The sequence below is a fragment of the Numida meleagris genome, chromosome 2 (genome assembly GCF_002078875.1).
Source record: "Numida meleagris isolate 19003 breed g44 Domestic line chromosome 2, NumMel1.0, whole genome shotgun sequence".
In the NCBI taxonomy this organism is placed as follows: Eukaryota; Metazoa; Chordata; class Aves; order Galliformes; family Numididae; genus Numida; species Numida meleagris.
In genome coordinates this window covers 42776383-42843068 of record NC_034410.1, presented here as the reverse complement: position 1 = coordinate 42843068, position 66686 = coordinate 42776383, and the positions used below count along the sequence as shown (strand labels likewise).

The 66686-nt window shown below is 42.2% G+C and overlaps 3 protein-coding genes across 8 annotated transcripts; 1 reads left to right on the top strand and 2 right to left on the bottom strand.

The window, feature by feature from the left end:
• On the bottom strand, positions 4679 to 13936 carry LZTFL1 (leucine zipper transcription factor like 1). Of its 2 annotated transcripts, none has more exons than XM_021388130.1 (10): positions 13787 to 13936; positions 13142 to 13266; positions 12463 to 12657; positions 11947 to 12007; positions 11370 to 11438; positions 9890 to 9955; positions 9676 to 9753; positions 7015 to 7188; positions 6405 to 6508; positions 4679 to 5640 (listed from the first exon to the last, which is right to left on the bottom strand). In XM_021388130.1, exons 1-10 carry the CDS (start codon positions 13904 to 13906, stop codon positions 5622 to 5624), a joined length of 1011 nt encoding a protein of 336 aa, XP_021243805.1. In that variant the 5' UTR covers positions 13907 to 13936; the 3' UTR covers positions 4679 to 5621. The 2 variants fall into 2 exon arrangements, with proteins under 2 accessions (XP_021243805.1, XP_021243806.1); XM_021388131.1 differs by lacking the exon at positions 13787 to 13936 and adding an exon at positions 13601 to 13780.
• CCR9 (C-C motif chemokine receptor 9) lies at positions 21359 to 26624 on the top strand. 2 transcript variants are annotated; one of them, XM_021388742.1, is made up of 3 exons: positions 21359 to 21506; positions 23698 to 23756; positions 24088 to 26624. In XM_021388742.1, exons 2-3 carry the CDS (start codon positions 23718 to 23720, stop codon positions 25249 to 25251), a joined length of 1203 nt encoding a protein of 400 aa, XP_021244417.1. In that variant the 5' UTR covers positions 21359 to 21506; positions 23698 to 23717; the 3' UTR covers positions 25252 to 26624. The 2 variants fall into 2 exon arrangements, with proteins under 2 accessions (XP_021244417.1, XP_021244418.1); XM_021388743.1 differs by lacking the exon at positions 21359 to 21506 and adding an exon at positions 21515 to 21885.
• FYCO1 (FYVE and coiled-coil domain containing 1) lies at positions 30169 to 64708 on the bottom strand. 4 transcript variants are annotated; one of them, XM_021386885.1, is made up of 19 exons: positions 64557 to 64708; positions 55794 to 55978; positions 54153 to 54259; positions 52923 to 53048; positions 51648 to 51754; positions 50640 to 50783; positions 50054 to 50147; positions 46705 to 49335; positions 45809 to 45901; positions 44649 to 44767; positions 43128 to 43295; positions 42556 to 42705; positions 41850 to 42040; positions 41344 to 41488; positions 38064 to 38123; positions 37328 to 37423; positions 35310 to 35520; positions 32711 to 32820; positions 30169 to 32271 (listed from the first exon to the last, which is right to left on the bottom strand). In XM_021386885.1, exons 2-19 carry the CDS (start codon positions 55846 to 55848, stop codon positions 32196 to 32198), a joined length of 4683 nt encoding a protein of 1560 aa, XP_021242560.1. In that variant the 5' UTR covers positions 55849 to 55978; positions 64557 to 64708; the 3' UTR covers positions 30169 to 32195. The 4 variants fall into 4 exon arrangements, with proteins under 4 accessions (XP_021242560.1, XP_021242561.1, XP_021242562.1 ...); XM_021386886.1 differs by lacking the exon at positions 64557 to 64708 and adding an exon at positions 63952 to 64338; XM_021386887.1 differs by lacking the exon at positions 64557 to 64708 and adding an exon at positions 61545 to 61711.

Below are 66686 nucleotides of genomic sequence, written 5' to 3'. Positions count from 1 at the left end.
TCCAGCACTTGACTGAGCTGCAGCCCAGGCTCTTCTCTCTTCACGTCCAAACCCTGCTGCTGCAGACGAATGTTTCCAAGGGGCTGCTATTTTAAAATACTTTCTTAAGTAGATAGAGAAAATGCAGCCCACTGTGGAGGCAGAAGGCCAGAGGAGGCCCCTGGGCTGACTGAAGGTGTGCTGAGGTGCCAAGCCTGGAGGTGAACCCTGTGTGCTTGGGTTCCTGCCAAGGTACACTTTGAGCTCAAGCACTGCAGCAAAGGAGGCAACCAGCAGCGTCTCCAGCAATAAAAAGGAGCTGAGCAAGTCCAAGGACTCAGCTTCCTTCCTCAAGCGTCTAAATGTGTCTCCTTTCAGGACAGGACTAGGCCCCTTTCAGGTCCTTTTTACAAATAACACCCTCTCGGCTGCTGTCGGCCAACCACAATAGGTGACTGCAAGAGATTTATGCATCTCACATAAATGATACCAGTTTCCATGGTGTGTTTCAGTGCTGCTGGAAGTGGAGGTGGTCACTGGGTTAGCGTTGGGGGTTTGCCAGGCCTTTCCACAGTACAGTCTGAGGGAGCTCATGCTTCTTGTGCAATATTCTTGCTGTTCCTGCCTTGCCTGCGGAATTGCAAGGTGCCCTGGAAATTCGTGGCAAGGATAATGCCAAATTCTGTTGATAGGAAAAATCTGAGGCGAATTTAGGCCCGAAAGCTGCTAAACTGAAGGACACACTGGGAAGCTCCAGATATAGTTAACTGTCTCACATCATGAAAACTAATGCAACTGATTAAAAAACAAAATGTTCCTCGCTGCCTGTGGGATTTATTACAAATGATGCTTATAAATAACTTACAGCATTTAATAACTAACTCGCAGGAAGGAGAGCCTTAAAAATAGCACATTGCTAGCACTTGGGATGCTTCTGTGTGAATAGGTTACTGCTACCGATGAGCACAATCATGTTAAACATTTCTTTGTCTCTGTCCCTCCTCCCCATTACATTTCAAACTAGTTTACATGGGAGGCTGTGCAGGCAAAGAGGTGTGGTGTCCTTGGCACAGATGAGGCTAGATCAGGAAGTTCAGATGCAACGAAATGTATCATTGCCTCTCTCCTAAATGCCAGTATCATAAACAGAGCTCAATGTCTTGCTGTAGGACTTTCCACATGCACCTCAGATAACCAAGATGCTATTTCTTATGCAATCAAAATCTTATCGTCTTTGTGTTTCCTTTCTTTGGGTTGGGTGAGGACTCTTCCTTTATCTGGAGGTAAGTCTCTAACAGATATGCAAGAATTTTTGATTGTTTAATTGCTCATGTTTGTTAAAAGAACAATTAACAATATCCCCTGTATCTAACAGATTCAAGAGTTTGGAGTCTGGGGGAGAGGTGAGAAAGGATAGGGGTTCATCTCCAGAGCAGGTCAGGAACTAATGGGACAACATGAGAACTGCCCCATGCAAACCAAATCAGAAGCTGGCAAACAGAGAAGAGAACCCCATTACTCATGAAGTAAAATTAGCCTTACTTGGTGAAGGCTGAAAATCCTGGGCTTGCATTTCTTAATGCCGGTGCAGTAAGAAGTACCTCTCCCAACTCCTTAAAATGCAGACCAAAAGGGAGTCCGGTGTCCTAGTGATAGGTTGGGAACCATGATCCTAGGGTGGGGGAGAAGCTTTATTTCATTCTATTGCTGAAAGAGATGGAAATAAGGGAAGGAGTAAAAAGTAAAAGCCAAGAAGTCTGATATAGACAGTTCCTAGATAATTCTACTACCTGGTGGCCAGCATTTTATTAAACTGTGCTCAACATTTAAGATGATGTCCCTTAGATTTAAAAAAAAAAAAAAAAAAAAACACCTCTTGTGGTGGGCTTTCCTTTGTCAGCAAGATTTGGAAGGGGCCATGTCTGGATGTCTGGTGTTCAGTACCTGCCCTTGCTGGAGGCACTCCCTTCTGAGTGGCAGTATGCTGCCTGTTGACATGTTAGATGACTGTCGTAAGAAGTGCTGGAGGAGTCTCTACAGACCTGGTCTACTACCAGATCTGGAGGTTGGTGGCTCTGCCTGTGGCAGGGAGGTTGGAACTTGATAATCCTTGGGGTCCCTTCCAATCCAAGCCATTCTATGATTCTATGACCTTTCCTTGATAGCAATGCTATCATGCATGTACACAGCTAAGCTAGCAGCAGCTCCAATGTGCAGTAGCACAAGCTCAAGTGTCTTTCTGTTCAGACATACTGCTCACAGTTACTACTATAAGCTCCATGTTTCTTTAGGACAGAGAAAGCATCTAGCTAGATTTCTAGATCTTGAGAACCCATAGGCTACAACAACAGCTGGCTGATTGTCCCTTGTGTAGTTGGAGATTTCAGTTATTCCTCTTAGCAGTGATAAGGATTGCAGGATTGCAATTCCTCCTGCTCATCACTACATCTGTGCTGCATTTCCCAAAAGCAAGGTATGTGGGAAATGTACAAGTTGCAGCTGTTCTGACATCAGTCTATCAAATGAAAGAGAAGCAGTTGCAGTTTAAGGATTATGTGTTAATATTCATTTTGTGACATTAAGAAAAAAAGTATATTATCCAAAAGAGAGAAACAGATTAAGGAGTACTTTACGAACAGTTAAAGTGCATTGGGTAATATGCTGTCTCATTAGGAAGGTTGCATGCAGCACTGCTGGCTCATCTATTAACGACCAACTGCTGCGCTCACGTCGTGGTTACAGCGCGGGGTTATTTGTTGGCTGTCACAATCAATACCAGCAAAACTGAGCTGCTGAGATTTTGTTCCCATGGAAAACATGCTTCAGTTTGCAAGGAAAAAAAAAAAACAGAAAAAAAAACCCAGAACAAACCAAACCAGCCAACAAATAACAACAACAACAAAAAAAACCCCAAGAAAATAACCCCAGCTGATGAAAGAGAGTTGACTCCTACAGATCAGCTGGTTGTGGAGAAATTTTCTTTTTAAACATTCCCTTCAGGCATAACTAGAGAATTAACAGCTGGAGTTGAGGAAACAGACAGTGCACACTTGAGCAGTGTAATGAACTTCCAACAACCAAGGCTAGTAAAAGCAGCATTAGAATTTACACTGTAGAAAAAGAAGCAAAGTTTTAGAAATGTCAGTCATGTTCAGAATATTGTGCCTGTATCAGCAAAAAGGGAATCGCTGTTGTATAATGCTCCAGGTCTTTGGCAGGCAGACAGAGAATACATTTTTATCGGGAGCTGCAAATGAGACTTTTCCCTTAGCAACTGAGCAACACAAATGGCAGCAATCACACTAATCTCATACTTACTGAACTGGCAATCTGCAAGATAAGTTATCAAAGCCAGTGTTTCAATTCTGCACTGCACAGTTCCCTGCAAGATTTGCCTTCCTCATTTGAGGAGATAACAAGGTCTGTAGCCAAGATAGCCTATGGCCAACTAATTTCACTGAGACCTATGCATGTACTGAAGTTGAGAACACATGCTCCTACCGAAATGGTTAAGCAGATAAAGAAAGCTTATCAGATATTCAATATTCTAGGAAAGTCAACAGCGAAGGATTTTCCAGAAGAAAACAGCAGCCTTTCCCTATCATTTTAGAAGTAGTAACTGATCTTGTTGAGTTTCATTACAAAGGAAGATACAGTATTCATCCACACAAGCATTCATGTTCGTGTCATTAATATTATATTTAATATTTAATATATATTTAATAATTGGTCTGAGAAAACACAAGTCAGGAAGCTCTCTATTACGAAAATAACAGTTTAGTGACTGTACAAAATAATACCTTCCTGAATTTAACCAACCTTGCACGTCGGTATGTCATCTCACAAAGACCTACGGTCATGCTACAGCAGTAATATGCTGCAGACATGGGAGTCCATTCCACTCCTGTCTTCCTAAACCAGTGGGGGAAGAGAGGCAACAAAAGAACTCACACGGCAGATGTGACTGTGGCGTGACTACACGAGCAATTTTAACAGCTCTGCCCACCTGGGAAGGAGTGAGGAAAACGATCCATTTCAGCCCAAGCAAATCCTGAGACAAGCACTGTAAATGCCAGTTAAACTCTTACCCGAGGACTTCTTCCCAGCCTGCCACTGGAATGCTTTTTTTGTAGCTGTTTGATGAGATGTAGCTTTTGGCATGAACCCGTAATTTACATTTTTGCACTTCAAGCAAGATTTTTTACTGATCTGCCACTATTTTTTAGCTGGGATTGTTCAGTCTGGAGAAGAGGAGGCTCAGGGGAGACCTTATTGCTCTCTATAACTACCTGAAGGGAGGTTGTAGTGAGCTGGGGGTCAGCCTCTTCTCTCTTGTAACTAGTGACAGGACGAGGGGGAATGGCCTCAAGTTGCACCAGGGGAGATTTAAGCTGGACATTAGGAAACACTACTTTTCTGAAAGAGTGGTCAGGCGCTGGAATGGGCTGCCCAGGGAGGTGGTGGAGTCACCGTCCCGGGAGGTGTTCAAGAAACATTTAGATATAGCGTTGAGAGACATGGTTCAGTGGGGTTATTGGTGGTAGGTGGATGGTTGGACTGGATGATCTTGTAGGTCTTTTCCAACATAGCTAATTCTACGATTCTATGATTCTATGATTTTCTACAAATATTTAAGAGTATTTAGAAATATTTTTTAAAGCATTCCTATTCAAAAAAAGAAAGCTTCTTTAAGATTTGATATTTTTAAACATAATGGTTTTATTTGGAGTAACATACAACATATATATGAACAGAGAAAAATGAATAAGTACAATGCACTATAAAGAGGCTGCCAGGTAAATTCAAGGTCTTCTCTCAGGACTTGAGAGAAGTAAACTGTTTTCTAGCGAGGTTACAATAAGAAAGGAGGTGAAAACATCTACAGTAACTTATTTCTTAAGAAAGCTACTCCATAAGCTACTTCCTCATGCTTTTTCAGATTGTCACTTTAACATCAAAAGTATTGGAAAAATCAGAATTTGTATTCCAATGTTCAAATTTGTTCCAAATAAATTAAAGTGAAAAAGCATAGCTCCAATTAGTGTTTTTTTTTTTTTTTCTGAAAGAGTCCACTGCTTCTCCTAGAAAGCATATTTCTCTCACTACCTAATGAATAGCCTCTAGCAAAATGTTACTGGTCACATTTTACAGAGGGATCAGATATTCAGTGTGAATGAATGCTATAGAATCAGCATGTTTCTTCCTTTCTCTCTCCTACTTTTTACTTCTACCGACGCAGTTTTCACAAATAACACCACTTCATGGCTAAATGAATTGTAATAATGTAACCGCTCCAGTTTTCACCTCAGAGACCTCATTAAAAACCTAATACTTATTTTTTATTTTTTTTTTCCTTTTCTTAACAAAAATAAACCCCTTTCTTTGTAAAGAATTGTCTCAGATCTTCAGTAAGATGCTCTTTGCTATTTTTCAAGGAATGCTGATGGTTAGTTTAAAACATGACTACAGAAACTAACAGTTATAAACTACAGATTTATAAGGAAGTAAGGTAAAAGTTTCAGCATCCTTTTAGTATTAATAGGAAGTTAAACACTAGAAGCAGATAGTAAACTATTTTAAACAAAATTTGATAAAAAATAACACCACTCTCCCATTTTCTTTCTATGTCGGCTTGTGATAGATCAGTCTTCTGGCTCATACCTGAGGATAAAAAAAAATAATAAAATCAAAACCAAAACAGAGCAGAAAATAGCCAGGAGACATTTTGTCTCTAAGAAAATATGAAAGCCAGGTAATGAATTACTCCCACTAGTGGTGCAGTCCTGTCAAGATTCAACATATGCCTAAGGGCAAAGACAATACAATATTATAGTACATATTTCCAGACTAGTCTCTGCTTTTAAAATTGGCCAGTTTACTAAATAGTAGATTGACAGCATGAACAAGGATCTACTCACAAATTCCAAAATACAGTCAGAAGTTTAAACAGAAGTTTCCAAGTTCCACCTCTGTCCTCCTACAGAATATGTCAAATGCATCCACGTTGCCAGTGCCCACTTGCTGCTTGCAGAATGATAGTTTTCTACCTGATATAAGGCCAGCGCGTATCCTTATTTATCCCATATGAGCCTACCCTTGCTTACATACTGTACCATTTATCATTCCCATAAAGAAACGTGGAAGAAATAAGACAATGCCAAAGTAGCTGGTACATCTATCTCCCTTCTGTATGCCTGTGTTGCTCTTGGGGCTTAACTACCACACTCACTAATACTGCGCAGGCACAACTCAATCCCATTCACCTAGCACCTATCAAAAGGATTGGCTCGTCAAAAATCAGGGAACAGCCTACTAGAAATTCAAGGGAAAATTTGTAGTCTGTTTTTAGAGAGAGTTTTACACTTCTAAAAGCATATACAGGAGAAGAGTATGAATCTTGTTTGGACAGACTGAACAGCACTTACTTGGAAAGCCTTCTACGTAGATCCTTTATCTGTTCGTTCTTCTTAGTAAGAATTTCTTTCAGGTTGCGGTAGGCAGCTGTTTGCTGAAATTTCTTCTCTAATTCCTATATAATAATGCCAACAATATTAGTTACGCGTGATGAAAACCAGGCTAATGTATATATTTTTTAAAATGTCCTTTTCCTCCTCAAGTTTCAGAACAGTGGTTCTATTCCTTATGCAAATTTAGATGGAACCAGGTAGTAGATTCAAACAACATTAGTGGGAGAGACAAACACAAGTCTCATTTTCTACGGAAATGAGACAACAAATCTTCTGAAGACTGGCAACACTGTTCTCATTCAAAAATTTCTATGCAGACACACAGGCAATTTTTCAATGTTCACTTCATTATAATCATGACGTTCACTCTGGTTTTGTTATTCTGCACATAACGTGTTTCCAATGAAGTAACAAAAACGTGTAGTAGCCAATGAAAATGTACTAAATAAAAATGAAGTAACAAATGTAACCCAATGAACTCTGCGTCCTGTAGTGCGTTCTTGTTAACTTACTAATCAGGTAAAAAGTGAGCAAGGAGCTCATCTTTACATTACAATAAAATGCCAACCTTCTCAGCTGTGGATAGCTGATCCTGAACCTTAAGCAAGTCGTGTTTTGTTGTCACCAAGTTCTCTTCCAGGAATTTTTGGTTTGCAGTAGAATCATTCAAAGTCTTCTCAAACTGGCATTTCAAAGCTGCCACTTCATTCTCCAGTTCACCGATATCCTTGTTTACACCAGTCTTCAAAAGAAGAAATATTTAAAATGTGTTAAATGAAAAATACTTAGAATGTCAGATGCAAAATTCCACACAAATGGGTATACCTTAATTTTTATGAATTACATTTGCTCTGTTCCTGTAAACCAGAAGTGCTTTAGCTTAGAAAGTCATTTAACAAAGTAAGTTAACTAACAAAGTTGGTTAAAACACTGGATAATTTTTAACTTTAAAAAACTTGTTAACAAATGCACTTTAAAGACAGCTGAAATGGCTCCTCTGCCCAGCTGTGATTTCAAGACCTTGTGTTTCCCTTCTTTAGATGTGAGGTGACACCATATGATGAAGCACATCGCAAGAAAGGAAGGATGAAAGTGTTAAGAACCATGCTATCAATCAGGTACTGATAGAGCACTGTTCAAGAGGAACCTCCACAGCTGCTTGTGAAGCAGCTTTCCTGTTTCCTTGTGAGATGAAACAACCCAAACTCTTCTGGCAATTGGTCCTGGGTAACAAAATACTAAATTCATGTAACTGCTCCGTGGATTCCATTTGAAAAACCACTCTCAGGTATAAAAGCTAAACTTCATACTCTCAAAAATAGAATGACTCAGGATGAGGATCAACTGCCAGCCCCTTAAAAAGAACAGAAACCTAGAACTAAGGAAGATGTGCTCCTTTGTCTGTGTTAAGCGTAGGAAACCAATTGATAATGGTACCTGCACAGAAAAAAAGTGAATGTTGAATTTTGAGACTGAGTCCAAGGCTGCCATGCTGAAAAGCACCATGCTTTGTTTCAGGTCAGAAGAATGATCCCCATCTATTCTGAATTGTAACACCGAAAGAAGCCAATCAGGCAAAAATTCTAAGTCCTTGTGTTAAACTGATCCACTAGAATCATTGCTCCCCTAGTACAGTTCACACTTGGCCTGTAGAACCATATTAAACTATTAAAAAAAAAACACAGAAAAAAAGTCTGCTCAACTAGAACAAGCTGTGATTTGGCAGTCGTTTGTTTGTCCACAGAATTTGAGAACTACTGCTTAATGTGCAACTGTGTTCATATGATTTTATTGTCACCCATCTTATAAAGATATGAGAAGAAACCAGATCAAATGTAGCATTTTCTCCAAATAACGAATACATTTGTTAATTAAATTAAGTTGTATATATTAGCACTATATTTTCTAGCTAGTTTCAACCACAGACACAAGCACAATAACAGACAGAGTGAGAGCTGGAGAAGTGACAGATATTAGAAGAGAGTAAATTTGCATATGAAAGCTGCAGGTACTTGACTGCCCTGACATTCAGGCAAATTCATATTTAACCAGAAAAGTAGGAAGAGATTTGCTTCCAATCTTTTAAAACTACAAGCCCCATTATCCAGGATTTAATAAAATCCTTTAATAGTAAACCTTTAATAACGTAAGGCTTAAGAAAAGAGATAAAGAAAATATTTGCCCCGATTGATAAATCAAGTTCCCTATTAAACAGTCTTATTGAATACAGATTTTGAAAGTTATTAGATATAAGTAAAAAATACTAAGAAAAACAAGTACATACCATAAACCAGTTAGTAAGCAAAATAAAAAGAAATGAATATTAAAATATGAAAATTCAAGTGGGAATGTTTTATGATACTGAACTTCAAGTCTGTAAATACAGCTGGAATTTAAAAAGATTCTCAAAACAATGGCATTAAAGTGTTCTAGTTTCATTAAAAGTTTGCACTGAAATGTTTTAGATTTAAGAAACAACTACTAATTGACACACTTTAGAAAATTCTAATTATCAAAATAAAGGTACAGACAAAAAATACTAATGTGGCATGAAAAGATTTATGTGTCAACTTACACGAGTGCTAGTTTTTTAGGCTTTTTTCTTTGCAGCAAAAAATCACCATGTTTCAATCCACATTTACAGAAAAGATTAACAACTTCAAGTGGTAAAAAGATGATCAAACCTTTGTCATCTGACCCACGCTCACTGCCATTTGTAGCAAAACTACAAGTAATCTTTAGGAATATAGGATCAGGACACATCTGTAAGCACTTAAGTTTATAAAGTCTGAACTGAGATGAGGTAAGTCTATGTTGATATCAAATGTGATAAATGTTTGAAAGAATTAGTGTTTTATTGTTGCCACAAAAAAGATTAAGCGGGAAGGAACACAAAAATATATTTCTATATGTTAATGCAGGCACTGCTCTTAAGAATACAAACTCTGGAACTTCTGTTTTCTGACAGAATCTGGAATTATACTTCTGATAAGAATGCACCGTGGTCTATTTGACACAAAATGTATGTCATAAAATAAACCAGCAGACTGCATTACATGCTGACTGACAGAGCAGCAGGAGCATGACAATGTTAGCAGGAACGTGACAGTACTAACCTGAAGCTTTCTATCTGCCAGAAAAGAAACATATCACGCAGACCAACTTTTTAGATGTGTGGGTAATGGTGTAAAACAGCAGCGAGGGGAGTGCAAATCCTAGTTATATTTACCTTTTGATCTCCCTGGATCATCTGCAAATCCTTCAGTGACTTCTCTAGTCTGGATTTTTCATCTAGTGCAGCTGTAGCCTGTAACACATTGAAAACGTGAAACCTCATCTATGTATTTTAATTGAAAACAGGAAAATAATAGCCACGGAATTCTTATTTAGTTTTTTAAGGATATGTCAACAGCACCGAGCATCCAAGCTTACAGGAAATTTACCTGTGTTTCTATTGTCTTAAGTCTGGTCTTCAATTTTTCATTTTCTTCTTGGAGACAAGCAACTGTCTTTGGGTAAATAAAAAAGAAAGAGTTTGCAAACAGTCTTGTGCTATTTTGAATTTTCCAAATAAGTCCAGTAAGAAAATGTGTTTCATTGCTTAGGAAAGCAAACACGCTTGTAAATGCTTATAAAAATGGCCTTGCTGATAAGGACTACTGATTTCTTCCTAAAGCTTACCTTGCAAATTATTGTTTTCTGCCTCTGTCAGCAAGAAATGTAAGTCTCCAGTTCTGCTGTAACCTGCAGGTCCTCTCACTTAAATTTAGTACTTATTTTACGGAATTGGGGTTGGTGTGGTCACCCTCCTGTGAGTATCAAGATTCTCAATAAACCAAACTGCACATCTAGAGATGCAGTTCTCATTGCTGCTTATCACTTGTATTTTCAATCAATAGGCAGATAAGTATTTCTTCACAGTTCTTGTTTTCGAGAGACAAATAACGGGTTATGGCATAGCGTGTTCCATTCACAGGAAATAAACATGGTTTCTAAGTAAGTCAAAATAAATTCACCACACAAACTGATTTAAAAAAAAAAAATCAGATATACGTGTTCAACAAAAATCTCTTCTGAAACAGATTTTGGATTTACTTTTGAGAAATAACTACACTGAGCTATGAGAAAGATACGTGTCAGATGAATGTTTTAATTATCTGACAAGGTAAAAACAATTTGATTTAGACATTCAGAAACCTGACAGATCATTTTGGTAACGCTGGTTAGCAGGCAGAAAACACATCTTCTCATCAAGTTTCTTGACTCCCCATACATTAGAAATGTATTGTAAGAAATGTGGTATTTTAAAAAGAGTTCAATCGAGCCAAATGAGTTCAATACATAATAAGAACAATTGAGAACTTTAAATACCAGAATGTGCTCTATTATTCTGAAATTCTTTAACAAGTGGGAAATCAGACATTTTCAAAATTAGTAAATTCAGAATTCTTTAAGCGTCTGTTGCCTTAGGAGGAATTTAAACTACTAACAAAAAAAATAAAAGACTACACGCAATAGAATTGACTTACACAGATAATGTCTAATAAGTTAATTGTTTCAGCCAGACTCAAATTTTAATTTATTTCCTTGTTGGAATGTCAGCCTCTTGAAACATAAACTCCGTACTGATTTCTACTCATCTCACTAATTAAGTGGAAAAATAGGTAATTACAGAGCCCAAAACACCTTTGCAAAAGGAAGCTGAATATAGTAATACATGTGAGAGGCCACCATTACACAATAAGTATAAGACGCTTTACAAAATTTATTTATTAGCATTTTACTTTACACTCTGTGGTATACTACATCGACATCTAAAGCAGTGACAGGAACATCACAGAAATACTACTACACAGCTTTCCAGTTAAGTTGAATACACAGAGAAGTCATCAACTACAACAGCATCAAGAGACAAATTCTTACCTTGTTTAGCAGCTCTGACCCTCCTTCGTTTATTGGAGCCAGTTTTGGTTTAATGAGATCTGCACTGGGCTAAAGAAATAATAGAGGTTAAACTATTAAATTATACAGGAGGAAGATTCATTTAGTCTATAAAAGAACTATTAAGGGTCCATTCAATTTTCTTTTACAGTGCAGATGAACGATCTTTTATTTCAGTTTCATTTCCTACTGGTACCTTGGCTGGTTAGGGTCCCCTAGGCTGGGACAAAGCCTAGGACATTCACCTGTCCCAGTTTTACCCCAGTCTCCAGGGCAAGGGAACCCAGGAGCAGATGCTCCAGCACATCTCTGGTCTGGCTGACTCTGGGATCAGAATTATGAAGCATGCCTAGAGTGCACAGAATCTGCAGTCTGGAAACAGCCAAGACAACTCGGTGTGAGCCTTGGTGCTGAACTGTAAAATGCTGCTATTTGAAAACTTCTACAGATTACTTTGAACATCTTTTTTACTCTTTTCAGTGTGAAGAAACAGTACTAAATAATTGTTTCAAACATCTGTCATGACTCCATATGATTATATTTTAAAATATAACTCTACCTTCTTGTTTGAAGATGTAAATTCTGACTTTTCAAACTCAGCAACCTGCTCCAACAGTTCTCTTGAAAACAAAAGTAAAGAGAGGCATTTATTTAATAAATGAACCAAGCTGTGAAATACATTTTACCAGGACAATGCTTTTTGTTGCATATAAGATCCTCGTGAGAAGTACAGAAGTCCCATGCAGGTGCAGTAAGTGCAATAGATAATGTCATCCAATGGTACGGAAAATGCACTAGAACTGTAAGATTTAGACAACCAACACTTTTAATTAAATCCTACCACCTGCTGTTAAGTGATAAACAAGTACGAACACTACCAATAAGAGCATCTACCTGACAAATTTGAAAGTGTCATGTATCTCACCAACTTATCGATAGAAGTCTTGAAAATAATCTGCCATTGATACAAGAGGAAAAGAGTTGGTTTCTACGGTTAGGAAAAGAATGCAAATAATAAACATTTGGAAGTTCTTTTATTATTGGAAGACAATCTATATAGCCTAATATACATTACCGATTCTCCAATTCAGAGATGTCTGTCTGTAACTTTAGGTACCATTTCTCAGCCTGTGAGAAGAGCTGGCGCAGAAGTAAAACATTGGTGTATGTTGTATTTATGAGCTCGGACTCCACTTCACTGTGTACAATAGTCTGCAGCCCATCCAGCATGTCTGCCACCTCATCAACTGTGAAGGTCTCCTCAACAAGCCTGAATGGAGAAGTCAAGGTGAGTCACATCTGACAAAGATAATGACTTTGCACTGTTATGAGACCTCACTGCATTCGATATCACTTGTACATAATGCAGCATCCTTCTGAAGCTGCCCACTGTCAGCAGTTATTAATGACATCCGTAGTTGGTTGCTGTCTTCACATTTTCTGTTGGTAACACTAAAATCACAAATACTACTTCCTTACAGTCTCGCATGAAATGCAAACATCAGAAGTAAGGTATAAGGAAATGTCACACTACCTGTGTTCATTTCTAAGAATTCATACAACCAAGTTTTAAAAAGATTTGATTTTTGACATTTGGAAAAATTATTTGGTCTTCCTTAGTAAGAACATACAAATGTAAATGAAGGAAAGCCACCCCACAAAGCATTTCAACCTGCAGTTTTTTCCAGCAGGGCTGGTTCTGTTTGTGCTCCTTCCATCTTTTATCACATAACACAGAACCCTCCCTCCGGTACCTGCTGTCCTTAAGGTCCTGGAAGCAAGAATCCACTGTTTTGAGACACAGGCCACGCTTGAAACGAGCAAAGCGCATATAGTTGATGGCTTCGTTCTGGTGGTGCTCGTTAAGGCCCAGCTCAGCCTGTGGATAAGGATGTGAGCATACAGATAAATACGCACTGAAATGAGTAAATTGGAACGTGAGTATTGCCAAGAGCTGCCTTCAGGTTAGTTTCTGTGCTTGCTTTCAGAGGATTATGACGCTAACTAGTATGTTAAAAAATAACCTTATTTCTGTATGTGTAACCCCTGCGTGCCTCAGATAAGCTCTCTCCTTTAAAGGCATCAGCAGCCGAAAGGAAGCACACGTAAGAGAGATGAGCAGAGTCAGAGGGGAAAGGGCATAAGGGATGAGAATCAGAAGGCCTCTGGGGAAAGGAAGCTCTGTGATAAGTTTCTCCTCGTATTGTACACACAGGTCTGTAGCTGGACATCTTTCAGGGCTGGAAATGGAGCACGGAGCTCGGGAGCAAAGGCAATGCGGGGAAATAAAGCAAGCTCCACGGTCGGTCGGTCGGCCGGCCGGCCAGCGAGCCGGCCAGCCAGCCAGCGAGCCAGCCAGAACTCCGTGTCCCGCCGCTGCCCCGCAGCCCGGCACTCACCATGACGACGCGGCGGCCGAGGAGGCAGTTGGGGCGGTCGGGACGACGGGCCGGCCGTTGCCATGGAGAACGAAGCCTCGCGAGCGCCCTCGCGGCGCTCCTATTGGCTGCGGCCCGCATACGTCACGAGCACCGAACGTTCCCCCGGCGTTTTCCCCTTGCGTCACTGTGCGCGCATGCGCGCTGCTCCCCCCCACCGGTCTGCGCGCTTTGCCGATGAGCATAATTGGTGTTGGGTTTTTTGCAAAAATGGTCATCGTTTCAGTCTTCCTAGAGGATGCTTTTAATCTCTTTAACAGCATATGGCTAAGGAAAACAAGGCCATCAGGCTGCTTGAGGCTGTAGCTAGGAAGAAGGCTGACCTCTTAACCAGCAGATTGACCTGTCATTGAAACGTTGATCCATAACCTGATTTCTCTCTGCTGATAGATTTTGCCAGGCACCAAAGTAAATCTTTCCTGTCCTCTATCTCTCTTCTGGCTCACTGTGCTATGCCACATCAGCTGCTTGTCTAAGCATCCTGGAGATAGAAATCATGGCATTTGGACAGAGGTGTGCAAAATGGATGGGAAGTTATGATAAAAAAAGTTAATTGGGCATGAATTTGTGAGCTTTCTAACTGCTAAACCAGTTTTAAGAGCCCTGTTCAGCACTGAGATTTTTGTGTTCTGTTACTGTGTGACCTGCTTCAAATTTCATTGGATTTGGTGAACTCTTCTCTGGATAAAAAACCTGCTGGGTGGCTGTGTACAGGGAGTGATGGTGAATGAAGCTAAATCCAGTTGGCATCTGGTCACGAGTGGTGTTCCCCGTGGATCAGTATTGGGGATGACCCCATTTAATATCTCTATTGATGATCTAGATGAGGGGATTGACCCTCGGTAAGTTTGCACATGACACCAAATTCGGAGAAAGTGTTGATGTGCCTGAGGGTAGGAAGGCCCTTCAAAGTGATCTGGACAGGCTGAATTGATGGCCTGAGGCCAGTTGTGTGAGCTTCAACAAGACCAACTGCTGGGTCCTGCACTTTGGTCAGCGATAGGCTGAGAGGAAATGGCCTCAAGCTGTGCCATGGGAGGTTCAGGCTGGGTATTAGGAAACATTTCTTGTCTGAAAGAGCAGTGAGGCACTGGCACAGGCTGCCCAGGGAGGTAGTGCAGTCACCGTCCCTGGAGGTGTTCAAGAACCGTGTGTACATGGCACTGAGGGACGTGGTCAGTGGGTACGGTGGGGGTGGGTTGGCAGTGATCTTAGTGGTCTTGTCCAACCGTAATGATTCAGTGGTTCTATGTTGCTGTAGTAATCCTGCTGAAACCTAATGCCTCTGATTCTCTACGTACCAATCTAATACCACTCTGGCGTGACAAAGGCTGAGATGTAGTGATCAGCTGGAGTCTCTTCTTGTGGAAGCCACAGTGAATTATTGCTACCAGATTAGTAACTCCGAAATATGGATTAATAACTCTTGTATGAAAGAACCCAAAACTGTCAAGGAACTTTGTAATGTTGTGTTGGGCAGATGCAGATGTACACGATGGTTAATGCTTACTAAAACTGAAACCTGGACACTCCTAAAAGTTTTGTTTTACTTGCTTTCCATAAAGCAAACACAAAACCAAAGCAGCAAACAGAAATCATGTTGACGATTATTATTAAAACCAGATGGAAGATACACCGATGAAATAAATGTTGTTTTACCAGCAACAGTAATACTCAGGAATAAAGAGTTCAAAACATTCTAAAAAAAACTTGAAAGAATCAGTCCTACTCATTCCTAGAATTTGCAAATCACTTTTAGTGGGATTTATTTCTAGGCCACCATCTATTAACATAGCTTTTTTTTTTCAGTATGTTTGTACAGTAGATTTAAAAATTGTGAGTTCTACAATTCTTTTTGTAAAGTCGTTAAAAAATAGATATTATTTAGTGCATCTATTTATCTATCTATCTGTATATAACATGCCTGTTACCAAGACATGTTCATTCTTATGAAATACACCAGTTTTATCTGTGTTTTTTAGTTATTACAACAAATTCATCTGCAAAATACATTGTAATAGTGAATACGTTAGTGCACTGATGCATCTGCACTTTTGATCTGTTTTAGTTTTGCAGACAAGGAATGAAGATGCCTACAGAAGAACTACATGTCCCGGACTACAACGAGTAATGCTGAGGGAGCTTCTGGTCCCTTAGTTAATACAGCAGCTGTTAATACACTCCCAAGACAGTGGGGAATAGCTACTCACATTTAGATCTGTCAGTTGTCTATTGGGTCAGCTTGAACAAATTGCTGTGCTTCAGTTTTCTCTCCATAAAATAGAAATGACTCTGTTCCAGGACCTTGCAGAGGTGGTGTTTGGAAATGAACTGAATTTTTAAAAATGCTTTGAGGTTCCTTTGTCATGAGCATCTTGTATGTGCAAGCATCTTATGGCTCATCAGTATTAAGTGCTACCTGTCATCAAGATTTCTACACTTGAGCATTACTTGACGGCTCTGCACCAAGCCTGCAGGCTCCATCTGGGCAGTTGAGGAGGAGGTAATGGAGAGAGAACAGAAAACAAACTGCTGCAATGTGTGCCCAAAGCCTGGAATGGGAGGAACAGAGCCAGCCAGCTAACCAAGAGGTTGCAGTCAAAATGGTACAACATCTCTCTAGCATGGTGAGCTGCTTGTTTTCTCGGACTTTCCAGTGGAAACTGCTTCACAGCTGTCTGTGCTGTAGAGGGCAGACAGTGATGGCATGGGATGCCAAATTTGATTCCACTCCCAGATGGAAACATTCAGTAAGATTCTATATATGTATTCAAAAAAATATGTTGACAAAGAGTGGCAGCAAGTGTACATCCAGCATCCGAAGGAGAGCTCACATCTTGGTCCAGTCTTACCTGGCTCTTCTGTTTTCTTCCTGCAATCTGCTGGCTGAATTTTCCACAGTCAAGGATATTTATGGACATGAGTAGATCCACACATAGATGCACCTGGGAAGCCACATAGATGCACCTGGGAAGCCACACTGCTGTCCCCCAAGTTCTTGGGGACACAAGAAGCAAAGGCTTGTTTCCTTAGCTCACAGTGGTACCTTTGAAGATGCTACTGGGGGAGAACATTTTGGAAAGGTTTCTATGTTGTCAAGCAAAATGCCTATGTTATATGCTGGGTGTCTGCTGGGTGGTATGAAGATAGCAAATGGCACTTCATCCGTAAATGGGGCTCTTCCTCTCCGCTCCCCACCTCTCTCCTACAACAAAGGGGGTTTCGCAAGCTTTGTATCTCATAACCACACTGTGGCTTAATGAGCGGGTGGAGGATGCAGTTGAATCTGTGATGAATTCCAAAATGAGCTGGCCTTACAGACAGTGCAGCCACAGATGTAACTTCACTTTCAGTATTGCTCACTCCTTTTATCTGGGAGTTCACAATTGCTTTTTTTCAGTGGGTAAAAAAGGTGATGACCTCTCATAAAAGTAACACTACAAGTAGGAAAATAATGGATTATTTGTGGTGATCTGGTTTACAGCATCTGGCTCTCTGAAAAAGAATGAGTGGAGCTGGGAATAAGCAGCCAGCTGTGGGAGAAGTGTGGGCTGATGCCACCACATACCTGCACCTAGAGGTTCAGCTGACATGAAGACAGAATCATAGGATGGTTTGGATTGGAAGGGATCTTCAAAGACCATCTCGTTCCTTGCACTCACAATGCTAGATACTTTACTAGCATTTTCTGATGTTTTCCTTTTTCACGTTTGGGGTTCAAAAGCTTGCAGCTATATTTCAGCATATTTTACTGACAAGAAGACAACTTTTCCCAGAGGACTCTATGAGCTCCTGCCAGTTCAGAATCATACAGTCTGAGCGTTACTGTGGGACACACGAGGTTGCTCAGCAAGTGAGTATTTCACAGTGTGACAGGGCCATCAGATTTAGGACAAAGCCCCTTCAGGTATGCCTCACCTGCTACACCTTCCAGAGTCTCGCATGAAGGCTAAATGTAATAGTGTAGCACCAAGGGAAACCAAAGATCTGTACTTTGTCCCAGTCAAAGTAATTCTCTAAGGAAGGGGGGAAAAAAAACGGCGCAAGTTGGTATTTTGCCATGCCTTCCTCTCCGATTTGAGATCTTAAACAGCTATGAGTGTGAAGAATCTACCTCATAATTCTGGTTATTCTGATCCCTAACTGCATTAAAGCATTGATGCGCTGTGGCTCACAGCACCCAATGGCAAGGTGTGTTGGCGGCTGTGGTGCCTGCTTTGCTGGAAGATGCTCTCATCTACAGGCTGAATGCTTCGTCTCCTGGAAATATTTCCTAGCTAAAATGTTGCCTGGGGTGTTCTCCATCCACCTCAGCACTGCACTGACTGAGAGCCCCCCTTCATAGCACTGCTGGGAGGTAGGCCAATGCGTCAAGGCTGGGTGTTTCTGTGGGAATCCTATAATTAGCCTTTCTCTTTCTTTGCCACCAAAATTTCCATGGGGTTTGCCAGAAGCCTTGCTAAGAGGAATGGTTTTATGATGCTTTGTAGGACCCTAAGAAGACTGCACCTTCCTCTTCACCCTTATGCGTATGTCTGACACTGATCAGCTTGCAGTCATAGCCGGCTATTGCTGCTCCCCTGGCATTGCTCAGCAGCTCTGCAGCTATCTTCAAACAGCTGCTCTTCTTGGACTTCACACATGGACTTCTCTGAGACCTAGCCTATTTTTTCCAGCTGAAGGCTATCTTGTTCCTTGTTGACATTATAGTGGTCCAAACTACTAAGAAATGCTTCTCAGGGGTTAAAAGTTTAGGCAGAGGCAGAGGAGTGCAGTTCTGAGTAAGTGTTGAGAAAGTGTTGACAACCATAGTGACTCATCCAGCGGCTTTTGAACTCAGTTCTCAGCCAAGGAGTCTCATGTTTCTACGTTAAGAGACTTTTTGGACATGGTAAAGGTTGCTTTTTGGTGATGGCGCTGAAGGTGGGCGATGGTAGCAGGCCTGCCTTTTGACAGCCACAGCTCAAACATTTTTTCCATGCAGCTTGGCTGGTCTGAGGATAGGAAGAGAGATAAAGGGCAGCAGAGTGATCCTCAGCCACAGGAAAAATCACCTAGCTCATGGCACCCACAATGGCAGCCTACCCTGCCCTTGGTCCAAACAGAGCTGGAGCTGCCCTAGAATATCCTAAGTTGGAAGAGACCCATAAGGATCTTTGAATCCAGCTCCCAACTCCTCACGGCACCACCCAAAAATCAAACCCTATGGCTGAGAGTGCTGTCCAGATGCTTCTTGAACTCAGTACCATGACCACTGCCATGGGGAGCCTGTTCCAGTGCCTGACCACATTCTGGTGAAGAACATTTTCATGATATACAACTTGACCCTCCTCATCACAGCTTCATGCCATTCCCTTGGGTTCTATCACTGCTTACCAGAGAGAGGTGATGAGATGCCCTGCTTGATTTCCTCCTACAAGAGTGCCAACTTGATGCATTCACGGGATAGAGCGAGTAGTTTCTGTTTTTCTGGAGTTTCAGCACATTGTATTTGGGATCGGAGTCATAGAATGGCAGCCTGTGCTTCTACCTGCAAGGGGGCTAGTGGGGGAAGTGGTGAAAACAGGATGCACCCTCAAAAGAACCCCAAACAGGCAGGTCATAAACACATCAAAATTTACAGTTGTGAATTAGACAAACAAGTCTGATAGTTTTAATTACTCTGTGCACACGGCAGAGGCCAGCAGCAGACACAGGCTGTTTGGGAAGCTCCACAGGAATGCAGCATAGCTGCTGGCCAGAGGACAGTGATCTCACCAAGAGCCAGTGCCTCCTTCAGCAGGAGGCCACTGTAGCTGCAGGCTCCCGTAAGCAGACCAAGCAAGGCACTGGGGAAAATCAGTCTTTTTTTCCAGAGGGGTGTGTGTATTTCAGTTCAGATTTAGTGCGAGCACAGCGCAGTTTTTGCTGTGAAAAAGGAAACTTTGAGGTCAGCCTCAGAAGAGGGTGTAACCCCAAGTTTTGTTCTATTTCTGCAAAATCTTTCCAGCACCTGATGAGCGCATCGAGCTGAGCGCATCTCTGTTGTGAGTATGTGGGATAAATAGGGAGTTAAAAACTCACTACCAAGTTGTGTCTTAAATTAAACACCTTGAAGTTGGAAAGAAGACGTAAGCATTGCTAGTGGTCTTTATTTCCCACTTACATTAAACAAACAAAACTTCTGCAATTCAAGTTCTTTTGGCAAGAGTGAAAGCAATATGTTTGTGAGGAACGCAGAGATGCTCATTTTCGTAATGATATGAGCTGAAGGGAAATCACTGGATTTGCTCTGAAGCTAATTATCTGTGGACAGCACAAAGTGTGAGTATGAACAGGGTACACAATTCAGCAGAAATGTGGCAAGATTTGTGATGTTCAAGCTATTATGCCCCAGTTTCCACTGTTGTGGAGAAAAATGACATTTTTGCAATGACAGTAAATGGGAGAAAAAAACAACCAACAGGATTAACAGTGGCCCATGCTCTGGTCTAGAGATATAAGATTTTTTTCCCTGGTCCTGTTTGCTTCTCTGCAGGGTTTCGTCTTCCAAATACAAAGCAGCCGAGCACTTTGCCTGACTCGAAGACACATCCTGTCTGGTTGGAAATCCCTGTCCTTGCCCTCTTCATTCCAGCTAAGGAAGAACATTGGGGCAGGTTTTGCTTTTGAGCAGAAGGCATCAGCAGTGCTGGGTCTTTCCCAGTGTCTGTGCTTGGCCCTGAGGCCACATTGATGGTGGTGCTGAAGGATGGTGCCAATGACAGCTGAGTCCAGCACAAAGTCTATCCCAGTTGTTGCTTTTCTCTTAATTACTGGCTGGTAACTGGAACTGAACCTGAATGGCACTGTGGAAATTTTGCTGGGGATGAGTGGAACCAGCATCAGCCATACAGCAGTTCAGCTATGATCGTGGTGTTTGGGCTTCCTATAGAGAAGGGAACTTAAATGTGATTTGCATGCCAGCTTGCTGAGAAGAAGACGCACGATCTGCAGGTTCATGCATTTATCCACCACTTATATCTGCCTTCCTCTTCAGAACTTCTGCTGCGCTCTCATACCAGGTGTGCTACCAGCAAAGGGATCCCGCTGTTACCTGTAGCCCTGCCCTACACTTCCCTGGCTTCACGAGGTGGCTCTGCACCCTCCTGCACACACCAGGCTGCCCTGATGCATTCAGACACATCCTCTGGAGCCACTCAGGTGCCACTGGCAAGCGGCACTAAATCACTGAGCTCCCGTGGCCAAGGGCCAACTCAGAGTGAGCAGGATGGGACCCAGCTCCTCGCTCCCTGGGCACACTGGTGGCTCCCCATTCTTGTTTGGGGATTTTTTTACTACGGTAAGTGTGTTTTTTCACTGGGATGCGACCGTGCTGGCAGCAGCCTCTGCTTTGCCCTGTGCTGGCTGGTGCATCTCAGCCGGAAATAATGATAGAGTCATCTCCCCTTTGTTATTGAAAGAGCTTACCAGAAAAGCCAACAACAACAACAAAAAATATATAAATTTAAAAAAAAAAAAAAAAGTCTGTGTTTGAGCCACCTAAACCGTGCAAACCACAGAGAGAACAGCCGCTCACAGGTTTGATTGGGCCTGGGTCCAGGAGCACACACCCAGTGCAGCCTACAAAGCCCAGGGCTCGGCGTGGCTGCGCAGAACAGGGTGTGCAGCGGTGCGGCCGACCTCCCCGCAGCAACCACCGGTGAGTGCCCTGCTTCCAGCCAACTCGCTTTCCTCAGCGGATGGGGATCTGTATTACAAATGGCCTCTTTAATTTGGAAAACTACCCGCTGACCTCGCCAAGTTAGGATGAATCTTTTCTATTGCAACGAAGATGAGTGGGAGATAATGCAGTTATCTCCCACAGTAACCCCAACCAACCAGCTCTGGCAGCAGATGCTAGAGCAACATTTTGGAAACAAGGTCTGGGGATGGCATCTTGCTCCCTGCACTGACCAATGCACAGTGAGCGCTGAGAGCTGGTTTCTTGAGGTCTGGTTTGTTAATGGGTGGTTTTGGTGAAATCTCCCAGTTCTGCAAGGAGATTTGGACATGCTGAGGAACTCTCAAGCCTGCAGCAGGTAGGAGGCCACTGCGGGAGAAAATCAAGCGCTTGCTGGAGCATCTGAATGGTCATTGTGCCCCAAACCAGATGATTGCTACTATTAATATAACCACTAGCAAGCACAGTGGTAAAACCCCAGTGTGAGGCCACTGCTGTGGTTAGCACACTGCTTCTTCTGCCTCGAGGCTGACTTTGCGATGCTTTGCTTCTCAGACAGTACAAGCCCAGCTCCATTTCCCACTGCCTCCGCATTTACTGTGATGTGAGTAAGCCTGTGTGCTGCAGCGTGGCTGGAGCCACATGGGGACGGGAATGGACACAGAGACGGGGATGGGGGCTTTGCCATGTGCAACAGGGATGGGAGCGTTTTCCACCAGTTTACGCAGCACCGCCCAATATCATTCATGTGTACGCAGCTACAGCTGGTCTTTATTTCTATGTCTTAATATTTAAATGTACATGTTACACAGATGGCTTTTTTTCAGCTGGTTTTTGCTGGTGTGAATTCTGAGCCACGCAGTAGTGTTGTTATGCTTTGGCCGTGTACTTTCCCTGGCAGCCTGCTTTGGAAAGAGGGCAAACAAACACAGAGTTTGAGTTTTGCGCTTCAGAAATTGTGCACCAGGGCGTGGATGGCATTGCTCTAAATTGATATCTGTACTCAGTCCTCCAGGGGCCAACATAATCCTCCATGTAGTTCTGTGTCTTGGTAGAAAATTCAAGAAACCCTGAGCACATGCTTGTGGCTATTTTTATTTCTTCAGTCTCTTCTCAGTGCTCTGCACCGAGACTACTGCTCTTTCATTGAAAAGAACTCGCGCTGCAAACCTCATCCCATATTCACTGAAGTTACTGCGTGGAGACAAAAATGGAAGGCTTGGCCCCCAGTTTGTGCTTTCAGTATCTGAAAACAACTGCTTTACCTTGTTTTGGACTAAATTCCACAATCTCACAAATATTAGCTGCAAACATCCCGCGCTGGGCAGCGTGCGGCTGACACGAGTGCAGGATGCGGAGGCGACCCACTTGCTGCATCAACTCCTGCCCCAGTTAACACTGGGGATGGTGCTTTTGGGTGGTGCATGGGAGAAACCCAAGGGAAAGCACCTGAACCTGACCTGTTCCCCCAGGGAAAGGCTGAGCTCAGTGGTGGCCGTCTGACCCAGCTCATCTGACCTTTGTGACGGCAGCTTGGCTCCTGCACAAAGCGATCTGCAGCAGAAAACAGGCTTTCTAGTGTCTGGGGACATAACAAGCTGCTGTGCGGGGCCCTGCAAGGAGCGTGGCAGCCTGCAGATAAGAGATGCTGCAGGCAGAGTGCAAGGGATGCAAACAGTTGAGCACTGCAAGCTACTCCTGAAGGCAGGTGCTTTTCCTTGCTAGTTGCTAGACAGTTTGCGAGAGACTTGTTAATTACTCTCATGAAGTTATGGTGCTTTCAGATGTGATTTTTGATGTGTGCACTGGGGACTGTACATCTTATTAAAAATGAAATCGCGCTGACCCTAGTACGTCAAAGGGCGTTATCAGCACAGCGGCAGAGAGAAGCTGAAGACCTAATTTGCCCTAAATTTAGTTTTTCCCACATTAAGGATCTTTTCTGCCCCTCTATTAGCAAAATGGAAACATCTCAGAGGCACTGGTTTCTGCTTGGTTTGCTCATCTACCAGCCGGACACGTGTAAAAGGGTGAAAAAGCTCCAGTTCAGAAAGCTAGCTGGGAGCCCCGCTGAGGTTTATATTAAAATAAAATAGTTGAAGAAAAGAGTCACAGTCCTATTTCAAAGCTATTTCAAAGTAGTTGTTCTGCTCCTGTCTTTTCTCTCCAGATTGCAATATCTCCTTCAAGATGAGGGAAAATTGGGTACAGATGGCACTTGCAAGCACAGTGAGTACACACCAGTGTTGCTATGTAATCTTACTTTTTCCTTCCCCCACCATCAGTTTTCTACTCCCAAGAGCCAGTTGTGCTGCCCCACTGTAGCAGTAATACAAAGCTTTCTTCCCCATGTCTTTCCGAGTCTGGATTTTTTATGTATTTGAATCTTCTCTTGGGTGTGGGCACATTTCAAGCCATCTGAAGCCCACTCTGTTTTGCTGATGGCTTGAAATGCCTTTCCCAGCTAAAATGAGAGATGCTGGGAATCTTAAGCTACTTCTGGTGAACTTATGCTCTCCTGGGCCACCTCAATGTGAATTTACCCGGTGTCCCACTACAGGTCCCCCACTCTGGCAAGACCAGCCTGGATTACTACAGGAATGACAGCGCAGGGCTGTCTGTCATTGGGAACCCCGCCAATGACACAGAGCTCGCGTGTGACAGGAGGCAGGTCTGGCAGTTTGCTCGAGCCTTCTTGCCTGTGTTTTTCTGGCTCATCTTCTTTGTGGGCACGGTGGGAAATGCCTTGGTCGTTCTTATCTACTGCAAATACCGCTTCAGGAGGAGCATGATGGACCGCTACCTGCTGCACTTGGCTGTTGCAGATCTGCTCCTCCTTTTCACCCTCCCTTTCTGGGCCACGGCTGCCTCCAGTGGATGGATCTTTAGAAATTTCATGTGCAAAGTTGTCAATAGCATGTATAAGATCAACTTCTACGGCTGCATTTTGTTTCTAACATGCATCAGTTTTGACAGGTACATCACCATTGTTCAAACAACAAAAGCTAAATCTTCCAAGCAAAGGCGGATCCTGCGCAGCAAACTAGTGTGCTTGGCTGTCTGGCTGGCATCTGTCAGCCTGTGCCTCCCTGAGATCATGTACAGCCAGAGCAAGCAGATCGGTGCGGTGATGGTGTGCAAAATGATGTACCCGCCCAACGTTGGCAGGGCCTTCAGAGTTGCTGTCCTGGCTCTGAAAGTCACTATAGGCTTCTTCCTCCCGCTCCTGGTCATGATCATTTGCTACACCCTGATCATCCACACCCTCCTCCAAGCCAAAAGATGCCAAAAGCAGAAGTCATTAAAGATCATCACCATGATCATCACTGCCTTTCTCCTCTCTCAGTTCCCATACAACATTGTTTTGCTGATCAAGACCATCAACATGTACACCGGGGCGGTGTACAGCTGCCAGGCCATCAATGGGCTGGACATTGGGCTGCAGGTCACCCAGAGCATTGCCTTCCTCCACAGCTGCCTCAACCCCTTCCTCTACGTCTTTGCTGGGGAGCGCTTCCGGGTGGCGCTGGCCAGGATGGTGCGGAGCACTGGCCGCTACTGGCCTGGGGGCCAAGAGCAGTGCTCCTCCTTGGGTGACAGCATGGAGCACAGCTCCAACTGGTCCTTTGCCATGCTGGGGCGGCGGCGGGTGAGGAACTCACTCACCCTCAGCACCCACTTGACCTCCTCTGTTGTTCCTGCCTCATGCCAAGTCCTTGTGTAAGCCAGTGCCTCCTGAGGGGTACCAAGCATGTCCTTTCAGACATCGTTCCTGCACCCCAAAGATTGCCTTGGAGGAGGGCTGGCCTCCTTGTTTGCCTCCAGGACTAAGCAGGGACATTGAGGGCCCTACATGTGCCTCCTTTGTGCCCTGCCTAGCCAGACCAGGCCTCTCTCATGAAGGGAAGTGAAACCTTCAGCACCACTCAGCAAAATGGAGCCAGGCGTGTTGTGAGCCGAGCTGACAGAAGATAAGAGCTATCTCTGAGGCAGCTCTTAGAACCCATCCGTGGCTCAAAACACAGCCCAAATAGCAAGCCTCTCAGGAAAGCCATGAGACAGCAGCAGCAGCAGGATGAGCCATCTTCCCGTCCATGGGGAGCAGTGAGAAGGAGCTGAGCCCTCGCTGCAGACCGGCTCCGTGATAACTCGATTACTGGCCATTGCTTGGTTTCAGAACGCGAAGGCTGTTCCCTGCATGCATGGACACAATGCTGCTTTGTGGGACAGGCAAAGGAAAGCTAATATTCTGTGTTCACTACTGAATTAGATCTTTCTCCTGTATTTTAGCTCTTTGATGTAGGGTGAGAGTAGACGCAATGAATTTGCTGCGGTTTATATTTCTCTGCATTGACAAGCTACAACTCTCAATAAGAATCCAAGACCATTGGATGCTCTGAGTTTTCTGTCCCTGAGCACCCACACCCCAAACCCAAGATTCAACAAAACATCGGTGATGAGCCGATACCTTTGCAAAGACGACAAAATACGTTTAGCCCAGAACTGATGAGACAGAGAGTCATTAGGTCTCAAACCTATTGCTAGCAACATTTTGGTTGAGATGCTCTTCTTGGGGCTGGTGGAGGCTGAGGTGCCTGTAGGTGGGAGCTGCGGCAAACCTACTAGTTTCTTGGAAACTGAGGATGGGCCAACATTGGCACCAGAAGGGCACGGGAGGTCTGGGGCACCACAAGGTTCCCAGCAATCCCAGTTCCTCCCCCCAGGCACCCGTGAGCCTTACGCTGCTGGTTTTAGTGCTCAGGAGGCTTTCTTGTACATAACCAATTTTAACCTGCTTTGGCATTAGATGACTATAAATCATTAAAGCATCTTGGTAAACACCGGCTTTCTGCAAGGCTTGGCACTGCTTTCCTGACTAACACAGTAAATCTGGGGAGATGGGGTTCTACTTTGATATCCATTTTTTGAGTGTTTTTTATTATTATTATTATTCATTTTTTGCTTAGAGAAATAAATGCTGAAAGAGACATGCATTTTTTCCTATATGTGTCAAGGTGGTGTTTATGATTTGTGTTGAGCTCAAATTGAGCAGAAGCTGAAATTCCCTTCAATAAAGCACTGTCATATACAGCGTGAGGATGAACTGGTGGTGTCTTTGCCTACAAGCCTGCGTTCAGCTTTGCATCCATACGCCCAACCTGTTTCCTCCCGTGTCTGAGGAGAAGCAAAAAGCCGCCTTACGTTTGCGGTTCCCAGCAACCTGACAACAGACGCACAACACACTGAAGTACGAAGATGTGCCCACTCACCCAAATGGGGGGCAATAGTGTGGGGACATCCACGCTCCTGCCCAGGGACTGCCCCAGGAGAGCTGCCCTGCCCTGGGAGGTCTGCACACAACATGAGCGGTGAAGGCAGCAGGTGTCCCCAAGTTGTCCCCCCAGTTGTCACACGGGAGCGACACACAAAACCTCCTCAGCTTCAAATACACACAGCCGACCTAAAAAATCCCCTTCCGAGCTTCCACTTGCAGGGAAAAGGGTGGAAATGAGGGCCTGAGAAATGACCCCTCCCCGCTCCAGCACTGCTCTCCATAGCAATAATTCAAGCAAGAGGACTTACCCCGCTCCCGAAATGCTGTCCTCCCAAAACACAGGTGTGCAAGCCTCGGCTGCTACATGCCCGGTGGCTGCGAGCAGTGGGTGGCAACGAGGGACGCTCACATTTTGGCGCACAGGTGAGTGCTGCGCCTTTGCTCAGCACAACCGCAGTGGGAAATTCTCATGCGGGGCCAGCGAGTGAAACTGCTGAGGCTGGTGACACAGCGGTGAACTTTCAGCAGGTCGGGGCGCCGGGTCATCCCCCGGTCACAGGCGTCCTGCTCTGAGTCAGGCAGTGCCTGCACTGCGTGCTCCCAGCAGGGCTCGGTGCGGAGGTGCTGCTCCTCAGGGGCCTCCCTGCTGTGTGTGTGCATCCCTCTCCATTTTGGTGTATGGTCCCAACCTTTTCACCCCTCAGCACCTGTTAAGCGTTATGGCCCAGAGGCCCCAAGCTGGGGATGAGGCACTCCATCTACCAGCGAGCAGAGCAGCACAGCCAGCCGCTCCTGAGGCCCCGTGAGTCAGCCAGCTGGGCTTTGCCTCAGTCACCCACAGAAAACATCTGTCTGCAGAAAATAAGGTCTCGGTCAAATGACAAGGAGGCTTCTGAAAGCCTCAAGTAGGCCAGGAGCCCACTGCCTCATTCCTAGATTTCCCAGACTATGCAAAGCCGTGTCATAACAGGGACTGCTGCCAGTAGCTCTGAATTGTCATTATTTCCGTGTCTCAAAGGCCCCCGGAGGTGGCCGTGACCGTCCGGCCATCACGTAGCATCGCAGCAGCCTGCTGTGGTCTGAGGAGAGAAAGCGACATGAGAGCCGAGGAGGAAATGCCACTTCCTGCAGACAAACCTGTTCAACCAAAGGCAGCTCCCACCCGAAACACAGACAGGGACGCCTCTTCCAGGGAGCAGAGCAACTACGGGACCAGTAAGGATTGTCACGGCTGCTGCAAGCATCACTTGACGTCACAGTGAGTAATGTAGTATGGTTGTATTCATCCTGAAACCTGAACTATTGATCTGAGTTTGGTACATGTAAAGTCACCATTTCCATTTCACCAACCCCCTGTGATTTCACTGCTCAGACACCACAGTCCCCATGGCTTTAAGTGCTGTTTTTTTCGGAGCCTCCGGGGCTATAGGAGTTTTGAAACCTTGTAATCGGACTGCAAAGTGACAGTCTGAGGACTAATGGAGAGTATATCGCTGTCCCATGGCAGTCACACACTTTCACATAGTCCACACAGCAGTACTGGGTGTGCCAAGGCCAATAACTGGGGCTGACAGTAGGAAACTGGTGTGTTAAAACGCCATATAAGACAGCGTTATGGCTGGGATCGTCTTGGCCTTAGCACCGAGGATGTCTTGTTTAATAAGGCTGAGAATTGATTACTGGAGATTTACACACAGACTTTCAGCAGCTACAGCCTCCATCGTAGAGCTGCACAGCAAGGTACAGCCATTACACGTCTATTTGGTCATGCAAAACTTAATCTTTGCAGTTCCCTTGTACTCCAGGCTAGGCACGGCAGAGACTCAATTCCAGTGACGCTTCTGAGCTTCTGCTTGCAGCCCCCAGCAGAAATCTCCCATGAAGACACAGAAATTAGCAGCAACTAAACAAAAGAAGAGATGACTGATGGTGGGCAGGCCTCTAGTACTCCTGTCCCCATTCCGACGGCCCCAGCAGCTCAGGTTAGCCAACACGGGGTCGAGCCTACAGCTGCAAATAGATGTTTCTCCATCTCCTCCAAGGCAAGGAGCAGAGGTGACAGGTGAAGAGTGCCTCTGACTCACACAAACATTCAGCATAAATGGACTCAATCTCATTTTCTACGTTTCTAATTTTTCCTTATTTTCCAACTTTTTTTCTTCCAGCCTAGAAGTAGACCTGATTTATCTTCAAGACAAAGCTATCTCTACATGGCACAAAGCAGACGTACACTCTCAATGATACAGAAGTTTTTTTAATTCCTGAGGTTATAAAAGGAAAAAAAAAAGCATCAAGAAACATTCCAGTACATAACTGTCTACATCTCTGTAACTGCACAGATGCTGGGATACACAGATCTCTTTTTCCCCCAAGTGGAACGTGAAATTTGATGTGAATGGGTTTGCAATTCTTTGGCAGCAAAAACCAAAATATGTTTCTGAACAAGTTACAGTATAAGTGTCTGAGTGTAATTAAAACTATAGTGCAATTTCAATTTTTTAAAAGAGCAAATTCAGGCTTTTGTAGCAGTGCTACTTCTTGCTGTGCAAATCCTAGTGACTTTTCATAAAGCAACACTGAGTAATGTTGAGTAAAGGAACATTGTCATTTTCTTAAAATAACTATATTTCCTCTGCATAAATCCCTGCATAAACAAATTACCCTTCCTTGTTCTAGCAACCAGGAAAAACACACCATTAGATACATTGACTTCTTATACACTCTTTGTGTATAAGGTCACAGGTGTGACATCTCCTTAAGTCGGTTTTGTGACGGATTTTAAATATTTCTCTTAATTGCATTGCTGGGGATAGTCTTTCAACCAAAGGCCCAATACAACAAGACAGCTGAATATCTGTAGGCAAACAGATGTACCAGCATTGAAGGCATAGCTCGCACGGACAGGTTCTTTACAAATGGGGGTGTAAAGCGCTTGAGTGAAGTCTCTTGCACGAACCTCCACCTGTGGGAAGTCCTAGATCAGGGTCCCGTGACTCCAGTAATAAATGGTCTGGGACAATCACACAACAGCTCTGTAACAAGAGCAGGTTCTTTACTGTGTGCTCTGCACAGCCCCTGAGGTGGAAAAGACTCCGTCACCTAGGTGACATGATGGGCTCCTTTACTTTAACAGATCCTTCAAGCAGCTGCACTCATGTCCTTGTTGCACCTTTACCTGCTGGAGTATTTCCTCTACTGAAACTTCTGCTTAAATGCTCTCCTCTGTGAGAAGCAAACATTGGCTTTTCATCTTTTAACTACAGGCTTTCTCTCCTCCTCTTAGCCCTCTTTCAGAGAGCAAAAAAGCCATAAAACTTCTCTCATGAGGCAGGACAGCCTGAAGAAAAGATACCATAAAGACTCAAATGCTAAATAAAAATCATCCAGCGTTTTTATTACCCACCTCTCAAACACAAGTTTCAGCAAACCTCAGGGCTGTCTACACAAAAAACCTGCAGGGAAAAATCTGGCCTACTACATGGAACCAGTTACTTTAAGAATTAAATAAACGGTGCCTTAAAAACATTTGCTATTGAATGAAAAAAAATCTTCAGAACAAGGATGCAGAGAGGAAATCCAGAGGCAAGCCTGTCAAATGATTTTGACTGCACATAACTCAAATACTTCTGAGCAGAGATGTCGTATTTTGGCCTAAAACATTTGACAGCGTCCCTTTAACTTACATTTGGCATTTTAATAAAGATCTCCTATTCAGATTAGTATTCTAAATAAAACAACAAGATGCTTTTAAAAATCACACCTAAAAGCTTAAAGGAAAACTGCAGCAGACTTCATAACAGCTGTGTGAAATTGCATAGCGTACCATACACAGTATCCATTCTTCAGCAATAAATAAACTCTTCTTGCCCACTTAAATATAAAATGTAGCTTCAACACTGAAATATGCCATAATTAATGAACAGAGCAGTGTGTCATTTATCGCCCACTTCGGTTTCTTGTCCAACTCATTCTCACGCACGAGGCCAGGGAAGGGTCTAACTCCTTCTGCATCCTGTTACTCAGGAAGAGTAAAGCAGCACGCACCTTCCAGCGACCCCTCTGCCCAGCACAGCACGTCACAAGTACTAGGAAGAGATGTTGAAGAGTAAACCATCCAGGAGCCAGACAGCCTCGCTGAAAGGGCCCCCATTTCAGCTTGGTGCCAACCTGAATGCAAGTCCTTGTTGGAAAGCCCTGAACATGCAACTTAAAGTCCAGGTGGTCCATGAAGGGCAGTTATTCTTTCACAATCTTCTTCGGGATCAGTGTTTTTATACATTGTTAACAACGGAATGAATGATTAGCAACCTTTAGCTTTATCTGCGGTATTTTTTTTTTCCAGAAATTTCCCTATACCTCAAACTGTTACTATGTAAATGTCAAACACTGCCTTGTGTCCATCTTTTAGCAACCGGCCTATTGTTGTAGAATCAGATACCCCATGGAGGGTTCCCTAAGGGCTGGATATGCATTCAATTTCAGATGGACTTTTGGAGACCAATTCAAAAATTATGGCTGCCTTCCACTTAGTCTACAGAAAGTCATTGCTGGCCTCCTCAGAGATTGTGCTTTCTTGTGAATGCTGCTGACCAAGGTGCTAAAGCAGGAAAAAGAAATGCTCTTCTTCCAAGTGTCACACAGTGAGCAGTACTTGATTCTACAAATTAAACACCTGATTCTGCCACCGGTACTCACCATAAGAGCTGATTTCAGTGGAACAACTTACGAAGCACGGTGAGCAAAAGTGAAATAAATTGTTGCTTCATTACTTATTGCTTTGTAACTGGTATTAAAGACCAAAGCATTTGTAAAAGCCAGTTAAGACTTACCAAATCTTAGCTCAAAAATGTAGAAAACCCCTATATTTGCTGCTTATAAAACTTGAAAGAGATAAAAAATTCTAGATGGATTACAATATATATCTGTGAAGATTGAAGGATTGCATAGTTGCTGTTCTGACTGTAAGAGCAGTAGAGCAGAATGGAAATGGGTATGTTTATTCCTCAGTGAAGAGGTCAACAAAAGTATGTATTTTTATTTAAATTTCCTTTTGAAGGATATTTTTGTAAGAAAAGTCATTCAATTTTCAGTAGAGAATTTCAGTTTGCATTTAGTCACTTCCACACTTCTTTCCCCACTGAAAAAAATTTGGCTGGAACATTACTTGACCTGTTGAATCGAACAAGATGGCTTCTGAGCAATCTGTACACAGTACAGAACCATTAGTGTTCCTAAAAAGGCTTTGTTCATCTAGTGTATACATGCTCTCTATGTGCATTATAACTATTGCATAGTTTCAAAGTCTTCAGATAGTGGTAATCACAATGCTTACATATACATAAATAATAGCATTTCTTACAAATTTAATTAAAAATAACACAGTGTATTCAAGGCTATGGAAAATCACTTCCATCGTAGATGACAGGTCGCTCAACAGTCAAGTGATAAAACACTCTCTTTGAAATAAATCTGTCAAGAAACAAAAGGAAGAGGAAGGTGATTGTGTTAGCTGAAATCAACTAGACAGAAAGTCTTAAAAGTTTATTCATTTTACACTCAGGCAAAAAAATGACTGGTGTTAAAGAGAGATTTTTCTGCACAAAGGCTGTCAGGTCTCTTGTTACAAAGATAACATTCCTGACTAAACTGTCTGAGAAAGAATCACAACCAACTTGCTTACTTCTCTTAACCTTCTCAGATGTTGACACAAACAAGTTAAAGTCTGCTATGGTGGGGAGAAAAAACAACAAAGAAGAAGAACAACCAAAACTCAGGCTGAAGATCTTTAGGCAAGCAGGGAGCAATTTCTTACACTTGCGTCCAAACAGCAGAATAATGATACATCTAAGTAGTTGCACAGCCTGAAAAACCAAGTTTATTTCACCTTTTACACTCAGGTGGGACCTACCTGGAAAATGTGTTGTCGAATATCAGTGTGTAGATTCCAGAGTTTCTGACTTTCATCTGTCCTCTGATGGTTTCCTTATGAGAATTGCAGCGGGTCATGGGAATAAGAACCTGGAATTCAATATAAATCAAACTGAAACTTGCTATTTGACCTAAAAACTGACATTTGCCTTCAGAAAAATATTTACACTTTAAATTCCTAAAATGCGTATATGCTTGAAAAACTATTCATTTTCACTGATTAGCATTACAAGTTCACCCAAAGTAAAGTCTTATAGTATGACACCTGTTTTCCTTTGACACCATCTTTCCAGCATTAAGTTATGGCTAGAAATCTCAGTTTTAGGGAAAGATTCAAGTTCTCATCATGTTTTTATGTTTTTAGAATAAGCAAGTTTACTAACACCAGAAGTGTTATATTAAATCTGTACAAACATAGCCAAGAGCAGAATTAGCTAATTTATGCCTTTTGATACATGCTTCATACTCCCTGTGTTATTCAGATCATGGGGCAGATCCTCCTGGAAATTATGCTACGGCACATGGAAAACAAGGTGGTGACTGATGACAGCCAACATGCCTTCATCTTGAAAGAAAAAATTGTGCCTGACCAATTTAGAGTTTAAAGCATTTATGGATAAGGGTAGAGCAACTGGTGTCATCCATCTGGACTTGTGCAAAGCATTTGACACTGTCCCACATGACATTCTTGTCTCTAAAGTGAAGAGATAAGGATTGACAGATAGACTACTCGTTGGATAAGAAATTGGCTGGATGGTCACACTCAAACAGTTGTGGCCAACAGCTTGATTTGCAGGTGGAGACCAGTGATTAATGATGTCCTTTTGGGTTGGTATTGGGAGTTGCACTAATGAACATCTTTATTGGTGATAGAGACAGTGGGATTGAGAGCACCCTCAGCAAGTTTGCGGATGACACCAAGCTGTGAGGTGCTGTCGACACACAGATTGGAAGAGATGCCATCCAGAGAGACCTTGACAGGCTTGAGAGGTGGGCCTGCGCAAACCTCATGAAATTCAACAGTCAGGAGCAAGATCCTGCACCTAGGTCAGGGCGATCCCAAACACGAACAGTCTGAGCAGAGAATGGATTGAGAGCTGCCCTGAGAAGGACTTAGGGGTGTTGGTTGATGAGAAGCTCAACACGAACCAGCAACGTGTGCTTGCAGACCAGGCAGCCAACCATGTCCCTGGCTGCATCAAAAGCAGTGTGACTAGAGGGGCAAGGGAAATGACTGTCCCCTTCTACTCCACTCTTATAATGTCCCACCTGAAGCTTGTTCAGCCTGGAGAAGAGAAGGCTCTCAGGAGATGTTATAGCAGCCTTCCAGTACCTAATTGGGCTCTCAAGGAAAGCTGAGGTGGGACTTTTTGTAAGGGAGTGAAGTCATAGGACAAGGAGTAATGGCTTTAAATTGAAAGAGGGTAGATTTATAATGGACATTAGGAAGAAATTATTTACTCTGAGGGCGGTGAGGCAGAGGAACGGGTTGCCCAGAGTAGCTGTGTATTCCTCATCCTTGAAATGTTCAAGGCCAGGTTGGATGGGGCTTCAGGAAACCCAGTCTAGTGGGAGGTGTCCTGGCCAATGGGAGGGGGTTGGAAACAGATGGCCTATAAAGTCCTTTCCAACTCAAACCATTCTATGACTCTACAAGATAAGATTTCTCAGCAAATTTAACTGTGTATCTAAATTTATAGCAGAAGTGGGTGTAACCATCTATCCTGTAGAATTCTGGCAGAGACACTGGTTTTCACCTCAGAACAGCAGATGCCACAGATCAAGGACAACCCAAGAGAACCCAAAGTTATTTCAAATAGATATATCAAGACAGAAGCAACAGTCTTACACCTTCAGATGAACAAAACATACATTTTACTTGGAGTTATTTATTCTGGAGTGAACTGACTCATGCTGCATAAGCATTTTTTATTCGTCCAATGAAATCACAACCTTAGACCCTTCCCTGATATGGTGTGTTCAAACAACAACTATCCAGTCTTTACTTAAACTTTGGAATGAGCTGAGTAACATAGATTCTCTTAATACACAATCCTCATATAATACATACAGTACATATAAAACCTGGTACCTTGGGCACTGACAAAGTGATTTTGCAAGACATGGGCACATCATCAATACCCTTAAACACACGCTCGACTCTTAAGAAATGCAAACAACCCAATCCATTTATCTGTTTCCTTCTGGTCTCTACTTAGGAGCCTGGCAAGATCAGCCCTAAGCAGCCACAAATCAAGCAGTATTGAGGAGGAAGAAAAGAAGAATTTTGCAGGCTTAAGCTTTAATTTTTGCTTAATAATAGTGAGTGACGATGAGACTGGTAGAAGCAATAGTGTTTTTCAACTCAACTTTGGCAGGCAGTGTTAAATAATTAAAGATGTAGCTCTGCCCCGAGGAAAACATAATTGGAAAAAAGAACTTCTAATCCAATAGCAATTAGCACCATTGTGGAGATCAGCTGGCTATGCAGGCTGATTCCTCTGGGGAGCCTACTGAAGTATATTACACTTTCTAAGGTAGAAAAGAAACAAAAATCCCACAGGGAAATACAGCCTTACTTTGCACTGATCCAGTGGTGTGTCCTCTGATTCTTGGTAGACGACGCTGAAAGAGATGCTTTTAGGGTCTGATGAAAATATCCAACTAATTGTTAGCCCAATCTCTGTAACAGTGATGGGAATGATACTGTAAGTGCTGGATTTAATGAACAGTTCTCTGTTGCCTTCCCCAAAATTTGTAATCTCCTCCACTGTAAGGGGTAATTTGACCCTGTAAGTGAGAAAAATACAATCACTTGATCCAATCTAATAGCTGAGACAAAAACAATAGTCATCATTTTTTATTTTCTGTATATTTGAGGCAGTCTCCACAGCAACTTTGGGACAGGTCTAACAAGATGCAGGAAAATTCAGCCTTGGATGAAAGCAAGACCTGCAGAAAAGATGAAAGTATTTTCACTGCTTTAGCAAATATGGATGTTATTCACTTATTTATTTCATTTTAACTAGAAAAATCTTTTTTGAATAAAGCTTTTTAGAGCTCTCCTGATTTAAAAAAAGTCTGCTGCCCTCTACTGTTCCTTTCACAGAGAAATGTAAACAAAAATTAGTCTATTTATTATTCTCGTCTAGACATTATTTGTACAGAAAGCAGGGATCGGGAGTACAGAGAGGGCAGATGGATGGAGTGTAAACAACAGCTTTGTCTAAATCCTCTGGAGCACTTACTGCATGCTCTGTTTTACCCCAGTAAGCTGGATAAAAGCTGATTCAATGACCCTCCAATTAAAAAGGAAGTACTCTCCAAGTATGTGATCTTGACCCCTCAAGCATTTTATTAGCCTACTTCATTTTGATATCTATTTCAGACTGAAAGTAGTGGGACCTTTAACAGAAGAATGCTGCTTGCCTTCTTCAGGGAAAACCAGTAGTTTCTAAGAGCTGAGTAGCTCACTTGTGTTATACTAACTAAAACTGATCTAACACATCACTCTTCAGGCCAAATAAATCGTTTCCCAAGCAAAAAAATCAACTCATTTGCCAGAAGATACCACTCGGTCACCATGATGATTTCCTGTTCTAGAGTAATAAGGAGTTCAGTTACCAATCATTGGGGTTAGGGATCACAGCTCATTTACTATAATATCTGTAGTTTGTTCAGAGAGAAAGCTTTACCCTAAGTTTTATTTACATTGTTACTTCTCCTCTTAGCTGAAATAGCTACTACATTTCAACTGATCTTTAATTTTAACAAACTAATGACAGCTCTTGGTTTTGCTCTGCAGCCCAGCTACAGCTTAAGCTACTGCTTTATCTTGCTGGTTCTCTGAACAGCAGCAACAAGCTTGAAAGGCTCACCACGAATAGGCCAGGATTTCCAAGCAAGGCTTAAGAGAAGGGTGAGCAAAGGGGAATTACTCCAGGTCATGAGCATTTTTGTGCATGAGATTCCCTCTGTGGTTGTGAAAATGACATTCTGTCACTACTGCACGTAACTATTAATTTCTGAGCAGAGTACATGCAAGAATTTTGTGCACTCGGCTCACAGGAGTTGAGCAGATCATCTGCTGAACATTTTAAGCCAAGCAAGTATCAACCAGGCAGATAGTTCCTATGAGGCAATAGGCTGGGGCTACCAGTAAATAGTAGGCACGTGCTCCAAAAGTTCTCCAGTTCCCTCCCCATCACGAAAGTCCAAGTAGCACAGCACTCTGCCTTTGACTTAGAGCTTCCTCCAGAGATTATCAGAACTATGCAGACTTCCCTCTAAGCCTCCTCTCTGTTCACAACAACCTCCTGCAGTAAGAACAGGAAGGAAGATTTTATGATGTGACATAGACCCAAATCTTTTCTTCTTGTTCCCCACTTGCACATCAGTTTTTAAGAGAAAGGACCTGTCTCATTGCTGCTGCTCTGCTTAGCTGAGCTACACTCTCTGCTCCTCCTCAGACCAAATTCTGCTGTGGGACAACAATCAATCTCCTCTTCCAGGAGTCTGCACGACACATTCACATAGCTGATATATGAGTTCAGCCTTTATTCTTCCAGTCTGGTAGTAATGAAACTGTTCTGCTTACATGATTTCTCCTGACTTCAACAGGCTTATCTCAGCATCTTGAGCAACTTGCCACTCTTCTGATTCATCAAAGGTCGAAGAATTACATGTGCTGTTTCTAGGAGAAAAAAAAAAGGAAAGCCATGATTTTCTGAATAGTATGCAGTCAAATATTATCTGGAAGCTTAGGTCTTCCTAAAACAGAAATGATTTAATAGCCATGATGACAAATTACATAATTTTTATTTTGCATATTCTAGTGACAGAACTGCCAGGGCAAAACTGCACTCCTGTTTTGCTAACCACTGTGGAAAATTCAAACAGCTTCTATCCTGGCTTCATGAACTAAGAGCAATACATGCATCCAGGACATCCCTTTAACAGTGTTAAGATAAACTCCCTACTGAGATGCTGTCAGGTTTTAAAGCTTTCATGATAGGTGGAAATCTAGACTTGGGGGGCAGAGACAAGCAGCACAGTCTGGACTCATCTCCTAAACAAACCCTCCCCTGGGATATGACATTTGTCCTGGATTTAATCGGTGAGGCATTTTAAAAATATATTCTCCAGTTCCTTATTCTGACATATGGTACACAAAATGTATTTTCTTATGTAGAATCACTATCGTACGTCTTCTTTTCATACAAGAAATATTGGATGATTCAAACAAATACACTGAAGAAGCTGCTACATGATGATAAAGCTGTGTGCCTCCCACACACCACAGTAAGAGGAAGAATCTCTTATCCACTCCTTACCTCAAAAAGGGCAGATGCACTGGATACACTCTGGAATACCACGAACTATGAATTACAGGGCTGGGGCAGAGATGCAAGCAGCAAAGAGAAGAATGAGTTTGAGAGAGTAAACAGAGCCTCCATGTGGTCATTAGCAGCATCTGTGCATACTGTGTCAGCAGATGCAGTCATATGAGAGCTTAGTGGGTTAAGTGTTTAACCGTAACATCATTACACCGCAACACCATTGGCTGGGACTAGGAAGAATTTACTGTTGTGACTGCTACTAAAACTGCATATTCAACTGCACCCACTGTCTAACACATCTCCTGAACCGATAAAGCACTGTTATCTGTGGCATTCAAGTTTTCTCATTCCTTGAACAGCTTTCCGTGCTTTCCTCTAACATATGGTTTTCTTAACTCCTGTAAAAAAAAAAAAAAGCCAACATACGCTTGTACTGCAGTTCCTTCCTAGATTGCCACTTAACTGCTTTAAACTGTACATTTCTTCACTTACTCACTAGAGGCTCAGGGAGTGCTAAATCTCCTACTTCATCTCTTAAAACCAAGTGCAGTACAATAATAAAGTAAATCCTTCTTCTCTTTATGATATCCCCCTGAGTCCAATGGTCTGTAGCACGTCCAACGTCTGTTAGCACATGTGGAAAATAAAAGAAATGCTGTCTCACGATCTAACTGTTCTTGTCCCCCCCTGACAGTTGCACTTCTTCCTATATGACTTCTTCACGCTAGGTGTCAGCCTGGGGATCATTATGAAGATGCATCACTGCCCAGACTTCTGGTGGATCTGCTGAAAACCAGTTTCTCTTCCTTTTCTTTTAAAAGTGAAATGAATTGGGGCTGATAAGGAGGGAGAACTGAAGCATGGAAAAATCTACAAGAGAACAATTCAGAAAATCTTTGAGACACAAACTGTCAGAGGCTGGAAGAGCATTTTGAAAAACAATATCACTTCATTCTTACCCCATTCTTACGCTTTCCCTTAGGTGTCTACAGCTGGTCACTGTCTCCCAGCTGGATGGTCTAGTATAGCAGGATTGTTCCTATATATGGAAAGCATTTCTCCCAAATTATACTAAAAATGCTGTGACCAACATCATGAAAGACTTTGGGAGTCATAAACAAAAGGACCTTTTCAGAATTCAAACCTGAAAAAAGCTGGTTCAACTTTGACCTTGAAGATTTTCTGTCTCACAAGCACTGGAGCTCTGGCAGCTGCAGCTTAAGTGCCTGAGTGGCCAGCTTCATGTGGCTGAGCAGCAAAAGCTCATAAGCTGTCTGCTGTCAGTAGTGCAACGATTTCAGGAAAGAAATTTAGTTATCCAAAGTCAGAACCTTACTGAGTTATTTGGAAATCAGAAACCTGAAATGCAGAGTGGAAGATACGCAAAGGCCCTCACAGCTGCTTAGCCCAGCAAGCACCTTTGCAAATGTCTCTAATGCCAAGAAAAAAGTGAAGATGTTATCCCGGGATGCATAAATGATTTACTGGGCTTGCTGGTACTTAGCAGGTCAGACCCAACTCAGGCACTCTAAATTAGTTATCCAGCTCATCAAAGAGAAAAGAAAAAAAAATAGTACAGTGAAGTGTTAGAAGAAAGGATGCACCAACAGCTCTTGAAAGAGCATGATTTCGGATGAAGCATGGAGGATATGGAGCTCACTGAGTTTGTAACAGGGTATACAAGAACACTGTGTATGAAGGAGTACATGGGCAGAAGGGGGCAGAGGAGTCATGGCAGACCCATGACATACCTGGGCATGTGAAAGTGACATGCAAACAGCTGAGGAAAAAGAATGAATGGACCTGAAGATCTCCCACTATGTGCTGTAAGTGACCCACATATTGGTACGTAGGAAATTCCAACTATTTCTCAAAATTTTTAGGATTTAAATATGCTACATCCAGTATGAAGAAAAAGCAAAACACACACGCACAAAACACACACACTTCCCTGCCTTAAAACTGGTTGAACACTACACGTAAGACTGAAAGCAACCTGTGCATATAGAGAAAGCAAGCTAGGAAATAATCAGTCAAAGTAAAGGGATGTCTCTGTACACCAAGTGACAACATGCAAAATCTTTCAAGATTTTTTCATCGTGGTGATATGGAAGAGGCTTGGCAAGACTCTGAGATGAAGACAGCTTTCAATCATTAGGCAAATACAGTGTTTGCAAGAAGTTCAGAAAATAGGTTTCAAAATAAGCGACTATCAGAGTGCTTTTCAGTCCCATCCCCAGCAGGAGGCAGCAACAATCATTATCACAATCAGTATTAGAAATACTGGCAAGCCTCTGCCACTGAGATCCTAAATACTGTGTTGTCCAGGGGTCACTGAGTTTACAGCCAGCTCTACATGTAATCCTATCTGATTTCAGCTGTGAGGTATTTGATCTCAAAAACAAGCTGCTTTTCTTCTCAGAAGCAAAAGAAGTATAAAATTAGGTGAAATTGCTCTATTTCCCCCTGCTCAGATATATAAAAATTGTAGCTTTATCAAGAAAAAAAAATTAGCAAAAAATGACTGTTTTGAAAGACAATGCATTTTACAAAATGAAATTTTTGAAGAATATTTGAAAATATTTGAACGATACCTTTACATACGCATGGATATGCATCAAGCTAAAGTACTAACAGTATAGTTTTCAAACCAAGTATTCAGATATCCAGATGGTCTTAGATTCTCTTCATTGCTAATTTATGTAGAAACAGATGTAAAAAAAAAATACTGAAAGCTGTGTTTACTCTAATTTTCTTATGGAGGGAAAAAAAAAAAAATCTCTGCCAGATTGAGCTCCACATTTCCAGTTCTTTTACTTCCCTGTAAGCAGTATCTTTTAAGTATTAAGGAATCCTATAGAGACAGACCAGTTATTTCACACTCAGTTCAATGAAGTGTGTCACAAGAACAGATATTTACTTATTCTCCTCACCTCCTTGTTCTCTTTATAAAGTGTGAACAACCAACAATCCTTGGCAGCCTGCACATTGATTTTAATGGTGACAGCTGACATGGTAGAGCACAGAACTGGGACTACTTCTCTGCACTGTGGAGAATCAGCTGGAGGGCTATGGTAGAGCTGTCTGGATTTACTGGATTTGATGCTGACTACACAAATGGCTCAAAATTATCTTCTGTTATGTAGTGAACATGTGGCTGAGCACAGCAGTGTCTTCTTATGGAGAGGCTGGCTACCTCTACTGAATGGTTAAAAAAGCCCCCAACAAACAAAATTTAGAAGAGTTCCCTCTCCACGAAACAGTGTTTACTCACAGATCTGTCATGCTTTGATCCAGAGAATCTCTATCCATCTGACTTTCACTGTGGAGTGAGTCTGATTCTTGTACTTGGCACAGCTCCTCATCAGTGATTATATCAAACGCTGCATCATCTGGTGGTTTAGAGGCTTCGCCTGCAACTGTGCCATAAAAGGACATTAAAAGAAACATTAGTAATATTAGCTAGTTCAGAAAGCAAAAAGCAATCAAAATCCTTCACAGTAAGACTAGGCCATTCCTCTACCTCTACAGAAGCATTAGGTAACTACTAAGAACTAACTGAAATCCTCAAGCAGACAGACACCCATTTAACATATATGCAGATTTCTGTCAATACCATTCACAAACACAATGATGGGACCAATTTAATCCTGAAAACAGTCCATGAATATGAAGATCCCTGGGACCGGAGGTGCTCATGTGGTTTCTTGGAGAATGTCTAAGAAACCAACTTACTTCTCAGTGGCGTGCAAAAAGCACACTAACCAAGAGCCCTCTCACCTGGTGACACTGGTGACTCCAATGAACCTGGGGATCCTTCCTGGTTGGCACTGGATCCAGAGTCATCTGTACTGTCCACAATCACTCTGGGCTTATTAAAGCAAGCTTTGCAGCACCGCTCCTTCCTCCCACCAGGTTTTGTCACCATATAGTTGTTGCAGCAATAGTAGCAGAAAATGCGGCCACACATTCTAGAAATTATTCAAAACCAGAGGTGTCAGAATAGTACCACACACAGGTGGAACACATTTACATGACACAGCCTGGGGCTTTGTCATAATGGTCTCACTCTCTGGAAAAGCCCAAATGTCATCTCCAAAGCAGAGGTCATGATACAGACCATGCCGCTTTCTGAGCAGTTCACATTTATGAAGTCATCGCCATTTTGTTTTTCAGAATCATTTAGCTCATTAATGGATACTGGTAAAAACACTAGCAAATTTTGCAGGTTTTAGTAGAAATGAGCGATTTGAAAGCTGTTAATAGAAATGACTTCACAATTCACTAATCACTACTGAACGTTCCCTATAGAGACATTCCCAGTAATGTTTCATCCCTCGGTGGACTTGTGTTCTTTCAGGCTCTGACATGTTTTCTATCAATGATGTCGACAAACGAACTATGAATTTTTAAAAGAATTTCATCTGTGTAAATGCTCATAGGGGATTTTGCTTTTGAATAGCATGACAGGGTTCACCAAACTGACCTGCAGTGGTGTCGGCGCACCATCCATGAGAACTCCCTCTGGCAGTCCAGACAATGGTTAACCTCTGTGTCACCCTGCCACTTCTGCTCTGCACTAAGCTTCTGTTGGAACTCCAGAGCATCTGATTTTTGCCACAAAGCATCCTTATCTCTACAGAGAGTTACAGAAACGAAAAGCATATCAATTATTTATGCATGTTTACTATTAACTAACCTCAATTTGAATGCCAGTGAAGCTTCATCACCAAAAATTGCTTTTTCTGTAATTTCTGAGAAACTTTCAGGAATAAAGATAGATCAAGAAACCTACTGAAATTGTTGGGAATGGAGGAAAAAATACATGCCATGCAGAGAACTACATGCTTTTGCAAACAGATAGGAAATTAAGAAGGAGATCATACTGTTGTTATATTTTTGACTTCATTAAGGAAATGCAAAATTTAATCTTCTTATAATCTTGCCTATTACCTGCATTTTCAGATCAGGAATACAAGAGTGAACCATCTAGGCAGTATCCCTTAAAAGCCTAAGCTAGGATTTTAATTTCTGCTTGCTGTTTGTTTTTATGCCAACCTGATAAGTTCTATTAAACGTTCTTCAAGGAACTGTTTTGTTCTTGTCAGGTCATCCAGCTCAGCAAACAACTTCTGGTCGTTGCTATCTTTGTCTGCCGCCACCTTGCTGAGTTTCTCACTGTAATCCAGGGCCTGTTTTTTTGCTTCATCAGCTTCCTTCTGGGTCCTGATCAAATATAAAGGTGATTAAAAATCTTTTTATTAGTTCAGGTTCATTCAAGACTTTCCCATGGAATAAAGGGGAAAAACATGTAGTATCAGTGAAATTGTTCTCAGCATACGTATTTTTTCATAACTAACCCGAATCTCTCCAGTTTTCTGCATCACTGACAGTGCACACAGATCTGTTATCCAGTGATCACAGTCAGCAATCAGTAATTTCTTGGATGCCCTGTTTATTGCAAACATTACAATGGCTGCTACACTGGGAATAAAATTACTGTCCTTTGAAACTAACGTCACTAGTAGCTGCAAGCTGAGCTAAAGAGGCAAAGTCCTATAGACACAGGCTGTCTAGCATTTGCAGGTTGCACTCAAAAAAGCGTTTAACACATACCCCTCTATAGCCTTCGTGTTCACAAAAGGAAAGCAAAACAGTTTCTCGGGATATTGTTCAAACACAGAGTAACTAAAACCCATAAGGTTATGAAACCTCAGTTAGCTGCACAGCCAGTGATGAGAAGTATCACCAGAAAGCTTTGCAGACTGTGGCTTGATGATATCCTAAGTTGAGTACTTAGTCCTAGCAATGGATCAAAAACGCTTCAGCAATGCAACACAAAGGGCTCGGCTAGTCTGAACAAACTCAGCCAGTTCAGTTGAATTCAAATATTTTGCTGAGTTTTGTATTGACAACTTCCATCATAGATAAGAATCACCAGCCTTCCCATAAAAATAGATGATATCAATATAAAAATGTAGAAATACATAGGCTTTTGTTAACCTATCAGTATTTATGACTTAAGATCTATTTTGGACTGCCAGATGATCTACATCACACTGATTCACATTCCAGTCCTTGGAAAAGTAGCCTGCGTTAGATGATTAAAACAAAGAAAGTTGTCAAGATATGACATGCAGGATGTGGTCCCATTTAAATAATTTTTACTGTGCCCCAGAAGCATCATGGAAAGGAGAGAAAAACAAACTGCCAAAAAATTGCTAATTTTCCATTTCTTCTTTAAAAAAAAAAAAAAAGTTTTCTGAATTTTATTACTAAACTACAAGGTAAAAGATTGTGAAATTGTAAATTCATAAAGGAAGAGAGACAATAAATTTACATCATTCGCTGAATTAACCAAGTAATAAAACCTAAACCTTGCATTCAAGTGCGCTGTACAATTTGTGTGTTTCTTGTCTGAAGTGTCAATTTGATATTACCCAAAGAGCCCACGCATTATTTCCCCTATATAAAACCTGGGGTATGTAATATACCACAACAATTGTCAATACGCTTTGCTTATCAGCCCCTTACTTGGCTTTCAGTTAATGACCTGTGTAAAAGAACCCAAACTCCCACCTTTTCAAGAGTTCTCTCAGAGATGTCACCTCCTCTTCCTTCTGCAGCCGAGCAGATTGTAATTCAGACAGCTGCTCTCTTGCTTCATCCAGCTTTCTAGACAAACTTGTGTTTTCAGCCTAGAGAAATATTTTTTATTTACTGACATATGAAAACAACACTTTACCAAGCACTGGACAGTTACCAAGACACCCAAGTAATGCTTTGAAAGAGAGAGTAAAAGCCAAACCACCAATTAAGATATTATGGCAAACAAATTATTTGTGTACTAGTGATTGCTTATTTCTGTCACACTGAATAAGGGATAAACTCAAAAGTAAGACAGTTCTAAGCAGTGCCTGTAATTTTTACTATTCTGTCATTTCAGCTTTTGTCTCCATATCAAGGAAAATCTCTCAACGATAATGGTTAAAAATAAGCCGTTATTAAGTTTTTTTCACCACCCAGAAGTGAAAAAAAAAAGGGGAAAAGTGCTTATTTTTTGCCCTGTTCATTAAAGCTATATGGAAACTGAAGGACAATAAAAACAAGAACTTATTTCATGGCCAGCCTCTGCAGACAGAACTGTCAAACCGAGTCCTCAGGACACGTATCAACACAGCACTGTGTCACTGTGTAGGTTCATGTATATTTGCCAGTAGGCATGGCCAGGTTCAGTGACCTTTATTTTCTTCTTTCCCAATCCCTTGCTCACACCTCAGCATGACACTCCCATTCCAACTGTTCGATATGTGCATTACAAAAATCCCGTTTTTTTTTTTGTTGTTGTTTTTTTTTTTCCAGCTGGGCTACTTATCAGTCAGATCAATTCTCTGATGCAGCGCTCCTTGCAGCCTGCAAACTGTTGGATCCAAATGTGTGGCTGTGTGGAGTGGGTGTAAGACAGATACCTTCCAATCCTGCATCCCCCGTTTAACTAATATGCACGTGCTCAGGTCTTATATGAAACCTGACTAGCTTTAAAAGCAGGACAAGTCCTAAGTGCCATTGTGATTTTAATAATTTCCATTTCCATGGATAACTTTAGGCTGCCACACCTGTATTTATTCAAGGACATTCTTAGACTCACAGCCATTATGATGCCTTCCTTTTCCCTTTTTATCACTGATGCATGCTGACACAAAAATCTCTGTCTTTGCTTAATCAGATCAAGCACCTACTTGTAAACCTGCAATCTGTTCTTCTGTAGCATGCTGTTGTCGCTTCTGCTCCTCAAGTTGCTCTCTTAGTTTTCCACACTCTTCACTGGCAGCCTAGCAGAGAGATAGAGCGAGAAGTTAGCATTCCTCTAGCTGCTCCCACTTCACCTATCAAATTTCCAATCCTGAATCATGAGCACTCTTACTGCCATGTATGATATAAAAGCAATACTCATGAAATACAGCTAAAGAGAAACTCAACTTATGGATTCAGGAATCCTCTGCGGTCATAGACTCGCTGTAGTTTAATGTTACCTGCTATGGGCTATTACAGCTGTCAACAAAAAGAAGCCTCAGCTTACTTGGCCTCAAAAGATTGAGGTAGCCCAAATAGTACTCATGAATCTATGATTCTATATTGAGGTTTAAGAAGAGCTTATGAAAAAGAAACATAAATGAATGTACACTATTTTCTCAAACTTGTGGGATTTCTGGATGGTACCAGTGGCATGCATAAAGCCCAGATTAACTGATTAATCTTAGACGCTATCTCAGAATGGCAGAACAAACACAATAAAGTCTTTAACCATCAGGCATATCATTTCACATATGCAAGGTCAACTCATGATTTTATGGAAGAATAACTTAGTCTTCCTGGCTGCTACCTTGAGCAGCTGAACACAAAAACAGATGAGGGAATATCTGCACATTATACAAAGAGTTTTTTTACCTCCACACCAGCCTAGCTCATGCATGTTGAGACATTTTTAGATTCCCAGGCTAAGGCTAGTCGCACGCTAGTCTCAGAGCCTGACCAACATAAACCTTAGGATTTCACCGAGTTACTTCTGTAGCAGATGGTAAAGCAGGGGAAATTCTGCACAGCTCCTTCAGCTGTAATAATCACATTAATTTACCTTGAATTTTGTCTGATAATTTAGAATCTCTGTGCTCATTTGAAATTTTATGGCAGATAGCTCTTCTTGGCTGGTCTCCTGAAAGTTCTGTGCCTGTTTCTTTGCTGTCTCCAGCTGTGCTTGCAGACTTGGGACAGCTGAGACACATATCTGAGCCTCCTCTAGTTTCTCTTGTAGGCTCTTGTTCTCCTGTCTGAGATTAAAGATGTCATGCTTCAGCTCCTCCTGTTGCACTGCTGCCTGTTCTTCCAGTTCTTTGAGCCTCTCTTTGGCCTGGGCTAACTGCTCTTCTGCATCCATCTTTTCAGAGGATAAGGCACAAATCTGAATACCAAGTTCAGCCATATCTGTGTTGGTCCTGTGGAGGAGATCTTTGTTTTCTACATTTTCCATTCTAGCATCTTCCAAGTACTGCTTAACTTTGGAGAGTTCTTCCTTTAGACTCAGCAAATTATTTTCCAGCTCTGTTTTTTGAAGGGCTACAGTCTCCTGCTCTCCTTTCAGCACTTCTTCTCTTTCTTTGTATTGCACCAGTTCTTGCACATGGTTTCTGTTGAGAGACTCTGTTTGCTCTTTCAGCTGCTCGACAAGCACCTTCTGCTCCCCTAAGACAGACTCTGTGATTGCCAGCTCACTTTTCAACTGCTCTCTCTCATCAGTGGTCTGCTGAAGCTTGACTCGCAGGTCAAGGACTTCTGCTTGCAGCCTAGACACTTCATCTCGGTTGACTTGAAGCTGCTCTTCACTTATGGTAAGCCTGGAGGCCAGCTCTTTTGCCTTTTTCTCCAGAGAAGCTGCCTGCTCTAGTTGGTGCGTTTCCACTGATTCCTTTTCCGATGTGAGGGATTCAATAAGCTTTGTCTGTTGAAGGCATGTATTTTCAGCACTGAGCTTTTCTACCTCAAGAGTCTCCGCTTTCTTCCTATGTCTTTCAGCTTCGGCTCTTAGCTGCTCACATTGGCACTCCATGCCTTGTAGTTGTACTTCCTTCTCTGCAAGCTGTGACTGGAGTGACTCTTTGCTCTCCTTCAAGGTGTTTAAGCTTTTTTCCACTTGTAAACTATGTTGTTTGGCACTCTTCAGCTGTCCTTCAAGTGAGGCATAAGATTCCTTGGTGGTCTCTTCTCTTTCCTTTAGTTCTCTGTAGTCCGAATGCAGAGCGTCTAACTTCTCTTCCAGAATTTGGCTTTGTGTCCTGGCATTCTGCAAATCTTCATCAAGCTGTTTGTTCTGGCTTCGGAGCTTCTTCTCTTTTTCATCAACTGACACAAGGGCATCATCTATCTCACTCTGAAGCTGTTTCTCAGAGGCCCTCAGCCTGGCCACATCGGCTTCCAGGGAAGCTTTAGAGGCTTTCAGATTTTTCAGCTTCTCTTCCATCTTCTTCTTGGACTGCTGCAAGTCTGCATTCTCAGTTTTCAGCTTCCTGCTCTCCTCACTCATTTCATTCACTACAGAGTTCAGCTGCTCCATCTGCTCCTCCAGCTCCTTGACTTTCTGGCTGAGATACTCTTTCTCAGACAAGAGCTTCTGCTTTTGTTCCTCAAGGCTACACACAGTCTCACTCACCTTTTTTACGTGACCCTCCTGTTGTTCAAGTTTTTCTGCCTGTGACTGGGCTTCCTCCTTAAGTGCTTCTTCCATCTTACCATACTCCTCCTCAAGTTTCTTTTTTTCTTTCCTTGCCTCCTCAAGATCTTTTTCCAGTGACCCCACCTGAGCCAGCGACCCCATTACCTGGGTCTGGAGCTCAGCCATCTCCCTTCCTTTCAGGGTCAGGGCCTTCTGAAGTGCATCCATTTCCTTTTCCATGGTTTCCAGGCTCCTCAGAAGCTTTTCACTCTCTTCTTTGGAATCCGCAGCAAGGCAATTATATCTGGACTCCAGTTCCTTCTGTGCCTCTTCTTTCAGCTGCAGCTGCTCTCTTGCGGTTTTCAGCTGAGATGTACGTTCATCACTGAGTCTTTGCATATCTGCCTTTTCCTTTTCAGTCTGCTGAAGCTTCTCTAACAGCACCTGTATCTGTAGGGCAGAGTCACATTGGGCTGTAGCTTGCTGTCCTTTTCCCTCCAAGGCAGCATCAACTTTTGCAAGGAGGTTGAGATTCTTCTGTTCTGTGGAACTTAGCTTTGCTTTAAGCTCATCAATGCAAAGCTCCTTCATAGCAACTAAAGCCCTAGAGGCCTCCAGCTCCTGATTCAACAGCTGCAGTTTTGAGGCACAGTCCTCCTTACTGGTTGCCAACTGTGCCAGCTTTGTTGAATATTCCTTCTGCTGCTCCACGGCATTCAGTTCCAGTGATTGAAGGCACTTCTGCAGGTCATGAACAGTGCTTTGAGTGGAGTGTGAAACCTCACACTGCTTCTGTAACTCTGTGATCATCTTTGTCAGCCGGGAGTTCTCCTCACTGTAGTTATTGCTCTTTTCTTTTTCCAGCTGCAATTGCTCTTTCTGAAAGCTGACAGCTGCCTGGAGCTCCTGGTTTTCCATTTCTAGCTGGTGAATACTTCTCTGAAGTTCCTTCTGCCTCAGCTCAGCCTGGTCAAGTTCTACACGCATCTCTTCAAAGCCCTCAAAGTGTTCAACGTTTAGTGAGTTATTTGCATCAGGGCTGGAGGGAAACTCTGGAGCCTACACAAGCAGAATGTGAAAAAGATATTTTAATACTTGAATAAGCACTGCATTTTTCAAAGAAAAAGACTCAAACATTTCAGAAATCGGGATGGCTTAACTTTTTGGTTTTGTTTATTGGGGATGACAAGAACATTGAGAAGACATTGTCAGAATAAAAAAAAGTAACTCAGAATTTGAATTTGTAATATCCTCCCTGACTAAAGAGTTTACAGGCATTGTTATAGTATATAGTAACTTAACATTCAAACACCTAATTTTTTCAAATTATTCCAATTTGTTAGTGTCAGTTAAGTTTGTAATGAAGATTTAACCCAGCAAAAAAAATGTAGACCCACCAGCTTCAAGAAGAATTACAAATGCCATGTTCATGTGAGAGCAAATTCAGGTTCTTAATGCACAGTGACCTTGTGTGTTGGATTCATACTACTACAAGACATCAACTTATAGGAGAAGAGGCATGTTTTCACACAAAATAAATGAAAACATACATATCTTTACGTTGCCTCCTGAATATATCTATTTTTTTTCCTCTACAAGATTATTATGCAGTTGAATCAGCTACTGGACTGATTTTAATTTGCTTTTAATTAAGGAACTCTTTTTGTAGATTACCATTATGAGTCATAATCGTCACAAAACTTCCAAGTTCTTTGGGATTATACCATTATTTAAAGATTTCCTTTGCCACACAAACATTTAGTTGTATTTTGCTTACCTGCAAGTAATTGCTCACTAAACTGCTCATGCTGGAACTGCGACTTGGAGGCTTCCATAAGTATGCTGAAGATCCAAGTGAGGACAGTGTCCTCCTGTTGATCACACAGAGAAACAATATGTAAGAGAAAACTAAAGACGTACATACATGTCTTTCTACTGCTATGTGTAAGATTTATCTAGTTATAACAACCACTCACAACTGTACGTGTTGTCTAGGCCAACAACCACTGAAGTTGATGGCAAACAAAACAGGGATGTCAAAAGCACACAGAAAGGATTACGAGGTTGGTAGCTGTGGCTTCCCATATTCACATGAATCAGTGCAACTTAGCTTTAAGAAATTCTACTACTGTGTGGTGCATGCTCAACCAGATGGTGGCAGCACGCAGCCCTGGAAAACATCCACTGATAGGCATGGATCTGGATCAGAGCTACACATTTTTGTACTTTCCACTGGTCTGGAAAAAAGACCAGTTCGGTCATTGACTAATTACATGGACAAAGCGTATACCTGCTCTAACACATATTTCCTACATTTAAAAGCAGGAGGTTATGCCCTTGTTGACAATGTTTTGCTATCTTACCTGGCAAATGCTGGCCAAGCAGCATCTAAATCATAGCCTCGTGATGCCAAGTCAAACTGAACATCCGTGAGCTCATAGAGTTGACCCACAATGTCAGAACTCATTTTGGGATTCAGAAATGGGCTTCTTGCATAGTACCAGTCACTTCAAAACAAAACAAAAAACCAGAAGTAGTATTCATTCATACGTAAAAAAGAAGCAGTTTCACTTGCAAAAAAAAACAAAACAGAATTGTTCAGTCTTTCCCGGAAAAAAAACTTGGCATGATACTTTAAATATAAACTGAAAGCAACCAATATCATATCCCTTTTGTATGAATGAAAACAAACAGATTCATTGGAGTTCACAGAAATATCCTTAAAGGAGTCCCTGCACTAAACATTTCTTGCTCTAGTGCTTGGGCAAAACACTGGCAAGACAAAATACTTGCTATACACTGAATAATCACACACTAAATACATAAAGCACACACTTAATATGTCAAGGACAAAGGACAGAAAACAGCAAGCAGAGTTACATACACTGTGCAAAGAGTTGGCTTTTTCTAAAAGGCTTGCTAGTGCCCTTTTCAATTAACTGTAAGCTGTCTTTGGTGTTTGTTGACTGGAGCAAGCTGTTCTTCTCTCTGACAAGCCAGGAATATGTGCAAATGCTTCCTGAGGCTTTGTGCAACACTAGCACATTAATCCTCCCTTACGATATACAGCACAGAAGCTTTTTATAAGCTTCAACGCTTATAAAAAAGTCACCTTCAAAACCCACATATAGATGCATCTACACCACCCACTTCACATGCATTCAGCAGTAACAACTTTCAATAGTTACAAGTCTAAGATAAGTATGAGCCAGTGACCCAGGCCAGAAGGTCTATTATCCTTTGTATCCTATTACCAGTTCTGTAAGCCAACCATTTGGAATGGTTTCAGTTTCTTTCAATAGCTACTGGGTCATGCTGCTTGTTCACAGTGAACAAACTGTTATTAGTTAGTGAGGTACTTTTCCATTCACCTGGTCACCTTGGTGTTCATAAAACACTGCTGCAAGGTATCTGCAAGCCTTTGATGAACGAGGGAGTAACGCAGAAATGCTCTTCCTTTCCCAAGAGATGTTCGTAGCTGGAAGAGAGAAACCACAGCAAAAAACATCTAAGTATTGTTTGCAATCACGTAGAGAGGCATGACGAGGACAGTCTAGATACATACATACATACACAAAAAAGACATAACAAACTGCTAGCTGTAAAGGGAGTAATAAGAACTGCCACTGAGAGACACCATCTCCCAGTACTGTCATTGGGACAAATCTCTTTTGAATGACAAATTTATATCTATAGTCAGCTGTTGTCCATTTTATAATAAAAAACATCACAAGATCAACAAAATCTTCTAATATACCAAGCACATGAGTACAGACTATGCTAAGGGCAATTCCTGATATAAGGCAAAATCTCAGTGTGCCCAGCAAAACTGGAAGTGACTGCTTAAGTAATTTAAGGTATGTATAGCCACAGCTGGAAGAGCTTTAGGGCCAGTCTAGTCATAGAACAAAGATGCATATACCCATGGACACAGTGACCCCCCAAATGCAAAAATCCTTTCTTAATACTTAGACCTTAAATTGATAAGATCTAATTTGTCAGACCAAGAACAGCTGCATTTAGTGAATCTGAAGAAGAGTAAGAAAAAAAAAACCCAAAACTAAACCCCAATAATAAGATTTTTGTCTTGTTCATGTGAGCTTACCCAAAGGAATAATGCCAACCATCCTGAGCCATTACATCATGATTTTTGACATGAAGAAGAAAGCTGAGTTGGAAGATGAAACTCTGCTTTCAGTCATTCCTCTGTAACTCTGCTGACCAACTGAGAAAGTCTTAAGAAAGTTCAAATGTGGTTGTTCTTCTCTCTTACACTTAGAGAAAGTCCTTTCTTAAACTGTACTAAAGATGCAGACTCTACCCTTGGCTTAATTTTTCATTCCTTTTTAGAGAAAATGACACTTATTTAATGAAAAGGCGTGGCACAACCAGATACAAATATAACCATTCATTTGTGTAAGTGGTCTTCAAAGTAAGTAAAAGACCATCTAATCCTATACAATTTGGTGCCCTACTAAAAGATGTAACCTTGCATTTTTGTACTTTACCTGAGAATTTAAAAAAAAAATAGTGCAACTATTTTGTCCTATGTTAAAAGCAGTATATTTTATTTTGATTTCTCTGCTTTCTGCAAAGACATACCAAAACATAAAGCATGTATTGTGATGATTAACTGATATACTTACTTCTGTAATAGACTTGACGAAGCGGATTCCATCATTAGCTCCTTTAACTTTTGCCAGACAATCACAGAAATAATCCCAGTAGTCTTTTCTGTTTCCCAGCAATGTGCTTTTTTCTTTCTGGTCAAACTTAATTAAGAAAAACAAGAAGCAATGAGCAAAACTGAAACATGAATATACTTACATATATATACTGTGGAATTCCACTTCTTTCCCACCAACATCTGTGTTCGGAACTCCTCTTAAGTTTTAGACAATGTATTCACAAAGTACAGTAACACTGTACTGCACTGATGTAATCCAGTGGTTACTAAACATACTTTACAGATAGTAACAGAAAAGTTCTTGATTAAGTTAAAACACATATGCCCATTAAAAATTGTTCAAATAAAGTTTAGCAGCAGTTTTAGGAGGTGTTCAAGGGCAAGGAATTGACAGTCGGTTGCTGAGAGCCCTGTGATCAAGTGTGGCAATATCACACATGCATCTACCAGAACAAGCTGCAAAATCACATTCAGAGCAGTGATCCAGTGAGGGTACAGACTGCAGCCTGGAGCATTTGAATCCCAAAGGATTTCTTCAGCATCTCCTGAAGCCTCTCAACCCACTTAAAACTACCTTACCTAGATTAAGGCTAGCTTAGCGTGTCTGTGTTGCTGTCAGTGACATGATTACAGTGTATGTGTACACAGATAATGCAAACTTAATTTCACTTTGCCCATCAATGCTCCCTTTCACTGAAATTTTAGCCAATAAGCAGCATTCCAGATTAAAAATCAGCCTTTTGCATTAAGTTTTCCAAACTATAAAAATGAATTTCCACAGTAAAATTGCTAAAAATGCTGTAAATTACTCATGCCACTACATCTGCATTCTCAGCTGTTTACTACTATTTATTTTGCATTAAAATGTTGTCAAGACATCATTACTACAATTTTTTCAGGATAATTTAGAAGTGTACATCTTCAAAATCAAGCTCAAATCTTTCAGATCATAGGAAAAATACCTTATATTCTTCAATCAACCTGTCGGCATTGTTTTTTGATTACAGTTATTTACTTTCACTTGAAATATGTACAATAAGCTGTACACATTTCAGTCCACTTACTGAAAAAAAAGCTCAAATGGAAACTTATGATTATTTTAGTTGAAACCTACATACTGAAGAGGCAATGACATAAAGTAAGGAATAGCTTTGACTGTTGGTTACAAATGACACAAATCACTTTTTACCTGTAGAAGATACTCAAGCTTGTAGGAGAATTTTTGCAAGTTGACACTGTCATCTGTGATTGGTTCCCCTCCTTCTTTAAATTCTTTACTTAATTCAGCCACAGCATCTTTAAAATAAGACACCAAAATTAATTAATTACATTAACTAATGTAAGAAATATATAGCAGTGAATTCGTAAGCAAGTAAGTAAATAGGTTTTCTGCCTGGATATCATGCACGTGTATTTAGTTTCAGCTCAAATGTCTTAATCACAGTGCAAAAAGCTTGCTGATGTGCTTGCAATTTAATATCACCTATAACAAAAACTAGAGCTCAAGTTACGTCAGTCTGGCATTCTGACTTACTATTTGTTCTTAAAAAGAGCAAAACCTCCTCCTTACCCTTACCAAAGAAGCGGTATCAGACAATTGCTAACCGGTTGTTCAGCAGAGGAAAGAAATACATTCTCACTGTCTCGTGCACATTAAGGTTCTGCTATTGCCACATGACAAACAGAATTCTGATTAGAAACAACAAAGCATGTAATCTGCTACAGGGGATCAGTAAAACCAGAACAGCTGTTCAGTCAGCACATTTATCTTCTCCATGCAATATTCAGGAAGGTTCAGTTTGTGCTGCTTACAAAACACAAAGGGGAAAAGAATGTACATAAAAATAAGCATACAGCAACTCTCTCACCTAAAACCTACTCCCATGGGAGGGTGAGGAAATTTCCAGTCAAAGCAAATTGCCATGTCCTTGGACGCACAATCCCCCAGAGGGTGCACTTCTTAGCATCAGAAATTACTGATTTTGAACGTGCTGTCCACTTGACTTTGTACTCCTTTCAGATGCCTGACTGAGCCTTAGCACCCAGTCCTACTAGATCCACTTTGCAAATTAAAATTTATTCTTGTTAGCAAGCATGTAGATCTCCTTTCTATGCTACAGGAAGATCTTGATTCCTAGCTTTCGTGCATATTATACCTTATTTTTAATACACGTGAAAAGGAAAAATACCCAGATCTTGGTATACGCAGCTGGTTAGGACAGACAGAGCAGAAACATGATAATGGATCTGCTGCCAATTTTGCCTACAGTAGAGCAGTAGAAAAATGAGGTTGGCAACTGCTAGTGGAGGATAATGCAGATGCACAGAAAGCACGTAGCTAGAAGAGCAGATCCAACTGTCCAGTACTCTCTCTCTGGGTCTCCACTCCCACTTCGGGCTGGCCTTCCTGTTTTTTTCGCCTTCACATACCAGGAGCAACTCAACACCAGCTTTCCATCAAGAGATGGCATAAAAGTCAGACTTCCTTTTCATTCTCACACAAAGTCTTATAACTTAGCTCTACTCATGCAAACATTCTAGCTCACACCACGCAACAGAATAATTTTAATTTCACTCTGAAAACTTTTTTTTTTGTAATCGTAGGGCTTATTTATAATCTTGCATATTAAGATATGCAGGATTCCAGAATTTAGGATTTTGAAAAAGGTACAGCACCTCTCTCACAAAAATGTCAGTCACAGATGCAATGAGCACCTAGCATACCATGACTATATTGTTACAACTGCTGCACAGAAGCACTACACAATCAAAAACACAGCTCCTCCTCTGTTACCTAAAACATGGAGGATGTTTCAGCGTGTCAGTATACCTTGCAAGTCCCTGATAATTCGCTGCAGTTGGCTTTCACCAGTAGTTGCCTCCATCTTGAAAACCAAAGTGGCTCCCCTTCTGGGCTGTTAATCTTTTCTTCCATTTAGATAACAACAGCAAAGTTCATATCCTTGATGATCATTGGGCTGACGAAGATTATTCTTCTCTTAGACACCTGCAATTCTGTAAAAAATGCAAGATTTTATCACCTCAAATGAGCAGAACGGAGATGCTTTGGAATTTAAATCCCGTTTAGGAATAAATTCTCAGTGTCAACTCTTTTCCAGGAACTTTCCTTATATTTCTTTCTAGATTTCACTTTCCTTTTCAGTTATTTCTGTTTCCACCTTTCAAAACTACTGAGCAAACCTCAGAGAGCAGTTTTCTCTCGTTGCAGTTGCAACACAGTTAGTCTTGCAGCTCAGATCAGGCTGGCATTTCACACAACTGATCTCGTGACGCTGAGGAAGGTTCTGATGACACGGGACTTTCCCTGCGAAAACCCTCTGCCTGACCTTCCCTACAGCCTGCAGAGTTAGAAGACACAATACCACTGCCATCACAGGGAACCTTTCAAGACGCAGAGCAGGCACAGATCAAGGTGTCCAAAAATGATACATCATGATCTTCTGGCATTGGAGGATGTTTTTTACTAATAAGAGCTATTACTTGAGACTGGTTATAGCAGGAGAAACAACTCTCATCACCTCCTCAGAACCCACTGTTCCCAACACGCGTAAGAGGATACCACTTTATTTTAAGCTCTCCTACAGCATCCCTGGCTGGATAAATATCCCTTACACATTAGAACATCCACTTCCCTTGTTCAAAACAATGATGATTAAGTTATATCTAGCACTTGTAGAGAAATTTTCATTAATTAAAATAAATGAATTAAAAATCAACTAAAAGCCTCAAGCACTTCAGTAAAACAACCATGCCTGGTTACCCAACTTTTCAAACATTCATGGGAACAATCATTTAAAAAAGCCACCTAGGGATCTTACCAAGTATCACATCTTCATAAGTTGTTCAGAATCCTGCCTGCAATGGTACTGCCAAATTTTCAAGCAAGCACAACACCTGAAGTACTGAACCTTTAGCAAAATTGCTGTTAAACTTTTGTGCTTTTATTAGCATTCAGACTGAACTATAATGAAACTAAGTTGCAACTAAAATCTGACAAGCTTTTGAAATACAAATGTGATTACATCAAATGATCCTTCTTCCTTTCTCCTCTCTTTCTTTCACTTCCAAATTAACTAAACTGGCAGTGCTCAAGCAGGTGTCTGAATGGATCAAAAGAAACACCCTTCTACAATAAGCATCATGGTATTGTTTGTAAACGAAGTGACTCTGTATTCTTTTCTTCTTGATACAAGGTAGAGGTGGCTCACAGCAAACCATAAAGCCAACCTTGACAGAAGGTAGAAGCCTTCAAAACGATATGCTTTTCCGTGTGCAATCAAAACAGGACACCAAAACCAATCTTTCTACCTTAAGTCAATAATATCATATACACAATATTCCTATCCTGATTCTACTTAGTGATCATGTAAAGCATGCAATTTCCTGGCAACTCGCTGATTTTAGATAGCAATGAAAAAAGGCAAGAATAACAAACCCAGTGAATCAGCATTTCCTCTTCCAGTATCAGCCATATCTGTCCACTCTGACAACTGTTACAGAAAGGAGCATAAGTAAGAAGAAAAGACTGCAACATGGGTGATGGCAAACCAACAGGTATGGCCAAAGCAAATGCGTGGCAGAATACAGGAGCAGTGAACAGACCTCAACTCAGACAGAGGTGGCGGCTGCATATTCTGCTCCTCTTCTGTCTGCTCCCTAAATCCCACTTCCACAGTACAGTGAGAGGAAGGTCTCAGTTTCTCCCTCCCTTGCATCAACACTCGCCAGGGAGATATTCATTTATTGCCTTCTCTTCCCAGAGCTGAATGGCATTTTTCAGCCTGGGCTATTGCACAAGGTGAATGTGCCAACACTTTTCTAACTGCCTTCTTCTCTGCTAAACAGGGAGAAAGGTGAGCCTCCTACCCATGATCCTTCCAGGGACATGCTCAGAAAACACAACACATCTCACAGAAGGGCACAGAGCTCTCACCTCCCATCGGCAAGGTAAGCTGATAATGTACCTTAACTTGTTTCCTGAGGCTTCAGAATAGGAAGAGCTTCTGTAAATACCATTGTCACAGAACATTTTGCCCAGAATTGTTTAGAGCGTAACCCTGTGGTCACAATCTCAGAGGACCAAGCATTTCCTATTCTATTTATGTATGTCTGTAATTATCTGCCTTGTCAGAGCAGCATGATATGTGTGTGAGGCACAAGTGACCTGCTTTGGGTCAAAAGCTTTTTAGGTGATGTATCACAACCTCTTACATAACAGCATTTGACTAAGGCCTTTGACTAAGGGCATTCACTTGCAGAACAGTGCAGCGCTGTGAAGTTCTCAGAGGAGCTGCACCATGGAGCAGACACAGAGAAGGGAAGAGAGGGCATGTCACCAGTCCCCTGGGCAGTGCCTGCTGATGTCTGAAGATGGTTATTCTGTCTCCCACTGGCTTAAGTATCTGTGTGAGGGTGACAATCTTCTTTGCAGAGGAGGATGTCCGGGAGATTAAGGAAAGAAGCAGAAAGGAAACAGCCCCCTCACAGGAAAAGAATTACCTGAAGGGGAGAGGGGCACAGAAGAAACCACAAGCAAAACTTAATGACTATAATTAAATTGCTTAGTGGCGTGGCTAGTGTGACCTACTTTTACTCTGTGTTCATGAAATCTCTCCTTGTATTACTGTGGGCATGTCTACACCTCCAGCATCTACATTTTTTTTTTAATTCACTGGTCGATTTTATTCACCCTTGACAGAAGATAGGAGTCTTTGCAATATTACACTCTTCCATGTGCACTCAAACCGGGAGGCTGGGAGGAACTCAGTGAGCAGAGTTTCTCTTCCCTGGCTAAAAGGCTGCCTGTTACTTTGGTTACAGCCTGACATCAGAGAATCTCCACCTCAGTCAAGTGTATTTTCAGTGTACACCAAGAGCAGAGCTAACACAGCAGTCCTTGGGTACTCCAGTTTAAAAGTAAATCAAATCTGCAAGAAAAATTCACTGGAAACCAAGCTCCACTACTTCCGACTGCACAGGGAAATGTTTTATGCTAACTAATTATTCTGGTCTAGCCATTCCAAACAAGGGCCCTACTTCACATCTCCCTTACAGAGATCGCCCTTACAGAGATCACAAGAGCTTCAGTTATTTGGTGCCTGCAATTCTATATCTGTTACTCAGAAATACTGTATGAAACAAAACAGGCAAGTGCTGATACTGAGCCAAATCCTATGTCCATGAGTCACGTTAATTTTAACTGTGTTGTTCCCTTGAGTAACGTGAGCATGATTTGTCCCAGAAAAGCAGATACTGACCAATGACTGTTAGAATATATTCCAATGCTTCTGGAATGTAACAGAGGAAAACAAACTGCATACAATGGCTATGAGATACACAGATAAAAGAACACTGTACAGAAATATCACAGCAAAGACAATGGAAGAACTGGGAAAAGAAAGTCTACCTCTCAGGACTGCAATACTACTGATTTAGTTTAGTAATTTCATTCCAGTAATTGCCTGGAAAAACTATTTTGATGTTGCAAGAAAGACATAGTCCCAGTGGATTTTACTGTAGCTGTGCTGCTAGCTTTTCTCATTTGGTACTATACAGACACCTGCACACCCATTACACTGAAGAACTGTTTGCAGCAAAGAAGAGTCTGAGGTGAACTGCAAAACAGACAGCACGACCCTGCTCTCAAGCACACATAAATGCAACTCAGCTGGTCAGCTCAACCCTTTGTGCTTTCTTACCACATAAAGATATGTGGCTGCTAAAAAGGCATGCTGGACTACATGGGATTGGATGATTAAAAGCAAAAGGCAGGCAAAGCCTGAAGGTCAGCTAAGGTTTCTGAGTTTTGAAGTCGGGTTCCATTCTGAGAAGTGAAATTGTCTAAGTCAATCTTCCCCCTTCATTTTCTACACCAACAAACCTTCACATTTCAATTAGAAGAATATCATTTTTTGACAATATATTTTTTTACTTCTTTTAGTACTTCAAGCAGGTTGCAGGAGAATACACTGCAAATCTATGCTGGATTCCCTTCCCATCTTCCCACTGCCACCATACATGAAAACCTTGTTTTGAAATGTTTGGGCATATAAACCTACAGTAATAACATGTATCTTGGAGCAAATACAAGTCCTGAAAAAAAGTCACAGAGTATCATAGCAGAGCAGAAAGGAGTGATGAGGTGAAATGCACGAAAACACTCATATTTTGCAAATGCATTGTTGAAAAGTAGCATGTTTATAGACAGGGCTCCTTACATTAAAGCCCCATTCTGGGTAGGCCCTTGTACTCTACAGATATTTTGAGTTTATAGCGCAAGAACTCAAATTAATGGCATTCCTAAAATACTGTTTGCAACCCTACCTGCCAGGACAGCTGCCAGTGAGTCAGTAAAGTTATGTATGATCTCTGTGCAAACTTCACCAGCTGTGGACAACTCACCTACACTCTCTCCCTAGTATATTCCTTGCATTTGAAAACGGTTCTTAGAAAAAACAGCAACAAACAACACATCTGGGTATATCAGCGGCATGATAAGAACTCCATAAGATAAGGTTAACTTTAATCTTTAGTAGGGAAAGACAGCAACCCTAACAACTTCTTTTAACACTGCACCTACCAAATCAGGCCTCTACTCTAAGGTTTAACGTAACCCTGCCTAAAACATCACACCAAACTTTGACAAACAGGATAGATGGGTTAGGCCAGGGACGCAGCTTCCTAATGTGGAGACTACAGTGTATTGCCTCTGATACTCCTCACATTTATAACTGTTGAACAATGTGAACCCAAATGACCGCTTTCGGTAGCTACAAAACAAGGATGTGCTGTGTTTCTCTCACAAAGACAACCTTGTTTCATGACGAGAGAATCTGGCTTTTTGAGGAAGCAGTCAGTTCATAAAGAGAAGAATGCTCCTCTGATAAACGGAATTGCACTAGTATCACTCTCAACAAACTCGTCTGTCCTTTCTCCCTAAGGCACGCCACATCTCATCCCATGTCAGGAAAGCTATGACATGTTTACAAGCAACTCTAAATTAACCGTATCATACCTCTCTCAGAGACTGGCTTCTCCTCAGCTGCTCCAAACCTACTTCACGGGGAAATGCACCCCTCTCACCTCAATTGGTGAGCTTAAAAGACAAGTGCCACTCAAAAGTGAAAAGATTTTTCCCCTTTACACCCTCATTCTTCCAAGCCACTCTTCCTCCCCATAACTCATCCAACCACAGAGATCTCTCTTGCACATTTTTCAAGCCAGGGACCACATGCTCAGGTACTACTCTGAGGAGGATCACACATATACCTACAAAACTAGAAAGAGTTGAGGACTTTCAGCTGCAGAAGAATGCTAGTGATTCATGATGCTCAACTTGCTCACTGTATGAGCCTGGAGCCTTCAAAAAAATCTCATTTTCAGGTCACCAAAGTTGATCTCTGAGAAATGGTTGTCATATTAACATCCTCAGCAAGCCTGGGCTGACAAACATGTCTCAGGCACTTCTCAGACTTTAGGAGAGTTAAAAGCAGCAACAATCACAATACAACCCTGAACTGCCTCCATCCGAATGGAGGCTTGCCTCAGCAGGATTTTTTACCTCTGTATCTAACGCTCCATGCTGCGCCTCCAAGCAGAGATTTCAGATGCGCTTAAAAAGCCTGCCTCCAAGTAATAGCTGTGGGAAGCGTGGCAGCTGGGTGCTGAGAACAGTCCACATGTAGCACTCCACCTGTCTTCCATCCAGCCAACAGGAGTGATAGTGCCACAGGGCAACTCCTGACCTGTGTAGTTCCCAGTGAATGAGCAACAAGTAATGCTGAAAATTACAGGTTTTGGTCACGCAAATGCAGATCAAATGGGAGGCAAACACATCAAACAAAAACCAGGTTAAGACAACCGAGGCCGACTGGTTGCTGGATGAATCATACTACCCTTTGGCCAATAGCAAAGATTCCTGATTCTTTCCTCTGCAGCAGGAAGCACCGAGCATTTCCTCTCTCCCTGTTTTCTCCAGAGTTTCCCAGTGGCAGCCCATTCTGGGGGAGAAGGAGGAACTGCAGCTACAAAACCCAAAGATTTAGGAAGCCTTAGGAAGAGAAGTCTGTACAATACTGCAACCTTCACGCCTGCTGGGAACAGGCAGGCTCACAGATGCCAAGCCCACAGATGACAAGTTATTCAAGGAGAGCCTGATCCAACCTGTTCACTTTCAAAACCTACGCTGGCTTGCAGCAGTAGAGAGACCTTTCGTGTGCACATCCTCCTTCCCAGCAGTAAATTAAATGTCATGGTGGACACACATGCAGGCTAACAAACATCTCTGCTATTTCAATATACCATCAGCAACTACACAACACTGTGATGGACAAAAATACCAAATTAACAAGAGGGTGTAACAGCTAAGGAGCTGTGCAGGTTTCACAGGGTTTTTACCCCCTGAGAGGGTGTGTATGTGAGTTTCCATTCCTTCTATCAGTGTTACAAAATGTGAAGCCTTCTTGTGAATATATTTGAACAAGAAACTTCAAATTAGTACTAGCATGGCACTGTCAGACACAAACAACCACCACTCTCTGAAGAAATTGGAATTACTACAGAAAAACATAAAACGAAAATAGACTAGATTCAAACTGCTAATAAACCAATATTTGCACTGGCAAAACCAAACAAATATAAGCACGGTATGTAAAGATACAAAAATAATTGTGTGTAATAATAAAACCACGTAGGGTTCTTACAATTCCCTCTAGTCTAATAATCTAAACAATACCTAAAAAATACCAGAGGATTCAGTGTGTGTTCCACAAAGGGGTTACTATAATTTTTAAAGCAAAACAAATAACAATCCAAGCTAAAAATAACTTTCAGCACTGCTTTTCCTTTGGTCCAATTTGATAATATCTGTAATTTTACAAACACTCTTAAAGAAGTATTTTTAACAGTTTTCTCTCTCCGTAGGTCTCGATCTCCCACTGACCAAGTCTTAGGAGAGCCTGGCTTTCAGGGCACGAGGACAAATTCCCATTCCTTTTATGTAATAGTCCAACAGCAGAGAGAGGGACTGCAAATATAATACACCCTTTCATTACTGTCAGGTGGTGTACAAAAGAAGGTCCTGTGTAAAAGAAAATGAGGCTTCATAACAAACTAACTGGCCCTTCAGAAGAAGTAGTGAAACCATGTTCACACAAAACACTGCTGAATACATGTACTAGGACAGGAAGAAAAGGGAAACCAGCTTGCATTTGTTTTCCACCACAGGTAACATAGATACAACTGTTTAACAGCAATGCAGACTGTCTTCTAAACACTAACATCTGTAAACATTGTTTGGAACATCTGGAACATCTTATAAATTTAAGTATACCCACGAGGATCCGTGGAAGACTTTAAGAAATTGCCTTTTACACAATATCTGGAACATACAATGCATGCTGTTGGAAGACAATGTGTTTTCTTGCTGCACACCCTGCTACATAATATCAGAACTGAAAACAAGAAAAACACAACAGAAGACTGTTGCCATGTTGCTGACAAGAATGAGTCCAGGCTTTACCCTGAATGTTTAACCACAGCCTGCCTCCATCAGAGCTGAATAAAACTAAACAGCCACTTTCACTATTTAGAATGTAAAGGCAAAATGCCTACTGCTCTTTCTCCTTTGTTTACACTTGGGAAGTAACTCAGTGCATACGGAGAGGCCAAGCGGGGAGCGTGGCAGCTACAGCTGACCAACTCCGTATTCCAAACAAACCTTTGCGCTGGCAAAAACCAGCCGGCGGCTCGCTGTGACGACAACCCACACAGCAAACAGGCAGGGCCCCACGTTCCTCAACCGTCAGCTGGGGCAGCAGCTTGTCAACCAGGCTGCAAACCGCACAGCCTCTCCGCACACCGACTCACCACTGCCAGACCTCTACCCGAGGAGAATCCCAAGCACGAAGGCAGTCACGCATTTCGCCAAAGCCTCGCTTATTCTCCTTGCTGCGTGTTGCACAACGTACCGGGACGAGGGCTGGCTGCGGTCCTGGCACCTGGTCTGGAGACAGGCTCGGCCAGCAAAACTCTCCCTGTCATCCACCAGAGATTTGCCGACACAAGGGCAAGCGGGATTAGGGCCGAGGCAAATATTTGTGTGTCAGCACTGCGCGCCCGGTGAGGCACCGCGCAGGCCGGTGTTTGGTTTCTAGCCCAGCCCCGTGACTCTGCTCCTCCGGGAGCAGCAGTGACCGTCCAGGGGAACGGGAGGGCCTGTTTGCGGGTGGCAGTCGGGAGCGAAACGGCAGAAGTGTTTACACTGGAACAAAATCACGGCTCACTGGGTGCAGCGACGGCACCTCGGGCAGCCGGGCCAGGCCAAGCCGCAGCCCCCTCACAGACCGGGCCGCTCCAACGACCGCGGGCCCGGCTACCCCGCATTCACCCCGCCCCGAAGGCCCGCAGTGCTGATCCCCCGTCCCCGCGGCTCCTCCCCTCGAAGCCCGGCTGCAGCCGCAACAAGTGGGAGCCGCCGAACTTCCTTCCCTCTCCCTGCAGCTGCCGCCTCTCCCCCACCGACCCCGCCGCCCTCCGCGCTCCCTCGGGGGTGGGGGGGCTGTCCCGCCGGTACCTGCGCGCTAGCCGCCATGTCGCGGGGAGGGCGCTGCGGGACGCTCCGGTACCGCTGTCCACCCGCCGCCGCCTACAGCTCCCGTGAGGCCGCTGCGGTGCCTCCCCGGCGGGAGGACGGGCCGGGCCAGGCCGGGCCGGGAGGCGGCGTGGGGGAGGTGACGGCCTGAAAATAAAGGGGGGAAGATGTATTTGCGGGAATAAAATTGCTGCTTTCCCCTCAAGCTGAGGGGTTGGGGTAGTTTTAAGGGTTTATTTCTTGTATGCTGTTAACAACCTTGCTTCACGTTGCCCATCAGGAAGTGTAATTTGTTCATATAGTGCCCACTATCACTTCTAGTACAGCTCAGTGTAATTTTTTTGTTCGCTTTGTTTTGCTTATGCATCACTTCATCAAGCTCTTTGCATGCACAACTGAAGTGACTGAGAGCTGTGCTCAATTAAGCCAGTACGTAGCACATTTCCCCTTTCTGTTCCTGTTGATGAAAGGAAAGCACTTTTCCCACAGCCGTAAGACAGCGGTAGGGATTGGTAGGGATTGGTGAAGGCCAAGTATGGTAATCATAGAACAGAATCATAGGATCACAGAACTGTTAAGGTTGGAGAAGCCCTCTGAGATCACGTAGTCCAACCACCAACGCACCCCCGCTATGCCCACTGACCATGTCCCTCAGCGCCACATCCACTCGGTTCTTGAACACCTCCAGGGACGGTGACTGCACCACCTCCCTGGGCAGCCTGTGCCAGTGCCTCACAGCTCTTTCTGAGAATAAATTTTTCCTAATTTCTAAGAGATGGAGAGAAAGCGGGTCTGAAACTGGAACATAAGATTACTTGCAAACGTGGGTTACTGGCAGCATGCTCCCATACCTTCCAGCACAAGCTTGTCGTTCCACAAAGAAGCTATTTCCCCACTTTTTCTATCACACATATTATTCTCTGAAAAGGCATCTTTTTCAGTGTCTGAAGTTGACTACCTCTTTATATTTAAAGTGTAGTAGAAAACTGAGTTCATTTGTTTTTTTCATCATCATTGCCTTGTTAAATAAACAATTTCAAATAAAACTTGTGACCAAGCAGTTTGTCATCAATTCTTGTCACAATGCTTGTGACTGTATTAATGTCATAAACTTCAGCTCTGGCAACCATAAGATCAAAGCATCCAATTCTCAAGACTCCAAGGAAATACACATGGTATGTAGTCACTGACACGTCTCCATCATCCACATTTTTTTCATCTTCAACATAAGGATGATGAAATGACCTTAAAGTTTTGGTGAATAGTCTTCACCTAAGGCATGATTTTGAATATCTGGGAAGCATTTTAATGTCCTCAAGAATACAGCTTATAGGACTACGCATGTTTTGGGCACATGACTCATAAAATGGCTCACATTGTTCTGACCAACCTTCAGGCGGACTTCTATTGGCATGCTTCACTGCATCATGCAGTACACAACCAGGAGCATCTGCTGAAAACAAATCTTTGTTTTCCATTGATCTGTAGACAACTGGGTGTCTTCCAAAAGTAACCTCAGGGTCAGCAGTTGCAAATAATGATAAATCAGATCCCAGATAATTTCACTGCACTAGAGGTTTTACATATTTTCAAAAAATCTTTGTGTTGTTTAATTCCTCACGTATAATCAAGCACAAGAGATTGTTCCTGCTTTTTAATGACGTAGTGGCAAGCTACTTTGAAAAGTATTTAATTATTGACATTAGTTGTTGAATTATCATCTGCTTGTACAGATAAAAGTGTCTACAGAGAAAAACACATTGCTTCTGGAAAAGTCCATAGCTGCCCAACACTTCCTTAGAATTTTCTGTGTATTCTAATTTCCTAGCAACAAAGGATTTTCAAGATTTTTGCTTTTGGAAGATTCCCTTGGGGGTAAAATGTATTTTCTGTTCCTTTTGTGTTGTTTGTTTTTATTTTGGAAAATCTGTTGATTAACTTCTTCATAGACTACAATAAATTGGATGGAAAGTATTATCAATGTCACTAGCCCAAGAAAGGTAATGCCAGTCATGGCAGCAAACAGAAAGCCTTTGTTGGGAAAAATGTTTCGACTAGTTGATGGAATGTCACACAAGTGATTGCACATATATTCCATAAATGTATGCATTT

Bases quoted from the DNA above. Each gene is read 5' to 3' on its own strand.
- LZTFL1 (XM_021388130.1), bottom strand. From the start codon at position 13,906: ATGCGGGCCGCAGCCAATAGGAGCGCCGCGAGGGCGCTCGCGAGGCTT. The intron at 12,008-12,462 runs GTAATGTATATT...TTTGTTTTCAAG, and splicing joins ATCTCTGAATTGGAGAATCG to AGAACTGTTGGAGCAGGTTG. The intron at 6,509-7,014 runs GTTGGCATTTTA...ATTATTATATAG, and splicing joins AGCTATCCACAGCTGAGAAG to GAATTAGAGAAGAAATTTCA.
- FYCO1 (XM_021386885.1), bottom strand. From the start codon at position 55,848: ATGGAGGCAACTACTGGTGAAAGCCAACTGCAGCGAATTATCAGGGAC. The intron at 49,336-50,053 runs GTAAGCAAAATA...CTGCTTGTGTAG, and splicing joins TAGTGAGCAATTACTTGCAG to GCTCCAGAGTTTCCCTCCAG. The intron at 42,706-43,127 runs GTTGGCATAAAA...AACTCTCTGTAG, and splicing joins CGTTTAATAGAACTTATCAG to AGATAAGGATGCTTTGTGGC.
- CCR9 (XM_021388742.1), top strand. From the start codon at position 23,718: ATGAGGGAAAATTGGGTACAGATGGCACTTGCAAGCACA. The intron at 23,757-24,087 runs GTGAGTACACAC...GTCCCACTACAG, and splicing joins AGATGGCACTTGCAAGCACA to GTCCCCCACTCTGGCAAGAC.